The sequence below is a fragment of the Schistocerca gregaria genome, chromosome 6 (genome assembly GCF_023897955.1).
Source record: "Schistocerca gregaria isolate iqSchGreg1 chromosome 6, iqSchGreg1.2, whole genome shotgun sequence".
NCBI classification, from domain to species: Eukaryota; Metazoa; Arthropoda; class Insecta; order Orthoptera; family Acrididae; genus Schistocerca; species Schistocerca gregaria.
The window spans coordinates 592,120,643-592,192,731 of NC_064925.1; positions in this window are offsets into that span (position 1 = coordinate 592,120,643).

Below are 72,089 nucleotides of genomic sequence, written 5' to 3' on the forward strand. Positions count from 1 at the left end.
GTCCGTTTTCTTCATTTATTATCGAATCGACTTAAAGCCAGATCGTTACATTGGCCGCTCTTCTCTCTGAAACGGTTACATTTATCGTCTGCAAAGCTATGTCGCGTGCTGCGGTATGCGGAGAAACTAACCGCACCATAGTAGAACACAGAAGAAGCTTCTAACTTGATGTAATAGCCAGTTAGAAGCAGTACAATCCAAGATTTATTTATCGATTATTGACTTTTTACCCTTCTTTAGTGCCTTGGACATGAGCTAGGACCTTAAGATTTTGCACCAGAGGAGGACTAGCAGCTGCGTTGAACGGGAGAATGTGAAAAGTGTTCATATGTAGTAAAAACCTGAGAAATCCGTTTGTTTTCTTCATTTATTATCGAATCGACTTAAAGCCAGATCGTTACATTGGCCGTTCTTCTCTCTGAGACGGTTACATTTATCGTCTGCAAAGCTATGTCGCGTGCTGCGGTATGCGGAGAAACTAACCGCACCATAGTAGAACACAGAAGAAGCTTCTAACTTGATGTAATAGCCAGTTAGAAGCAGTACAATCCAAGATTTATTTATCTGTTATTGACTTTTTACCCTTCTTTAGTGCCTTGGACATGAGGTAGAACCTTAAGATTTTGCACCAGAGGAGGACTAGCAGCTGCGTTGAACGGGAGAATGTGAAAAGTTTTCATATGTAGTAAACACCTGAGAAATCCGTCCGTTTTCTTCATTTATTATCGAATCGACTTAAAGCCATATCGTTTCATTGGCCGCTCTTCTCTCTGAAACGGTTACATTTTTCGTCTGCAAAGCTATGTCGCGTGCTGCGGTATGCAGAGACACTAAAAGCAAAATAGTAGAACACAGAAGATGCTTCTAAGTTGATGTTATAGCCAGTTAGAAGCAGTACAATCCAAGATTTATTTATCGATTATTGACTATTTTCCCTTCTTTAGTGCCTTGGACATGAACTAGGACCTTAAGATTTTGTACCAGAGGAGGACTAGTAGCTGCGTTGAACGGGAGAATGTGAAAAGTGTTCATATGTAGTAAAAAACTGAGAAATCCGTCCGTTTTCTTCATTTATTATCGAATCGACTTAAAGCCATATCGTTACATTGGCCGCTCTTCTCTCTGGAACGGTTACATTTATCGTCTGCAAAGCTATGTCGCGTGCTGCGGTATGCAGGGACACTAAAAGCAAAATAGTAGAACACAGAAGATGCTTCTAAGTTGATGTTATAGCCAGTTAGAAGCAGTAGAATCCAAGATTTATTTATCGATTATTGGCTATTTTCCCTTCTTTAGTGCCTTGGACATGAACTAGGACCTTAAGATTTTGTACCAGAGGAGGACTAGTAGCTGCGTTGAACGGGAGAATGTGAAAAGTGTTCATATGTAGTAAAAAACTGAGAAATCCGTCCGTTTTCTTCATTTATTATCGAATCGACTTAAAGCCATATCGTTACATTGGCCGCTCTTCTCTCTGGAACGGTTACATTTATCGTCTGCAAAGCTAAGTCGCGTGCTGCGGTATGCAGGGACACTAAAAGCAAAATAGTAGAACACAGAAGATGCTTCTAAGTTGATGTTATAGCCAGTTAGAAGCAGTAGAATCCAAGATTTATTTATCGATTATTGACTTTTTACCCTTCTTTAGTGCCTTGGACATGAGCTAGGACCTTAAGATTTTGCACCAGAGGAGGACTAGCAGCTGCGTTGAACGGGAGAATGTGAAAAGTGTTCATATGTAGCAAAAACCTGAGAAATCCGTCCGTTTTCTTCATTTATTAAAGAATCGACTTAAAGCCAGATCGTTACATTGGCCGCTCTTCTCTCTGAAACGGTTACATTTATCGTCTGCAAAGCTATGTCGCGTGCTGCGGTATGCGGAGAAGCTAACCGCACTATAGTAGAACACAGAAGAAGCTGTTAGCTTGATGTAATAGCCAGTTAGAAGCAGTACATTCCAAGATTTATTTATCGATTATTGACTTTTTACCCTTCTTTAGTACCTTGGACATGAGCTAGGACCTTAAGATTTTGCACCAGAGGAGGACTAGCAGCTGCGTTGAACGGGAGAATGTGAAAAGTGTTCATACGTAGTAAAAACCTGAGAAATCCGTCCGTTTTCTTCATTTATTATCGAATCGACATAGAGCCAGATGGTTACATTGGCCGTTCTTCTCTCTGAGACGGTTACATTTATCGTCTGCAAAGCTATGTCGCGTGCTGCGGTATGCGGAAAAACTTACCGCACCATAGTAGAACACAGAAGAAGCTTCTAACTTGATGTAATAGCCAGTTAGAAGCAGTACAATCCAAGATTAATTTATCGATTATTGACTTTTTACCCTTCATTAGTGCCTTGGACATGAGCTAGGACCTTAAGATTTTGCACCAGAGGAGGACTAGCAGCTGCGTTGAACGGGAGAATGTGAAAAGTGTTCATATGTAGTAAAAAACTGAGAAATCCGTCCGTTTTCTTCATTTATTATCGAATCGACTTAAAGCCATATCGTTACATTGGCCGCTCTTCTCTCTGAAAGGTTTACATTTATCGTCTGCAAAGCTATGTCGCGTGCTGCGGTATGCGGAGAAACTAACCGCACCATAGTAGAACACAGAAGAAGCTTCTAACTTGATGTAATAGCCAGTTAGAAGCAGTACAATCCAAGATTTATTTATCGATTATTGACTTTTTACCCTTCTTTAGTGCCTTGGACATGAGGTAGGACCTTAAGATTTTGCACCAGAGGAGGACTAGCAGCTGCGTTGAACGGGAGAATGTGAAAAGTGTTCATATGTAGCAAAAACCTGAGAAATCCGTCCGTTTTCTTCATTTATTAAAGAATCGACTTAAAGCCAGATCGTTACATTGGCCGCTCTTCTCTCTGAAACGGTTACATTTATCGTCTGCAAAGCTATGTCGCGTGCTGCGGTATGCGGAGAAGCTAACCGCACCATAGTAGAACACAGAAGAAGCTGTTAACTTGATGTAATAGCCAGTTAGAAGCAGTACAATCCAAGATTTATTTATCGATTATTGACTTTTTACCCTTCTTTAGTACCTTGGACATGAGCTAGGACCTTAAGATTTTGCACCAGAGGAGGACTAGCAGCTGCGTTGAACGGGAGAATGTGAAAAGTGTTCATACGTAGTAAAAACCTGAGAAATCCGTCCGTTTTCTTCATTTATTATCGAATCGACATAGAGCCAGATGGTTACATTGGCCGTTCTTCTCTCTGAGACGGTTACATTTATCGTCTGCAAAGCTATGTCGCGTGCTGCGGTATGCGGAAAAACTTACCGCACCATAGTAGAACACAGAAGAAGCTTCTAACTTGATGTAATAGCCAGTTAGAAGCAGTACAATCCAAGATTAATTTATCGATTATTGACTTTTTACCCTTCATTAGTGCCTTGGACATGAGCTAGGACCTTAAGATTTTGCACCAGAGGAGGACTAGCAGCTGCGTTGAACGGGAGAATGTGAAAAGTGTTCATATGTAGTAAAAAACTGAGAAATCCGACCGTTTTCTTCATTTATTATCGAATCGACTTAAAGCCATATCGTTACATTGGCCGCTCTTCTCTCTGAAACGGTTTCATTTATCGTCTGCAAAGCTATGTCGCGTGCTGCGGTATGCGGAGAAACTAACCGCACCATAGTAGAACACAGAAGAAGCTTCTAACTTGATGTAATAGCCAGTTAGAAGCTGTACAATCCAAGATTTATTTATCGATTATTGACTTTTTACCCTTCTTTAGTGCCTTGGACATGAGCTAGGACCTTACGATTTTGCACCAGAGGAGGACTAGCAGCTGCGTTGAACGGGAGAATGTGAAAAGTGTTCATATGTAGTAAAAACCTGAGAAATCCGTCCATTTTCTTCATTTATTATCGAATCGACTTAAAGCCAGATCGTTACATTGGCCGCTCTTCTCTCTGAAACGGTTACATTTATCGTCTGCAAAGCTATGTCGCGTGCTGCGGTATGCAGAGACACTAAAAGCAAAATAGTAGAACACAGAAGATGCTTCTAAGTTGATGTTATAGCCAGTTAAAAGCAGTACAATCCAAGATTTATTTATCGATTATTGACTTTTTACCCTTCTTTAGTGCCTTGGACATGAGCTAGGACCTTAAGATTTTGCACCAGAGGAGGAGTAGCAGCTGCGTTGAACGGGAGAATGTGAAAAGTCTTCAGCTGTAGTAAAAACCTGAGAAATCCGTCCGTTTTCTTCATTTATTATTGAATCGACTTAAAGCCAGATCGTTACATTGGCCGTTCTTCTCTCTGAGACGGTTACATTTATCGTCTGCAAAGCTATGTCGCGTGCTGCGGTATGCGGAGAAACTAACCGCACCATAGTAGAACACAGAAGAAGCTTCTAACTTGATGTAATAGCCAGTTAGAAGCAGTACAATCCAAGATTTATTTATCGATTATTGACTTTTTACCCTTCTTTAGTGCCTTGGACATGAGCTAGGACCTTAAGATTTTGCACCAGAGGAGGACTAGCAGCTGCGTTGTACGGGAGAATGTGAAAAGTGTTCATATGTAGTAAAAAACTGAGAAATCCGTCCGTTTTCTTCATTTATTATCGAATCGACTTAAAGCCAGATCGTTACATAGGCCGCTCTTCTCTCTGAGACGGTTACATTTATCGTCTGCAAAGCTATCTCGCGTGCTGCGGTATGCAGAGAAACTAACCGCACCATAGTAGAACACAGAAGAAGCTTCTAACTTGATGAAATAGCCAGTTAAAAGCAGTACAATCCAAGATTTAGTTATCGATTATTGACTTTTTACCCTTCTTTAATGCCTTGGGCATGAGCTAGGACCTTAAGATTTTGCACCAGAGGAGGACTAGCAGCTGCGTTGAACGGGAGAATGTGGAAAGTGTTCATATGTAGTAAAAACCTGAGAAATCCGTCCGTTTTCTTCATTTATTATCGAATCGACTTAAAGCCATATCGTTACATTGGCCGCTCTTCTCTCTGAAACGGTTACATTTATCGTCTGCAAAGCTATGTCGCGTGCTGCGGTATGCGGAGAAACTAACCGCACCATAGTAGAACACAGAAGAAGCTTCTAACTTGATGTAATAGCCAGTTAGAAGCAGTACAATCCAAGATTTATTTATCGATTATTGACTTTTTACCCTTCTTTAGTGCCTTGGACATGAGCTAGGACCTTAAGATTTTGCACCAGAGGAGGACTAGCAGCTGCGTTGAACGGGAGAATGTGAAAAGTGTTCATATGTAGTAAAAACCTGAGAAATCCGTCCGTTTTCTTCATTTATTATCGAATCGACTTAAAGCCATATCGTTACATTGGGCGCTCTTCTCTCTGAGACGGTTACATTTATCGTCTGCAAAGCTATGTCGCGTGCTGCGGTATGTGGGGAAACTAACCGCACCATAGTAGAACACAGAAGAAGCTTCTAACTTGATGTAATAACCAGTTAGAAGCAGTACAATCCAAGATTTATTTATCGATTATTGACTTTTTACCCTTGTTTAGTGCCTTGGACATGAACTAGGGCCTTAAGATTTTGCATGTAAGGAGGACTAGCAGCTGCGTTGAACGGGAGAATGTGAAAAGTGTTCATATGTAGTAAAAACCTGAGAAATCCGTCCGTTTTCTTCATTTATTATCGAATCGACTTAAAGCCAGATCGTTACATCGGCCGCTCTTCTCTCTGAGACGGTTACATTAGTCGTCTGCAAAGCTATTTCGCATGCTGCGGTATGCGGAGAAACTAACCGCACCATAGTAGAACACAGAAGAAGCTTCTAACTTGATGTAATAGCCAGTTAGAAGCAGTACAATCCAAGATTTAGTTATCGATTATTGACTTTTTACCCTTATTTGGTGCCTTGGACATGAGCTAGGACCTTAAGATTTTGCACCAGAGGAGGACTAGCAGCTGCGTTGAACGGGAGAATGTGAAAAGTGTTCATATGTAGTAAAAACCTGAGAAATCCGTCCGTTTTCTTCATTTATTATCGAATCGACTTAAAGCCAGATCGTTACATTGGCCGCTCTTCTCTCTGAGACGGCTACATTTATCGTCTGCAAAGCTAAGTCGCGTGCTGCGGTATGCGGAGACACTAAAAGCAAAATAGTAGAACACAGAAGATGCTTCTAAGTTGATGTAATAGCCAGTTAGAAGCAGTACAATCCAAGATTTAGTTATCGATTATTGACTTTTTACCCTTATTTGGTGCCTTGGAAATGAGCTAGGACCTTAAGATTTTGCAGCAGAGCAGGACTAGCAGCTGCGTTGAACGGAAGAATATGAAAAGTGTTCATATGTAGTAAAAACCTGAGAAATCCGTCCGTTTTCTTCATTTATTATCGAATCGACTTAAAGGCAGATCGTTACATTGGCCGCTCTTCTCTCTGAGACGGTTACATTTATCGTCTGCAAAGCTATGTCGCGTGCTGCGGTATGCGGAGAAACTAACCGCACCATAGCAGAACACAGAAGAAGCTTCTAACTTGATGTAATAGCCAGTTAGAAGCAGTACAATCCAAGATTTAGCTATCGATTATTGACTTTTTACCCTTCTTTAGTGCCTTGGACATGAGCTAGGACCTTAAGATTTTGCACCAGAGGAGGACTAGCAGCTGCGTTGAACGGGAGAATGTGAAAAATGGTCATATGTAGTAAAAACCTGAGATATCCGTCCGTTTTCTGCATTTATTATCGAATCGACTTAAAGCCATATCGTTACATTGGCCGCTCTTCTCTCTGAACGGTTACATTTATCGTCTGCAAAGCTATGTCGCGTGCTGCGGTATGCAGAGACACTAAAAGCAAAATAGTAGAACACAGAAGATGCTTCTAAGTTGATGTTATAGCCAGTTAGAAGCAGTACAATCCAAGATTTATTTACCGATTATTGACTTTTTACACTTCTTTAGTGCCTTGGACATGAGCTAGGACCTTAAGATTTTGCACCAGAGGAGGACTAGCAGCTGCGTTGAACGGGAGAATGTGAAAAGTGTTCATATGTAGTAAAAAACTGAGAAATCTGTCCGTTTTCTTCATTTATTATCGAATCGACTTAAAGCCAGATCGTTACATTGGCCGCTCTTCTCTCTGAGACGGTTACATTTATCGTCTGCAAAGCTATGTCGCGTGCTGCGGTATGCGGAGAAACTAACTGCACCATAGTAGAACACAGAAGAAGCTTCTAACTTGATGTAATAGCCAGTTAGAAGCAGTACAATCCAAGATTTATTTATCGATTATTGACCTTTTACCCTTCTTTAGTGCCTTGGACATGAGCTGGGACCTTAAGATTTTGCACCAGAGGAGGACTAGCAGCTGCGTTGTACGGGAGAATGTGAAAAGTGTTCATATGTAGTAAAAACCTGAGAAATCCGTCCGTTTTCTTCATTTATTATCGAATCGACTTAAAGCCATATCGTTACATTGGCCGCTCCTCTCTCTGAGACGGTTACATTTATCGTCTGAAAAGCTATGTCGCGAGCTGCGGTATGCGGAGAAACTAAACGCACCATAGTAGAACACAGAAGAAGCTTCTAACTTGATGTAATAGCCAGTTAGAAGCAGTAAAATCCAAGATTTATTTATCGATTATTGACTTTTTACCCTTCATTAGTGCCTTGGACATGAGCTAGGACCTTAAGATTTTGCACCAGAGGAGGACTAGCAGCTGCGTTGAACGGGAGAATGTGAAAAGTGTTCATATGTAGTAAAAACCTGAGAAATCCGTCCGTTTTCTTCATTTATTATCGAATCGACTTAAAGCCAGATCGTTACAATGGCCGCTCTTCTCTCTGAGACGGTTACATTTATCGTCTGCAAAGCTATGTCGCGTGCTGCGGTATGCGGAGAAACTAACCGCACCATAGTAGAACACAGAAGAAGCTTCTAACTTGATGTAATAGCCAGTTAGAAGCAGTACAATCCAAGATTTTGTTATCGATTATTAACATTTTACCCTTATTTGGTGCCTTGGACATGAGCTAGGACCTTAAGATTTTGCACCAGAGGAGGACTAGCAGCTGCGTTGAACGGGAGAATGTGAAAAGTGTTCATATGTAGTAAAAAACTGAGAAATCCGTCCGTTTTCTTCAGTTATTATCGAATCGACTTAAAGCCAGATCGTTACATTGGCCGCTCTTCTCTCTGAAACGGTTACATTTATCGTCTGCAAAGCTATGTCGCGTGCTGCGGTATGCAGAGACACTAAAAGCAAAATAGTAGAACACAGAAGATGCTTCTAAGTTGATGTTATAGCCAGTTAGAAGCAGTACAATCCAAGATTTAGTTATCGATTATTGACTTTTTACCCTTATTTGGTGCCTTGGAGATGAGCTAGGACCTTAAGATTTTGCACCAGAGGAGGACTAGCAGCTGCGTTGAACGGGAGAATGTGAAAAGTGTTCATATGTAGTAAAAACCTGAGAAATCCGTCCGTTTTCTTCATTTATTATCGAATCGACTTAAAGCCAGATCGTTACATTGGCCGCTTTTCTCTCTGAGACAGTTACATTTATCGTCTGCAAAGCTATGTCGCGTGCTGCGGTATGCGGAGAAACTAACCGCACTATAGTAGAACACAGAAGAAGCTTCTAACTTGATGTAATAGAAAGTTAGAAGCAGTATAATCCATGATTTATTTATCGATTATTGACTTTTTACCCTTCTTTAGTGCCTTGGACATGAGCTAGAACCTTACGATTTTGCACCAGAGGAGGACTAGCAGCTGCGTTGAACGGGAGAATGTGAAAAGTGTTCATATGTAGTAAAAACCTGAGAAATCCGTCCGTTTTCTTCAGTTATTATCGAATCGACTTAAAGCCATATCGTTATATTGGCCGCTCTTCTCTCTGAAACGGTTACATTTATCGTCTGCAAAGCTATGTCGCGTGCTGCGGTATGCAGAGACACTAAAAGCAAAATAGTAGAACACAGAAGATGCTTCTAAGTTGATGTTATAGCCAGTTAGATGCAGTACAATCCAAGATTTATTTATCGATTATTGACTTTTTACCCTTCTTTAGTGCCTTGGACATGAGCTAGGACCTTAAGATTTTGCACCAGAGGAGGACTAGCAGCTGCGTTGAACGGGAGAATGTGAAAAGTGTTCATATGTAGTAAAAAACTGAGAAATCCGTCCGTTTTCTTCATTTATTATCGAATCGACTTAAAGCCAGATCGTTACATAGGCCGCTCTTCTCTCTGAGACGGTTACATTTATCGTCTGCAAAGCTATCTCGCGTGCTGCGGTATGCAGAGAAACTAACCGCACCATAGTAGAACACAGAAGAAGCTTCTAACTTGATGAAATAGCCAGTTAAAAGCAGTACAATCCAAGATTTAGTTATCGATTATTGACTTTTTACCCTTCTTTAATGCCTTGGGCATGAGCTAGGACCTTAAGATTTTGCACCAGAGGAGGACTAGCAGCTGCGTTGAACGGGAGAATGTGGAAAGTGTTCATATGTAGTAAAAACCTGAGAAATCCGTCCGTTTTCTTCATTTATTATCGAATCGACTTAAAGCCATATCGTTACATTGGCCGCTCTTCTCTCTGAAACGGTTACATTTATCGTCTGCAAAGCTATGTCGCGTGCTGCGGTATGCGGAGAAACTAACCGCACCATAGTAGAACACAGAAGAAGCTTCTAACTTGATGTAATAACCAGTTAGAAGCAGTACAATCCAAGATTTATTTATCGATTATTGACTTTTTACCCTTGTTTAGTGCCTTGGACATGAACTAGGGCCTTAAGATTTTGCATGTAAGGAGGACTAGCAGCTGCGTTGAACGGGAGAATGTGAAAAGTGTTCATATGTAGTAAAAACCTGAGAAATCCGTCCGTTTTCTTCATTTATTATCGAATCGACTTAAAGCCAGATCGTTACATCGGCCGCTCTTCTCTCTGAGACGGTTACATTTATCGTCTGCAAAGCTATTTCGCATGCTGCGGTATGCGGAGAAACTAACCGCACCATAGTAGAACACAGAAGAAGCTTCTAACTTGATGTAATAGCCAGTTAGAAGCAGTACAATCCAAGATTTAGTTATCGATTATTGACTTTTTACCCTTATTTGGTGCCTTGGACATGAGCTAGGACCTTAAGATTTTGCACCAGAGGAGGACTAGCAGCTGCGTTGAACGGGAGAATGTGAAAAGTGTTCATATGTAGTAAAAACCTGAGAAATCCGTCCGTTTTCTTCATTTATTATCGAATCGACTTAAAGCCAGATCGTTACATTGGCCGCTCTTCTCTCTGAGACGGCTACATTTATCGTCTGCAAAGCTAAGTCGCGTGCTGCGGTATGCGGAGACACTAAAAGCAAAATAGTAGAACACAGAAGATGCTTCTAAGTTGATGTAATAGCCAGTTAGAAGCAGTACAATCCAAGATTTAGTTATCGATTATTGACTTTTTACCCTTATTTGGTGCCTTGGAAATGAGCTAGGACCTTAAGATTTTGCAGCAGAGCAGGACTAGCAGCTGCGTTGAACGGAAGAATATGAAAAGTGTTCATATGTAGTAAAAACCTGAGAAATCCGTCCGTTTTCTTCATTTATTATCGAATCGACTTAAAGGCAGATCGTTACATTGGCCGCTCTTCTCTCTGAGACGGTTACATTTATCGTCTGCAAAGCTATGTCGCGTGCTGCGGTATGCGGAGAAACTAACCGCACCATAGCAGAACACAGAAGAAGCTTCTAACTTGATGTAATAGCCAGTTAGAAGCAGTACAATCCAAGATTTAGCTATCGATTATTGACTTTTTACCCTTCTTTAGTGCCTTGGACATGAGCTAGGACCTTAAGATTTTGCACCAGAGGAGGACTAGCAGCTGCGTTGAACGGGAGAATGTGAAAAATGGTCATATGTAGTAAAAACCTGAGATATCCGTCCGTTTTCTGCATTTATTATCGAATCGACTTAAAGCCATATCGTTACATTGGCCGCTCTTCTCTCTGAACGGTTACATTTATCGTCTGCAAAGCTATGTCGCGTGCTGCGGTATGCAGAGACACTAAAAGCAAAATAGTAGAACACAGAAGATGCTTCTAAGTTGATGTTATAGCCAGTTAGAAGCAGTACAATCCAAGATTTATTTACCGATTATTGACTTTTTACACTTCTTTAGTGCCTTGGACATGAGCTAGGACCTTAAGATTTTGCACCAGAGGAGGACTAGCAGCTGCGTTGAACGGGAGAATGTGAAAAGTGTTCATATGTAGTAAAAAACTGAGAAATCTGTCCGTTTTCTTCATTTATTATCGAATCGACTTAAAGCCAGATCGTTACATTGGCCGCTCTTCTCTCTGAGACGGTTACATTTATCGTCTGCAAAGCTATGTCGCGTGCTGCGGTATGCGGAGAAACTAACTGCACCATAGTAGAACACAGAAGAAGCTTCTAACTTGATGTAATAGCCAGTTAGAAGCAGTACAATCCAAGATTTATTTATCGATTATTGACCTTTTACCCTTCTTTAGTGCCTTGGACATGAGCTGGGACCTTAAGATTTTGCACCAGAGGAGGACTAGCAGCTGCGTTGTACGGGAGAATGTGAAAAGTGTTCATATGTAGTAAAAACCTGAGAAATCCGTCCGTTTTCTTCATTTATTATCGAATCGACTTAAAGCCATATCGTTACATTGGCCGCTCCTCTCTCTGAGACGGTTACATTTATCGTCTGAAAAGCTATGTCGCGAGCTGCGGTATGCGGAGAAACTAAACGCACCATAGTAGAACACAGAAGAAGCTTCTAACTTGATGTAATAGCCAGTTAGAAGCAGTAAAATCCAAGATTTATTTATCGATTATTGACTTTTTACCCTTCATTAGTGCCTTGGACATGAGCTAGGACCTTAAGATTTTGCACCAGAGGAGGACTAGCAGCTGCGTTGAACGGGAGAATGTGAAAAGTGTTCATATGTAGTAAAAACCTGAGAAATCCGTCCGTTTTCTTCATTTATTATCGAATCGACTTAAAGCCAGATCGTTACAATGGCCGCTCTTCTCTCTGAGACGGTTACATTTATCGTCTGCAAAGCTATGTCGCGTGCTGCGGTATGCGGAGAAACTAACCGCACCATAGTAGAACACAGAAGAAGCTTCTAACTTGATGTAATAGCCAGTTAGAAGCAGTACAATCCAAGATTTTGTTATCGATTATTAACATTTTACCCTTATTTGGTGCCTTGGACATGAGCTAGGACCTTAAGATTTTGCACCAGTGGAGGACTAGCAGCTGCGTTGAACGGGAGAATGTGAAAAGTGTTCATATGTGGTAAAAACCTGAGAAATCCGTCCGTTTTCTTCAGTTATTATCGAATCGACTTAAAGCCAGATCGTTACATTGGCCGCTCTTCTCTCTGAAACGGTTACATTTACGTCTGCAAAGCTATGTCGCGTGCTGCGGTATGCAGAGACACTAAAAGCAAAATAGTAGAACACAGAAGATGCTTCTAAGTTGATGTTATAGCCAGTTAGAAGCAGTACAATCCAAGATTTAGTTATCGATTATTGACTTTTTACCCTTATTTGGTGCCTTGGACATGAGCTAGGACCTTAAGATTTTGCACCAGAGGAGGACTAGCAGCTGCGTTGAACGGGAGAATGTGAAAAGTGTTCATATGTAGTAAAAACCTGAGAAATCCGTCCGTTTTCTTCATTTATTATCGAATCGACTTAAAGCCAGATCGTTACATTGGCCGCTTTTCTCTCTGAGACAGTTACATTTATCGTCTGCAAAGCTATGTCGCGTGCTGCGGTATGCGGAGAAACTAACCGCACTATAGTAGAACACAGAAGAAGCTTCTAACTTGATGTAATAGAAAGTTAGAAGCAGTATAATCCATGATTTATTTATCGATTATTGACTTTTTACCCTTCTTTAGTGCCTTGGACATGAGCTAGAACCTTACGATTTTGCACCAGAGGAGGACTAGCAGCTGCGTTGAACGGGAGAATGTGAAAAGTGTTCATATGTAGTAAAAACCTGAGAAATCCGTCCGTTTTCTTCAGTTATTATCGAATCGACTTAAAGCCATATCGTTATATTGGCCGCTCTTCTCTCTGAAACGGTTACATTTATCGTCTGCAAAGCTATGTCGCGTGCTGCGGTATGCAGAGACACTAAAAGCAAAATAGTAGAACACAGAAGATGCTTCTAAGTTGATGTTATAGCCAGTTAGATGCAGTACAATCCAAGATTTAGTTATCGTTTATTGACTTTTTACCCTTATTTGGTGCCTTGGACATGAGCTAGGACCTTAAGATTTTGCACCAGAGGAGGACTAGCAGCTGCGTTGAACGGGAGAATGTGAAAAGTGTTCATATGTAGTAAAAACCTGAGAAATCCGTCCGTTTTCTTCATTTATTATCGAATCGACTTAAAGCCAGATCGTTACATTGGCCGCTCTTCTCTCTGAGACGGTTACATTTATTGTCTGCAAAGCTAAGTCGCGTGCTGCGGTATGCGGAGAAACTAACCGCACCATAGTAGAACACAGAAGAAGCTTCTAACTTGATGTAATAGCCAGTTAGAAGCAGTACAATCCAGGATTTATTTATCGATTATTGACTTTTTACCCTTCTTTAGTTCCTTGGGCATGAGCTAGGACCTTAAGATTTTGCACCAGAGGAGGACTAGCAGCTGCGTTGAACGGGAGAATGTGAAAAGTGTTCATATGTAGTAAAAACCTGAGAAATCCGTCCGTTTTCTTCATTTATTATCGAATCGACTTAAAGCCAGATCGTTACATTGGCCGCTCTTCTCTCTGAGACGGTTACATTTATCGTCTGCAAAGCTATGTCGCGGGCTGCGGTATGCGGAGAAACTAACCGCACCATAGTAGAACACAGAAGAAGCTTCTAACTTGATGTAATAGCCAATTAGAAGCAGTACAATCCAAGATTTATTTATCGATTATTGACTTTTTACCCTTCTTTAGTGCCTTGGACATGAGCTAGGACCTTAAGATTTTGCACCAGAGGAGGACTAGCAGCTGCGTTGAACGGGAGAATGTGAAAAGTGTACATATGTAGTAAAAACCTGAGAAATCCGTCCGTTTTCTTCATTTATTATCGAATCGACTTAAAGCCATATCGTTACATTGGCCGCTCTTCTCTCTGAGACGGTTACATTTATCGTGTGCAAAGCTATGTCGCGTGCTGCGGTATGCGGAGAAAGTAACCGCACCATAGTAGAACACAGAAGAAGCTTCTAACTTGATGTAATAGCCAGTTAGAAGCAGTACAATCCAAGATTTAATTATCGATTATTGACTTTTTACCCTTATTTGGTGCCTTGGACATGAGCTAGGACCTTAAGATTTTGCACCAGAGGAGGACCAGCAGCTGCGTTTAACGGGAGAATGTGAAAAGTGTTCATATGTAGTAAAAAAACTGAGATATCTGTCCGTTTTCTTCATTTATTATCGAATCGACTTAAAGCCAGATCGTTATATTGGCCGCTCTTCTCTCTGAAACGGTTACATTTACCGCCTCCAAAGCTATGTCGCGTGCTGCGGTATGCAGAGACACTAAAAGCAAAATAGTAGAACACAGAAGATGCTTCTAAGTTGATGTAATAGCCAGTTAGAAGCAGTACAATCCAAGATTTAGTTATCGATTATTGACTTTTTACCCTTATTTGGTGCTTTGGACATGAGCTAGGACCTTAAGATTTAGCACCAGAGGAGGACTAGCAGCTGCGTTGAACGGAAGAATGTGAAAAGTGTTCATATGTAGTAAAAACCTGAGAAATCCGTCCGTTTTCTTCATTTATTATCGAATCGACTTAAAGCCAGATCGTTACATTGGCCGCTCTTCTCTCTGAGACGGTTACATTTATCGTCTGCAAAGCTATGTCGCGTGCTGCGGTATGCGGAGAAAATAACCGCACCATAGTAGAACGCAGAAGAAGCTTCTAACTTGATGTAATAGCCAATTAGAAGCAGTACAATCCAAGATTTATTTATCGATTATTGACTTTTTACCATTCTTTAGTGCCTTGGACATGAGCTAGGACCCTAAGATTTTGCACCAGAGGAGGACTAGCAGCTGCGTTGAACGGAGAATGTGAAAAGTGTACATATGTAGTAAAAACCTGAGAAATCCGACCGTTTTCTTCATTTATTATCGAATCGACTTAAAGCCACATCGTTACATTGGCCGCTCTTCTCTCTGAGACGGTTACATTTATCGTCTGCAAAGCTATGTCGCGTGCTGCGGTATGCGGAGAAACTAACCGCACCATAGTAGAACACAGAAGAAGCTTCTAACTTGATGTAATAGATAGTTAGAAGCAGTACAATCCAAGATTTAATTATCGATTATTGTCTTTTTACCCTTATTTGGTGCCTTGGACATGAGCTAGGACCTTAAGATTTTGCACCAGAGGAGGACTAGCAGCTGCGTTGAACGGGAGAATGTGAAAAGTGTTCATATGTAGTAAAAAACTGAGATATCTGTCCGTTTTCTTCATTTATTATCGAGTCGACTTAAAGCCAGATTGTTACATTGGCCGCTCTTCTCTCTGAAACGGTTACATTTACCGCCTCCAAAGCTATGTCGCGTGCTGCGGTATGCAGAGACACTAAAAGCAAAATAGTAGAACACAGAAGATGCTTCTAAGTTGATGTTATAGCCAGTTAGAAGCAGTACAATCCAAGATTTAGTTATCGATTATTGACTTTTTACCCTTATTTGGTGCTTTGGACATGAGCTAGGACCTTAAGATTTAGCACCAGAGGAGGACTAGCAGCTGCGTTGAACGGAAGAATGTGAAAAGTGCTCATATGTAGTAAAAACCTGAGAAATCCGTCCGTTTTCTTCATTTATTATCGAATCGACTTAAAGCCAGATCGTTACATTGGCCGCTCTTCTCTCTGAGACGGTTACATTTATCGTCTGCAAAGCTATGTCGCGTGCTGCGGTATGCGGAGAAAGTAACCGCACCATAGTAGAACGCAGAAGAAGCTTCTAACTTTATGTAATAGCCAGTTAGAACCAGTACAATCCAAGATTTAGTTATCGATTATTGACTTTTTACCCTTATTTGGTGCCTTGGACATGAGCTAGGACCTTAAGCTTTTGCACCAGAGGAGGACTAGCAGCTGCGTTGAACGGGAGAATGTGAAAAGTGTTCATATGTAGTAAAAACCTGAGAATTCCGTCCGTTTTCTTCATTTATTATCGAAACGACTTAAAGTCAGATTGTTACATTGGCCGCTCTTCTCTCTGAGACGGTTACATTTATCGTCTGCAAAGCTATGTCGCGTGCTGCGGTATGCGGAGAGACTAACAGCACCATAGTAGAACACAGAAGAAGCTTCTAACTTGATGTAATAGCCAGTTAGAAGCAGTACAATCCAGGATTTATTTATCGATTATTGACTTATTACCCTTCTTTAGTGCCTTGGACATGAGCTAGGACCTTAGGATTTTGCACCAGAGGAGGACTAGCAGCTGCGTTGAACGGGAGAATGTGAAAAGTGTTCATATGTAGTAAAAACCTGAGAAATCCGTCCGTTTTCTTCATTTATTATCGAATCGACTTAAAGCCAGATCGTTACACTGGCCGCTCTTCTCTCTGAGACGGTTACATTTATCGTCTGCAAAGCTATGTCGCGTGCTGCGGTATGCGGAGAAACTAACCGCACCATAGTAGAACACAGAAGAAGCTTCTAACTTGATGTAATAGCCAGTTAGAAGCAGTAAAATCCAAGATTTAGTTATCGATTATTGACTTTTTACCCTTATTTGGGGCCTTGGACATGAGCTGGGACCTTAAGATTTTGCACCAGAGGAGGACTAGCAGCTGTGTTGAACGGGAGAATGTGAAAAGTGTTCATAAGTAGCAAAAACCTGAGAAATCCGTCCGTTTTCTTCATTTATTATCGAATCGACTTAAAGCCACATCGTTACATTGGCCGCTCTTCTCTCTGAGACGGTTACATTTATCGTCTGCAAAGCTATGGCGCGTGCTGCGGTATGCGGAGAAACTAACCGCACCATAGTAGAACACAGAAGAAGCTTCTAACTTGATGTAATATCCAGTTAGAAGCCGTACAGTCCAAGATTTAGTTATTGATTATTGACTTTTTACCCTTATTTGGTGCCTTGGACATGAGCTAGGACCTTAAGATTTTGCACCAGAGGAGGACTAGCAGCTGCGTTGAACGGGAGAATGTGAAAAGTGTTCATATGTAGTAAAAACCTGAGAAATCCGTCCGTTTTCTTCATTTATTATCGAATCGACTTAAAGCCTGATCGTTACATTGGCCTCTCTTCTCTCTGAGACGGTTACATTTATCGTCTGCAAAGCTATGTCGCGTGCTGCGGTATGCGGAGAAACTAAACGCACCATAGTAGAACACAGAAGAAGCTTCTAACTTGATGTAACAGCCAGTTAGAAGCAGTAAAATCCAAGATTTATTTATCGATTATTGACTTTTTACCCTTCTTTAGTGCCTTGGACATGAGGTAGGACCTTAAGATTTTGCACCAGAGGAGGACTAGCAGCTGCGTTGAACGGGAGAATGTGAAAAGTGTTCATATGTAGTAAAAACCTGAGAAATCCGTCCGTTTTCTTCAGTTATTATCGAATCGACTTAAAGCCAGATCGTTACATTGGCCGCTCTTCTCTCTGATACGGTTACATTTATCGTCTGCAAAGCTATGTCGCGTGCTGCGGTATGCGGAGAAACTAACCGCACCATAGTAGAACACAGGAGAAGCTTCTAACTTGATGTAATAGCCAGTTAGAAGCAGTACAATCCAAGATTTAGTTATCGATTATTGACTTTTTACCCTTATTTGGTGCCTTGAACAAGAGCTAGGACCTTAAGATTTTGCACCAGAGGAGGACTAGCAGCTGCGTTGAACGGGAGAATGTGAAAAGTGTTCATATGTAGTAAAAACCTGAGAAATCCGTCCGTTTTCTTCATTTATTATCGAATCGACTTAAAGCCAGATCGTTACATTGGCCGCTCTTCTCTCTGAGACGGTTACATTTATAGTCTGCAAAGCTATGTCGCGTGCTGCGGTATGCGGAGAAACTAACCGCACCATAGTAGAACACAGAAAAAGCTTCTAACTTGATGTAATAGCCAGTTAGCAGCAGTACAATCCAAGATTTATTTATCGATTATTGACTTTTTACCCTTCTTTAGTGCCTTGGACATGAGCTAGGACCTTAAGATTTTGCACCAGAGGAGGACTAGCAGCTGCGTTGAACGGGAGAATGTGAAAAGTGTACATATGTAGTAAAAACCTGAGAAATCCGTCCGTTTTCTTCATTTATTATCGAATCGACTTAAAGCCACATCCTTACATTGGCCGCTCTTCTCTCTGAGACGGTTACATTTATCGTCTGCAAAGCTATGTCGCGTGCTGCGGTATGCGGAGAAACTAACCGCACCATAGTAGAACACAGAAGAAGCTTCTAACTTGATGTAATAGCCAGTTAGAAGCAGTACAATCCAAGATTTAATTATCGATTATTGACTTTTTACCCTTATTTGGTGCCTTGGACATGAGCTAGGACCTTAAGATTTTGCACCTGAGGAGGACTAGCAGCTGCGTTGAACGGGAGAATGTGAAAAGTGTTCATATGTAGTAAAAAACTGAGAAATCTGTCCGTTTTCTTCATTTATTATCGAATCGACTTAAAGCCAGATCGTTACATTGGCCGCTCTTCTCTCTGAAACGGTTACATTTACCGCCTCCAAAGCTATGTCGCGTGCTGCGGTATGCAGAGACACTAAAAGCAAAATAGTAGAACACAGAAGATGCTTCTAAGTTGATGTTATAGCCAGTTAGAAGCAGTACAATCCAAGATATATTTATCGATTATTGACTTTTTACCCTTCTTTAGTGCCTTGGACATGAGCTAGGACCTTGAGATTTTGCACCAGAGTAGGACTAGCAGCTGCGTTGAACGGGAGAATGTGAAAAGTGTTCATATGTAGTAAAAACCTGAGAAATCCGTCCGTTTTCTTCATTTATTATCGAATCGACTTATAGCCAGATCGTTACATTGGCCGCTCTTCTCTCTGATACGGTTACATTTATCGTCTGCAAAGCTATGTCGCGTGCTGCGGTATGCAGAGACACTAAAACCAAAGTAGTAGAACACAGAAGATGCTTCTAAGTTGATGTAATAGCCAGTTAGAACCAGTACAATCCAAGATTTAAGTTATCGATTATTGACTTTTTACCCTTATTTGGTGCCTTGGACATGAGCTAGGACCTTAAGATTTTGCACCAGAGGAGGACTAGCAGCTGCGTTGAACGGGAGAATGTGAAAAGTGTTCATATGTAGTAAAAACCTGAGAAATCCGTCCGTTTTCTTCATTTATTATCGAATCGACTTAAAGCCAGATCGTTACATTGGCCGCTCTTCTCTCTGAGACGGTTACATTTATCGTCTGCAAAGCTATGTCGCGTGCTGCGGTATGCGGAGAAACTAACCGCACCATAGTAGAACACAGAAGAAGCTTCTAACTTGATGTAATAGCCAGTTAGAAGCAGTACAATCAAAGATTTAATTATCGATTATTGACTTTTTACCCTTATTTGGTGCCTTGGACATGAGCTAGGACCTTAGGATTTTGCACCAGAGGAGGACTAGCAGCTGCGTTGAACGGGAGAATGTGAAAAGTGTTCATAAGTAGCAAAAACCTGAGAAATCCGTCCGTTTTCTTCATTTATTATCGAATCGACTTAAAGCCACATCGTTACATTGGCCGCTCTTCTCTCTGAGACGGTTACATTTATCGTCTGCAAAGCTATGGCGCGTGCTGCGGTATGCGGAGAAACTAACCGCACCATAGTAGAACACAGAAGAAGCTTCTAACTTGATGTAATATCCAGTTAGAAGCCGTACAGTCCAAGATTTAGTTATTGATTATTGACTTTTTACCCTTATTTGGTGCCTTGGACATGAGCTAGGACCTTAAGATTTTGCACCAGAGGAGGACTAGCAGCTGCGTTGAACGGGAGAATGTGAAAAGTGTTCATATGTAGTAAAAACCTGAGAAATCCGTCCGTTTTCTTCATTTATTATCGAATCGACTTAAAGCCTGATCGTTACATTGGCCTCTCTTCTCTCTGAGACGGTTACATTTATCGTCTGCAAAGCTATGTCGCGTGCTGCGGTATGCGGAGAAACTAAACGCACCATAGTAGAACACAGAAGAAGCTTCTAACTTGATGTAACAGCCAGTTAGAAGCAGTAAAATCCAAGATTTATTTATCGATTATTGACTTTTTACCCTTCTTTAGTGCCTTGGACATGAGGTAGGACCTTAAGATTTTGCACCAGAGGAGGACTAGCAGCTGCGTTGAACGGGAGAATGTGAAAAGTGTTCATATGTAGTAAAAACCTGAGAAATCCGTCCGTTTTCTTCAGTTATTATCGAATCGACTTAAAGCCAGATCGTTACATTGGCCGCTCTTCTCTCTGATACGGTTACATTTATCGTCTGCAAAGCTATGTCGCGTGCTGCGGTATGCGGAGAAACTAACCGCACCATAGTAGAACACAGGAGAAGCTTCTAACTTGATGTAATAGCCAGTTAGAAGCAGTACAATCCAAGATTTAGTTATCGATTATTGACTTTTTACCCTTATTTGGTGCCTTGAACAAGAGCTAGGACCTTAAGATTTTGCACCAGAGGAGGACTAGCAGCTGCGTTGAACGGGAGAATGTGAAAAGTGTTCATATGTAGTAAAAACCTGAGAAATCCGTCCGTTTTCTTCATTTATTATCGAATCGACTTAAAGCCAGATCGTTACATTGGCCGCTCTTCTCTCTGAGACGGTTACATTTATAGTCTGCAAAGCTATGTCGCGTGCTGCGGTATGCGGAGAAACTAACCGCACCATAGTAGAACACAGAAAAAGCTTCTAACTTGATGTAATAGCCAGTTAGCAGCAGTACAATCCAAGATTTATTTATCGATTATTGACTTTTTACCCTTCTTTAGTGCCTTGGACATGAGCTAGGACCTTAAGATTTTGCACCAGAGGAGGACTAGCAGCTGCGTTGAACGGGAGAATGTGAAAAGTGTACATATGTAGTAAAAACCTGAGAAATCCGTCCGTTTTCTTCATTTATTATCGAATCGACTTAAAGCCACATCCTTACATTGGCCGCTCTTCTCTCTGAGACGGTTACATTTATCGTCTGCAAAGCTATGTCGCGTGCTGCGGTATGCGGAGAAACTAACCGCACCATAGTAGAACACAGAAGAAGCTTCTAACTTGATGTAATAGCCAGTTAGAAGCAGTACAATCCAAGATTTAATTATCGATTATTGACTTTTTACCCTTATTTGGTGCCTTGGACATGAGCTAGGACCTTAAGATTTTGCACCTGGGGAGGACTAGCAGCTGCGTTGAACGGGAGAATGTGAAAAGTGTTCATATGTAGTAAAAAACTGAGAAATCTGTCCGTTTTCTTCATTTATTATCGAATCGACTTAAAGCCAGATCGTTACATTGGCCGCTCTTCTCTCTGAAACGGTTACATTTACCGCCTCCAAAGCTATGTCGCGTGCTGCGGTATGCAGAGACACTAAAAGCAAAATAGTAGAACACAGAAGATGCTTCTAAGTTGATGTTATAGCCAGTTAGAAGCAGTACAATCCAAGATATATTTATCGATTATTGACTTTTTACCCTTCTTTAGTGCCTTGGACATGAGCTAGGACCTTGAGATTTTGCACCAGAGTAGGACTAGCAGCTGCGTTGAACGGGAGAATGTGAAAAGTGTTCATATGTAGTAAAAACCTGAGAAATCCGTCCGTTTTCTTCATTTATTATCGAATCGACTTATAGCCAGATCGTTACATTGGCCGCTCTTCTCTCTGATACGGTTACATTTATCGTCTGCAAAGCTATGTCGCGTGCTGCGGTATGCAGAGACACTAAAACCAAAGTAGTAGAACACAGAAGATGCTTCTAAGTTGATGTAATAGCCAGTTAGATCCAGTACAATCCAAGATTTAAGTTATCGATTATTGACTTTTTACCCTTATTTGGTGCCTTGGACATGAGCTAGGACCTTAAGATTTTGCACCAGAGGAGGACTAGCAGCTGCGTTGAACGGGAGAATGTGAAAAGTGTTCATATGTAGTAAAAACCTGAGAAATCCGTCCGTTTTCTTCATTTTTTATCGAATCGACTTAAAGCCAGATCGTTACATTGGCCGCTCTTCTCTCTGAGACGGTTACATTTATCGTCTGCAAAGCTATGTCGCGTGCTGCGGTATGCGGAGAAACTAACCGCACCATAGTAGAACACAGAAGAAGCTTCTAACTTGATGTAATAGCCAGTTAGAAGCAGTACAATCAAAGATTTAATTATCGATTATTGACTTTTTACCCTTATTTGGTGCCTTGGACATGAGCTAGGACCTTAAGGTTTTGCACCGGAGGAGGACTAGCAGCTGCGTTGAACGGGAGAATGTGAAAAGTGTTCATATGTAGTAAAAAACTGAGATATCTGTCCGTTTTCTTCATTTATTATCGAATCGACTTAAAGCCAGATCGTTACATTGGCCGCTGTTCTCCCTGAAACGGTTACTTTTACCGCCTCCAAAGCTATGTCGCGTGCTGCGGTATACAGAGACAGTAAAAGCAAAATAGTAGAACACAGAAGATGCTTCTAAGTTGATGTTATAGCCAGTTAAAAGCAGTACAATCCAAGATTTAGTTATCGATTATTGACTTTTTACCCTTATTTGGTGCTTTGGACATGAGCTAGGACCTTAAGATTTTGCACCAGAGGAGGACTAGCAGCTGCGTTGATCGGGAGAATGTGAAAAGTGTTCATATGTAGTAAGAACCTGAGAAATCCGTTTGTTTTCTTCATTTATTATCGAATCGACTTAAAGCCAGATCGATACATTGGCCGCTCTTCTCTCTGAGACGGTTACATTTATCGTCTGCAAAGCTATGTCGCGTGCTGCGGTATGCGGAGAAAGTAACAGCACCATAGTAGAACACAGAAGAAGCTTCTAACTTGATGTAATAGCCAGTTAGAAGCAGTACAATCCAAGATTTATTTATCGATTATTGACTTTTTACCCTTCTTTAGTGCCTTGGACATGAGCTAGGACCTTAAGATTTTGCACCAGAGGAGGACTAGCAGCTGCGTTGAACGGGAGAATGTGAAAAGTGTTCATATGTAGTAAAAACCTGAGAAATCCGTCCGTTTTCTTCATTTATTATCGAATCGACTTAAAGCCTGATCGTTACATTGGCCTCTCTTCTCTCTGAGACGGTTACATTTATCGTCTGCAAAGCTATGTCGCGTGCTGCGGTATGCGGAGAAACTAAACGCACCATAGTAGAACACAGAAGAAGCTTCTAACTTGATGTAACAGCCAGTTAGAAGCAGTAAAATCCAAGATTTATTTATCGATTATTGACTTTTTACCCTTCTTTAGTGCCTTGGACATGAGCTAGGACCATAAGATTTTGCACCATAGGAGGACTAGCAGCTGCGTTGAACGGGAGAATGTGAAAAGTGTTCATATGTGGTAAAAACCTGAGAAATCCGTCCGTTTTCTTCAGTTATTATCGAATCGACTTAAAGCCAGATCGTTACATTGGCCGCTCTTCTCTCTGATACGGTTACATTTATCGTCTGCAAAGCTATGTCGCGTGCTGCGGTATGCGGAGAAACTAACCGCACCATAGTAGAACACAGAAGAAGCTTCTAACTTGATGTAATAGCCAGTTAGAAGCAGTACAATCCAAGATTTAGTTATCGATTATTGACTTTTTACCCTTATTTGGTGCCTTGAACAAGAGCTAGGACCTTAAGATTTTGCACCAGACGAGGACTAGCAGCTGCGTTGAACGGGAGAATGTGAAAAGTGTTCATATGTAGTAAAAACCTGAGAAATCCGTCCGTTTTCTTCATTTATTATCGAATCGACTTAAAGCCAGATCGTTACATTGGCCGCTCTTCTCTCTGAGACGGTTACATTTATAGTCTGCAAAGCTATGTCGCGTGCTGCGGTATGCGGAGAAACTAACCGCACCATAGTAGAACACAGAAGAAGCTTCTAACTTGATGTAATAGCCAGTTAGCAGCAGTACAATCCAAGATTTATTTATCGATTATTGAATTTTTACCCTTCTTTAGTGCCTTGGACATGAGCTAGGACCTTAAGATTTTGCACCAGAGGAGGACTAGCAGCTGCGTTGAACGGGGGAATGTGAAAAGTGTACATATGTAGTAAAAACCTGAGAAATCCGTCCGTTTTCTTCATTTATTATCGAATCGACTTAAAGCCACATCCTTACATTGGCCGCTCTTCTCTCTGAGACGGTTACATTTATCGTCTGCAAAGCTATGTCGCGTGCTGCGGTATGCAGAGACACTAAAAGCAAAATAGTAGAACACAGAAGATGCTTCTAAGTTGATGTTATAGCCAGTTAGAAGCAGTACAATCCAAGATATATTTATCGATTATTGACTTTTTACCATTCTTTAGTGCCTTGGACATGAGCTAGGACCTTGAGATTTTGCACCAGAGTAGGACTAGTAGCTGCGTTGAACGGGAGAATGTGAAAAGTGTTCATATGTAGTAAAAACTTGAGAAATCCGTCCGTTTTCTTCATTTATTATCGAATCGACTTAAAGCCAGATCGTTACATTGGCCGCTCTTCTCTCTGATACGGTTACATTTATCGTCTGCAAAGCTATGTCGCGTGCTGCGGTATGCAGAGACACTAAAACCAAAGTAGTAGAACACAGAAGATGCTTCTAAGTTGATGTAATAGCCAGTTAGAACCAGTACAATCCAAGATTTAAGTTATCGATTATTGACTTTTTACCCTTATTTGGTGCCTTGGACATGAGCTAGGACCTTAAGATTTTGCACCAGAGGAGGACTAGCAGCTGCGTTGAACGGGAGAATGTGAAAAGTGTTCATATGTAGTAAAAACCTGAGAAATCCGTCCGTTTTCTTCATTTATTATCGAATCGACTTAAAGCCAGATCGTTACATTGGCCGCTCTTCTCTCTGAGACGGTTACATTTATCGTCTGCAAAGCTATGTCGCGTGCTGCGGTATGCGGAGAAACTAGCCGCACCATAGTAGAACACAGAAGAAGCTTCTAACTTGATGTAATAGCCAGTTAGAAGCAGTACAATCAAAGATTTAATTATCGATTATTGACTTTTTACCCTTATTTGGTGCCTTGGACATGAGCTAGGACCTTAAGGTTTTGCACCGGAGGAGGACTAGCAGCTGCGTTGAACGGGAGAATGTGAAAAGTGTTCATATGTAGTAAAAAACTGAGATATCTGTCCGTTTTCTTCATTTATTATCGAATCGACTTAAAGCCAGATCGTTACATTGGCCGCTGTTCTCCCTGAAACGGTTACTTTTACCGCCTCCAAAGCTATGTCGCGTGCTGCGGTATACAGAGACAGTAAAAGCAAAATAGTAGAACACAGAAGATGCTTCTAAGTTGATGTTATAGCCAGTTAGAAGCAGTACAATCCAAGATTTAGTTATCGATTATTGACTTTTTACCCTTATTTGGTGCTTTGGACATGAGCTAGGACCTTAAGATTTTGCACCAGAGGAGGACTAGCAGCTGCGTTGAACGGGAGAATGTGAAAAGTGTTCATATGTAGTAAGAACCTGAGAAATCCGTTTGTTTTCTTCATTTATTATCGAATCGACTTAAAGCCAGATCGATACATTGGCCGCTCTTCTCTCTGAGACGGTTACATTTATCGTCTGCAAAGCTATGTCGCGTGCTGCGGTATGCGGAGAAAGTAAAGCACCATAGTAGAACACAGAAGAAGCTTCTAACTTGATGTAATAGCCAGTTAGAACCAGTACAATCCAAGATTTAGTTATCGATTATTGACTTTTTACCCTTATTTGGTGCCTTGGACATGAGCTAGGACCTTAAGATTTTGCACCAGAGGAGGACTAGCAGCTGCGTTGAACGGGAGAATGTGAAAAGTGTTCATATGTAGTAAAAACCTGAGAAATCCGTCCGTTTTCTTCATTTATTATCGAATCGACTTAAAGCCAGATCGTTACATTGGCCGCTCTTCTCTCTGAGACGGTTACATTTATAGTCTGCAAAGCTATGTCGCGTGCTGCGGTATGCGGAGAAACTAACCGCACAATAGTAGAACACAGAAGAAGCTTCTAACTTGATGTAATAGCCAGTTAGAAGCAGTACAATCCAAGATTTATTTATCGATTATTGACTTTTTACCCTTCTTTAGTGCCTTGGACATGAGGTAGGACCTTAAGATTTTGCACCAGAGGAGGACTATCAGCTGCGTTGAACGGAAGAATGTGAAAAGTGTTCATATGTAGTAAAAAACTGAGAAATCCGTCCGTTTTCTTCATTTATTATCGAATCGACTTAAAGCCAGATCGTTACATTGGCCGCTCTTCTCTCTGAGACGGTTACATTTATCGTCTGCAAAGCTATGTCGCGTGCTGCGGTATGCGGAGAAACTAACCGCACCATAGTAGAACACAGAAGAAGCTTCTAACTTGATGTAATAGCCAGTTAGAAGCAGTACAATCCAAGATTTATTTATCGATTATTGACTTTTTACCCTTCTTTAGTGCCTTGGACATGAGCTAGGACCTTAAGATTTTGCACCAGAGGAGGACTAGCAGCTGCGTTGAACGGGAGAATGTGAAAAGTGTTCATATGTAGCAAAAACCTGAGAAATCCGTCCGTTTTCTTCATTTATTATCGAATCGACATAAAGCCAGATCGTTACATTGGCCGCTCATCTCTCTGAGACGGTTACATTTATCGTCTGCAAAGCTATGTCGCGTGCTGCGGTATGCGCAGAAACTAAACGCACCATAGTAGAACACAGAAGAAGCTTCTAACTTGATGTAACAGCCACTTTCAAGCAGTAAAATCCAAGATTTATTTATCGATTATTGACTTTTTACCCTTCTTTACTGCCTTGGACATGAGCTAGGACCTTAAGATTTTGCACCAGAGTAGGACTAGCAGCTGCGTTAAACGACAGAATGTGAAAAGTGTTCATATGTAGTAAAAACATGAGAAATCCGTCCGTTTTCTTCATTTATTATCGAATCGACTTAAAGCCAGATCGTTACATTGGCCGCTCTTCTCTCTGAGACGGTTACATTTATCGTCTGCAAAGCTAAGTCCCGTGCTGCGGTATGCGGAGAAACTAACCGCACCATAGTAGAACACAGAAGAAGCTTCTAACTTGATGTAATAGCCAGTTAGAAGCAGTACAATCCAGGATTTATTTATCGATTATTGACTTTTTACCCTTATTTGGTGCCTTGGACATGAGCTAGGACCTTAAGATTTTGCACCAGAGGAGGACTAGCAGCTGCGTTGAACGGGAGAATGTGAAAAGTGTTCATATGTAGTAAAAACCTGAGAAATCCGTCCGTTTTCTTCATTTATTATCGAATCGACTTAAAGCCAGATCGTTACATTGGCCGCTCTTCTCTCTGAGACGGTTACATTTATAGTCTGCAAAGCTATGTCGCGTGCTGCGGTATGCGGAGAAACTAACCGCACCATAGTAGAACACAGAAGAAGCTTCTAACTTTATGTAATATCCAGTTGGAAGCAGTACAATCCAAGATTTAGTTATCGATTATTGACTTTTTACCCTTATTTGGTGCCTTGGACATGAGCTAGGACCTTAAGATTTTGCACCAGAGGAGGACTAGCAGCTGCGTTGAACTGGAGAATGTGAAAAGTGTTCATATGTAGTAAAAACCTGAGAAATCCGTCCGTTTTCTTCATTTATTATCGAATCGACTTAAAGCCAGATCGTTACATTGGCCGCTCTTCTCTCTGATACTGTTACATTTATCGTCTGCAAAGCTATGTCGCGTGCTGCGGTATGCGGAGAAACTAACCGCACCATAGTAGAACACAGAAGAAGCTTCTAACTTGATGTATTAGCCAGTTAGAAGCAGTACAATCCAAGATTTAGTTATCGATTATTGACTTTATACCCTTATTTGGTGCCTTGGACATGAGCTAGGACCCCAAGATTTTGCACCAGAGGAGGACTAGCAGCTGCGTTGAACGGGAGAATGTGAAAAGTGTTCATATGTAGTAAAAACCTGAGAAATCCGTCCATTTTCTTCATTTATTATCGAATCGACTTAAAGCCAGATCGTTACATTGGCCGCTCTTCTCTCTGAGACGGTTACATTTATAGTCTGCAAAGCTATGTCGCGTGCTGCGGTATGCGGAGAAACTAACCGCACCATAGTAGAACACAGAAGAAGCTTCTAACTTTATGTAATATCCAGTTACAAGCAGTAAAATCCAAGATTTATTTATCGATTATTGACTTTTTACCCTTCTTTACTGCCTTGGACATGAGCTAGGACCTTAAGATTTTGCACCAGAGTAGGACTAGCAGCTGCGTTGAACGGGAGAATGTGAAAAGTGTTCATATATAGTAAAAACCTGAGAAATCCGTCCGTTTTCTTCATTTATTATCGAATCGACTTAAAGCCAGATCGTTACATTGGCCGCTCTTCTCTCTGAGACGGTTACATTTATCGTCTGCAAAGCTAAGTCGCGTGCTGCGGTATGCGGAGAGACTAACCGCACCATAGTAGAACACAGAAGAAGCTTCTGACTTGTAATAGCCAGTTAGAAGCAGTACAATCCAGGATTTATTTATCGATTATTGACTTTTTACCCTTATTTGGTGCCTTGGACATGAGCTAGGACCTTAAGATTTTGCACCAGAGGAGGACTAGCAGCTGCGTTGAACGGGAGAATGTGAAAAGTGTTCATATGTAGTAAAAACCTGAGAAATCCGTCCGTTTTCTTCATTTATTATCGAATCGACTTAAAGCCAGATCGTTACATTGGCCGCTCTTCTCTCTGAGACGGTTACATTTATAGTCTGCAAAGCTATGTCGCGTGCTGCGGTATGCGGAGAAACTAACCGCACCATAGTAGAACACAGAAGAAGCTTCTAACTTTATGTAATATCCATTTGGAAGCAGTACAATCCAAGATTTAGTTATCGATTATTGACTTTTTACCCTTATTTGGTGCCTTGGACATGAGCTAGGACCTTAAGATTTTGCACCAGAGGAGGACTAGCAGCTGCGTTGAACGGGAGAATGTGAAAAGTGTTCATATGTAGTAAAAACCTGAGAAATCCGTCCGTTTTCTTCATTTATTATCGAATCGACTTAAAGCCAGATCGTTACATTGGCCGCTCTTCTCTCTGATACTGTTACATTTATCGTCTGCAAAGCTAAGTCGCGTGCTGCGGTATGCGGAGAAACTAACCGCACCATAGTAGAACACAGAAGAAGCTTCTAACTTGATGTATTAGCTAGTTAGAAGCAGTACAATCCAAGATTTAGTTATCGATTATTGACTTTTTACCCTTATTTGGTGCCTTGGACATGAGCTAGGACCCCAAGATTTTGCACCAGAGGAGGACTAGCAGCTGCGTTGAATGGGAGAATGTGAAAAGTGTTCATATGTAGTAAAAACCTGAGAAATCCGTCCATTTTCTTCATTTATTATCGAATCGACTTAAAGCCAGATCGTTACATTGGCCGCTCTTCTCTCTGAGACGGTTACATTTATAGTCTGCAAAGCTATGTCGCGTGCTGCGGTATGCGGAGAAACTAACCGCACCATAGTAGAACACAGAAGAAGCTTCTAACTTTATGTAATATCCAGTTAGAAGCAGTACAATCCAAGATTTAGTTATCGATTATTGACTTTTTACCCTTATTTGGTGCCTTGGACATGAGCTAGGACCTTAAGATTTTGCACCAGAGGAGGACTAGCAGCTGCGTTGAACGGGAGAATGTGAAAAGTGTTCATATGTAGTAAAAACCTGAGAAATCCGTCCGTTTTCTTCATTTATTATCGTATCGACTTAAAGCCAGATCGTTACATTGGCCGCTCTTCTCTCTGAGACGGTTACATTTATCGTCTGCAAAGCTAAGTCGCGTGCTGCGGTATGCGGAGAAACTAACCGCACCATAGTAGAACACAGAAGAAGCTTCTAACTTGATGTAATAGCCAGTTAGAAGCAGTACAATCCAGGATTTATTTATCGATTACTGACTTTTTACCCTTATTTGGTGCCTTGGACATGAGCTAGGACCTTAAGATTTTGCACCAGAGGAGGACTAGCAACTGCGTTGAACGGGAGAATGTGAAAAGTGTTCATATGTAGTAAAAACCTGAGAAATACGTCCGTTTTCTTCATTTATTATCGAATAGACTTAAAGCCAGATCGTTACATTGGCCGCTCTTCTCTCTGAGACGGTTACATTTATCGTCTGCAAAGCTAAGTCGCGTGCTGCGGTATGCGGAGAAACTAACCGCACCATAGTAGAACACAGTAGAAGCTTCTAACTTGATGTAATAGCCAGTTAGAAGCAGTACAATCCAGGATTTATTTATCGATTATTGACTTTTTACCCTTATTTGGTGCCTTGGACATGAGCTAGGACCTTAAGATTTTGCACCAGAGGAGGACTAGCAGCTGCGTTGAACGGGAGAATGTGGAAAGTGTTCATATGTAGTAAAAACCTGAGAAATCCGTCCGTTTTCTTCATTTATTATCGAATCGACTTAAAGCCATATCGTTATATTGGCCGCTCTTCTCTCTGAAACGGTTTCATTTATCGTCTGCAAAGCTATGTCGCGTGCTGCGGTATGCAGAGACACTAAAAGCAAAATAGTAGAACACTGAAGATGCTTCTAAGTTGATGTTATAACCAGTTAGAAGCAGTACAATCCAAGATTTAGTTATCGATTATTGACTTTTTACCCTTATTTTGTGCCTTGGACATGAGCTAGGACCTTAAGATTTTGCACCAAAGGAGGACTAGCAGCTGCGTTGAACGGGAGAATGTGCAAAGTGTTCATATGTAGTAAAAACCTGAGAAATCCGTCCGTTTTCTTCATTTATTATCGAATCGACTTAAAGCCAGATCGTTACATTGACCGCTCTTCTCTCTGAGACGGTTACATTTATAGTCTGCAAAGCTATGTCGCGTGCTGCGGTATGCGGAGAAACTAACCGCACAATAGTAGAACACAGAAGAAGCTTCTAACTTGATGTAATAGCCAGTTAGAAGCAGTACAATCCAAGATTTATATATCGATTATTGACTTTTTACCCTTCTTTAGTGCCTTGGACATGAGGTAGGACCTTAAGATTTTGCACCAGAGGAGGACTAGCAGCTGCGTTGAACGGAAGAATGTGAAAAGTGTTCATATGTAGTAAAAAACTGAGAAATCCGTCCGTTTTCTTCATTTATTATCGAACCGACTTAAAGCCAGATCGTTACATTGGCCGCTCTTCTCTCTGAGACGGTTACATTTATCGTCTGCAAAGCTATGTCGCGTGCTGCGGTATGCGGAGAAACTAACCGCACCATAGTAGAACACAGAAGAAGCTTCTAACTTGATGTAATAGCCAGTTAGAAGCAGTACAATCCAAGATTTATTTATCGATTATTGACTTTTTACCCTTCTTTAGTGCCTTGGACATGAGCTAGGACCTTAAGATTTTGCACCAGAGGAGGACTAGCAGCTGCGTTGACCGGGAGAATGTGAAAAGTGTTCATATGTAGCAAAACCCTGAGACATCCGTCCGTTTTCTTCATTTATTATCGAATCGACTTAAAGCCAGATCGTTACATTGGCCGCTCTTCTCTCTGAGACGGTTACATTTATCGTCTGCAAAGCTATGTCGCGTGCTGCGGTATGCGCAAAAACTAAACGCACCATAGTAGAACACAGAAGAACATTCTAACTTGATGTAACAGCCAGTTACAAGCAGTAAAATCCAAGATTTATTTATCGATTATTGACTTTTTACCCTTCTTTAGTGCCTTGGACATGAGCTAGGACCTTAAGATTTTGCACCAGAGTAGGACTAGCAGCTGCGTTGAACGGGAGAATGTGAAAAGTGTTCATATGTAGTAAAAACCTGAGAAATCCGTCCGTTTTCTTCATTTATTATCGAATCGACTTAAAGCCAGATCGTTACATTGGCCGCTCTTCTCTCTGATACTGTTACATTTATCGTCTGCAAAGCTAAGTCGCGTGCTGCGGTATGCGGAGAAACTAACCGCACCATAGTAGAACACAGAAGAAGCTTCTAACTTGATGTATTAGCCAGTTAGAAGCAGTACAATCCAAGATTTAGTTATCGATTATTGACTTTTTACCCTTATTTGGTGCCTTGGACATGAGCTAGGACCCCAAGATTTTGCACCAGAGGAGGACTAGCAGCTGCGTTGAACGGGAGAATGTGAAAAGTGTTCATATGTAGTAAAAACCTGAGAAATCCGTCCGTTTTCTTCATTTATTATCGAATCGACTTAAAGCCAGATCGTTACATTGGCCGCTCTTCTCTCTGAGACGGTTACATTTATAGTCTGCAAAGCTATGTCGCGTGCTGCGGTATGCGGAGAAACTAACCGCACCATAGTAGAACACAGAAGAAGCTTCTAACTCTATGTAATAGCCAGTTAGAAGCAGTACAATCCACGATTTAGTTATCGATTATTGACTTTTTACCCTTATTTGGTGCCTTGGACATGAGCTAGGACCTTAAGATTTTGCACCAGAGGAGGACTAGCAGCTGCGTTGAACGGGAGAATGTGAAAAGTGTTCATATGTAGTAAAAACCTGAGAAATCCGTCCGTTTTCTTCATTTATTATCGAATCGACTTAAAGCCAGATCGTTACATTGGCCGCTCTTCTCTCTGAGACGGTTACATTTATAGTCTGCAATGCTATGTCGCGTGCTGCGGTATGCGGAGAAACTAACCGCACCATAGTAGAACACAGAAGAAGCTTCTAACTTGATGTAATAGCCAGTTAGAAGCAGTACAATCCAAGATTTAGTTATCGATTATTGACTTTTTACCCTTATTTGGTGCCTTGGACATGAGCTAGGACCTTACGATTTCGCACCAGAGGAGGACTAGCAGCTGCGTTGAACGGGAGAATGTGAAAAGTGTTCATATGTAGTAAAAACCTGAGAAATCCGTCTGTTTTCTTCAGTTATTATCGAATCGACTTAAAGCCATATCGTTATATTGGCCGCTCTTCTCTCTGAAACGGTTTCATTTATCGTCTGCAAAGCTATGTCGCGTGCTGCGGTATGCAGAGACACTAAAAGCAAAATAGTAGAACACTGAAGGTGCTTCTAAGTTGATGTTATAACCAGTTAGATGCAGTACAATCCAAGATTTAGTTATCGATTATTGACTTTTTACCCTTATTTGGTGCTGTGGACATGAGCTAGGACCTTAAAATTTTGCACCAAAGGAGGACTAGCAGCTGCGTTGAACGGGAGAATGTGAAAAGTGTTCATATGTAGTAAAAACCTGAGAAATCCGTCCGTTTTCTTCATTTATTATCGAATCGACTTAAAGCCAGATCGTTACATTGGCCGCTCTTCTCCCTGAGACGGTTACATTTATAGTCTGCAAAGCTATGTCGCGTGCTGCGGTAAGCGGAGAAACTAACCGCACAATAGTAGAACACAGAAGAAGCTTCTAACTTGATGTAATAGCCAGTTAGAAGCAGTACAATCCAAGATTTATTTATCGATTATTGACTTTTTACCCTTCTTTAGTGTCTTGGACATGAGGTAGGACCTTAAGATTTTGCACCAGAGGAGGACTAGCAGCTGCGTTGAACGGGAGAATGTGAAAAGTGTTCATATGTAGTAAAAACCTGAGAAATCCGTCCGTTTTCTTCATTTATTGTCGAATCGACTTAAAGCCAGATCGTTACATTGGCCGCTCTTCTCTCTGAGACGGATACATTTATCGTCTGCAAAGCTATGTCGCGTGCTGCGGTATGCGGAGAAACTAACCGCACCATAGTAGAACACAGAAGAAGCTTCTAACTTGATGTAATAGCCAGTTAGAAGCAGTACAATCCAAGATTTAGTTATCGATTATTTACTTTTTACCCTTATTTGGTGCCTTGGACATAAGCTAGGACCTTAAGACTTTGCACCAGAGGAGGACTAGCAGCTGCGTTGAACGGGAGAATGTGAAAAGTGTTCATATGCAGTAAAAACCTGAGAAATCCGTCCGTTTTCTTCATTTATTATCGAATCGACTTAAAGCCAGATCGTTACATTGGCCGCTCCTCTCTCTGAGACGGTTACATTTATCGTCTGCAAAGCTATGTCGCGTGCTGCGGTATGCGGAGAAACTAAACGCACCATAGTAGAACACAGAAGAAGCTTCTAACTTGATGTAACAGCCAGTTAGAAGCAGTAAAATCCAAGATTTATTTATCGATTATTGACTTTTTACCCTTCTTTAGTGCCTTGGAAATGAGCTAGGACCTTAAGATTTTGCACCAGAGGAGGACTAGCAGCTGCGTTGAACGGGAGAATGTGAAAAGTGTTCATATGTAGTAAAAACCTGAGAAATCCGTCCGTTTTCTTCATTTATTATCGAATCGACTTAAAGCCAGATCGTTACATTGGCCGCTCTTCTCTCTGATACGGTTACATTTATCGTCTGCAAAGCTATGTCGCGTGCTGCGGTATGCGGAGAAACTAACCGCACTATAGTAGAACACAGAAGAAGCTTCTAACTTGATGTAATAGCCAGTTAGAAGCAGTACAATCCAAGATTTAGTTATCGATTATTGACTTTCTACCCTTATTTTGTTCCTTGGACATGAGCTAGGACCTTAAGATTTTGCACCAGAGGAGGACTAGCAGTTGCGTTGAACGGGAGAATGTGAAAAGTGTTCATATGTAGTAAAAACCTGAGAAATCCGTCCGTTTTCTTCATTTATTATCGAATCGACTTAAAGCCAGATCGTTACATTGGCCGCTCTTCTCTCTGAAACGGTTACACTTATCGTCTGCAAAGCTATGTCGCGTTCTGCGGTATGCAGAGACACTAAAAGCAAAATAGTAGAACACAGAAGATGTTTCTAAGTTGATGTTATAGCCAGTAAGAAGCAGTACAATTCAACTTTTAGTTCTCGATTATTCACTTTTTACCCTTCTTTGGTGCCTTGGGCATGAGCTAGGACCCTAAGATTTTGCATGAGAGGAGGACTAGAAGCTGCGTTGAACGGGAGTATGTGAAAAGTGTTCATATGTAGTAAAAACCTGAGAAATCCGTCCGTTTTCTTCATTTATTATCGAATCGACTTAAAGCCATATCGTTACATTGGCCGCCCTTCTCTCTGAAACGGTTACACTTATCGTCTGCAAAGCTATGTCGCGTGCTGCGGTATGCAGAGACACTAAAAGCAAAATAGTAGAACACAGAAGATGCTTCTAAGTTGATGTTATAGCTAGTAATAAGCAGTACAATTCAACTTTTAGTTCTCGATTATTCACTTTTTACCCTTCTTTGGTGCCTTGGGCATGAGCTAGGACCCTAAGATTTTGCATTAGGGGAGGACTAGCAGCTGCGTTGCACGGGAGAATGTGAAAAGTGTTCATATGTAGTAAAAACCTGAGAAATCCGTCCGTTGTCCTCATTTGTTATCGAATAAAAATAAAGCCAGATCGACACATTGGCCGCTTTTCTCTCTGAAACGGTTACATTTATCGTCTGCAAAGCTATGTGGCGTGCTGCGGTATGCAGAGACACTAAAAGCAAAATAGTAGAACACAGAAGATGCTTCTAAGTTGATGTTATAGCCAGTAAGACGCAGTACAATTCAACTTTTAGTTCTCGATTATTCACTTTTTACCCTTCTTTGGTGCCTTGGGCATGAGTTAGGACCCTAAGATTTTGCATGAGAGGAGGACTAGCAGCTGCGTTGAAGGGGAGTATGTGAAAAGTGTTCATATGTAGTAAAAACCTGAGAAATCCGTCCGTTTTCTTCATTTATTATCGAATCGACTTAAAGCCATATCGTTACATTGGCCGCTCTTCTCTCTGAGACGGTTACATTTATCGTCTGCAAAGCTATGTCGTGTGCTGCGGTATGCGAAGAAACTAACCGCACCATAGTAGAACACAGAAGAAGTTTCTAACTTGATGCAATAGCCAGTTAGAAGCAGTACAATCCAAGATTTAGTTATCGATTATTGACTTTTTACCCTTATTTGGTGCCTTGGACATAAGCTAGGACCTTAAGATTTTGCACCAGAGGAGGACTAGCAGCTGCGTTGAACGGGAGAATGTGAAAAGTGTTCATATGTAGTAAAAACCTGAGAAATCCGTCCGTTTTCTTCATTTATTATCGAATCGACTTAAAGCCAGATCGTTACATTGGCCGCTCTTCTCTCTGAGACGGTTACATTTATCGTCTGCAAAGCTATGTCGCGTGCTGCGGTATGCGGAGAAACTAACCGCACCATAGTAGAACACAGAAGAAGCTTTTAACTTGGTGTGATAGCCAGTTAGAAGCAGGACAATCCAAGGTTTATTTATCGATTATTGACTTTTTACCCTTCTTTACTGCCTTGGACACGAGCTAGGACCCTAAGATTTTGCATGAGAGGAGGACTAGCAGCTGCGTTGCACGGGAGAATGTGAAAAGTGTTCATATGTAGTAAAAACCTGAGAAATCCGTCAGTTGTCGTCATTTGTTATGGAATAAAAATAAAGCCAGATCGACACATTGGCCGCTTTTCTCTTTGGAACGGTTACATTTACCGTCTGAAAACCTAAGTCGCGTGCTGCGGTATGCGGAGACACTAAAAGCACCATAGTAGAACACAGAAGAAGCTTCTAAGTTGATGTATTAGCCAGTAAGAAGCAGTACAACCTTAAGTTTTAGTTATCGATCATTGACGTTTTACCCTTCTTTATTGCCTTGGACATGAGATACGACCTTAAGATTTTGAACGAGAGGAAGACAAGCAGCCGCGTTGGACGGGAGAAATTGAAAAGTGTTCATATGTAGTGAAAACCTGTTAAAACCGTCCGTTTTTGTCATGTGTTATCGAATCGACTTAAAGGCAGATCGTCACATTATCCGCTCTTCTCTCTGAAACGGTTACATTTATCGTCAGCAAAGCTATGTCGCGTGCTGCGGTATTTTGACACACTAAAAGCACCATAGGAGAACACAGATGAAGCGTCTAAGTATGTAATAGCCAGTAAGTAGTACAATTCAAGTTTTAGTTATCGATTATTGACTTTTGAGACGTCTTTGGTGACTTGGACATGAGCTAGCACCCTAAGATTTTGCATGAGAAGAGGACTAGCAGCTGCGTTGCACGGGAGAATGTGAAAAGTGTTTATATTTAGAAAAAACTGAGAAATCCGTCCGTTTTCGTCATTTGTTATCGAATTGACTTAAAGCCACATCGTCAGATTGGCCGCTCATCTCTCTGAAACGGTTACATTTATCGTTAGCAAAGCTATGTCGCGTGCTGCGGTATGCGGAGACACTAAACGCACCATAGAAGTACACAGAAGAAGCTTCTAAGTTGATGTAATAGCCAGTAAGAAGCAGTGCAATTCAACATTTAGTTCTCGATTATTGAATTTTTACCATTATTTGGTGCCTTTGACATGAGCTAGGACATTAAGATTTTGCATGAGCGCCGGACTAGCAGCTGCGTTGCACGGGAGTATGTAAAAAGTGTTTCTATGTAGTAAAAACCTGAGAAATCCGTCAGTTTTCGTCATTTGTTATCGAATCGACTTAAAGGCAGATCGTCACATTTTGCGCTCTTCTCTCTGAAACGGTTACATTTATCGTCTGCAAAGCTATGTCGCGTGCTGCGGTATGCAGACACACTAAAAGCAAAATAGTAGAACACAGAAGATGCTTCTAAGTTGATGTTATAGCTAGTAATAAGCAGTACAATTCAACTTTTAGTTCTCGATTATTCACTTTTTACCCTTCTTTGGTGCCTTGGGCATGAGCTAGGACCCTAAGATTTTGCATGAGGGGAGGACTAGCAGCTGCGTTGCACGGGAGAATGTGAAAAGTGTTCATATGTAGTAAAAAGCTGAGAAATCCGTCCGTTGTCCTCATTTGTTATCGAATAAAAATAAAGCCAGATCGACACATTGGCCGCTTTTCTCTCTGAAACGGTTACATTTATCGTCTGCAAAGCTATGTGACGTGCTGCGGTATGCAGAGACACTAAAAGCAAAATAGTAGAACACAGAAGATGCTTCGAAGTTGATGTTATAGCCAGTAAGAAGCAGTACAATTCAACTTTTAGTTCTCGATTATTCACTTTTTACCCTTCTTTGGTGCCTTGGGCATGAGCTAGGACCCTAAGATTTTGCATGAGAGGAGGACTAGCAGCTGCGTTGAAGGGGAGTATGTGAAAAGTGTTCATATGTAGTAAAAACCTTAGAAATCCGTCCGTTTTCTTCATTTATTATCGAATCGACTTAAAGCCAGATCGTTACATTGGCCGCTCTTCTCTCTGAGACGGTTACATTTATCGTCTGCAAAGCTATGTCGCGTGCTGCGGTATGCGGAGAAACTAACCGCACCATAGTAGAACACAGAAGAAGCTTCTAACTTGATGTAATAGCCAGTTAGAAGCAGTACAATCCAAGATTTATTTATCGATTATTGACTTTTTACCCTTCTTTAGTGCCTTGGACATGAGCTAGGACCTTAAGATTTTGCACCAGAGGAGGACTAGCAGCTGCGTTGAACGGGAGAATGCGAAAAGTGTTCATATGTAGTAAAAACCTGAGAAATCCGTCCGTTTTCTTCATTTATTATCGAATCGACTTAAAGCCAGATCGTTACATTGGCCGCTCTTCTCTCTGAGACGGTTACATTTATCGTCTGCAAAGCTATGTCGCGTGCTGCGGTATGCGGAGAAACTAACCGCACCATAGTAGAACACAGAAGAAGTTTCTAACTTGATGCAATAGCCAGTTAGAAGCAGTACAATCCAAGATTTAGTTATCGATTATTGACTTTTTACCCTTATTTGGTGCCTTGGACATAAGCTAGGACCTTAAGATTTTGCACCAGAGGAGGACTAGCAGCTGCGTTGAACGGGAGGATGTGAAAAGTGTTCATATGTAGTAAAAACCTGAGAAATCCGTCCGTTTTCTTCATTTATTATCGAATCGACTTAAAGCCAGATCGTTACATTGGCCGCTCTTCTCTCTGAGACGGTTACATTTATCGTCTGCAAAGCTATGTCGCGTGCTGCGGTATGCGGAGAAACTAACCGCACCATAGTAGAACACAGAAGAAGCTTTTAACTTGATGTAATAGCCAGTTAGAAGCAGTACAATCCAAGATTTATTTATCGATTATTGACTTTTTACCCTTCTTTACTGCCTTGGACACGAGCTAGGACCCTAAGATTTTGCATGAGAGGAGGACTAGCAGCTGCGTTGCACGGGAGAGTGTGAAAAGTGTTCATATGTAATAAAAACCTGAGAAATCCGTCAGTTGTCGTCATTTGTTATCGAATAAAAATAAAGCCAGATCGACACATTGGCCGCTTTTCTCTTTGGAACGGTTACATTTACCGTCTGAAAACCTAAGTCGCGTTCTGCGGTATGCGGAGACACTAAGAGCACCATAGTAGAACACAAAACAAGCTTCTATGTTGATGTATTAGCCAGTAAGAAGCAGTACAACTGAAGTTTTAGTTATCGATCATTGACGTTTTACCCTTCTTTATTGCCTTGGACATGAGATACGACCTTAAGATTTTGAACGAGAGGAAGACAAGCAGCCGCGTTGGACGGGAGAAATTGAAAAGTGTTCATATGTAGTGAAAACCTGTTAAAACCGTCCGTTTTTGTCATCTGTTATCGAATCGACTTAAAGGCAGATCGTCACATTATCCGCTCTTCTCTCTGAAACGGTTACATTTATCGTCAGCAAAGCTATGTCACGTGCTGCGGTATGCGGAGACACTAAACGCACCATAGAAGTAAACAGAAGAAGCTTCTAAGTTGATGTAATAGCCAGTAAGAAGCAGTACAATTCAACATTTAGTTCTCGATTATTGAATTTTTACCATTATTTGGTGCCTTTGACATGAGCTAGGACATTAAGATTTTGCATGAGCGCCGGACTAGCAGCTGCGTTGCACGGGAGTATGTAAAAAGTGTTTCTATGTAGTAAAAACCTGAGAAATCCGTCAGTTTTCGTCATATGTTATCGAATCGAATTAAAGGCAGATCGTCACATTTTGCGCTCTTCTCTCTGAAACGGTTACATTTATCGTCTGCAAAGCTATGTCGCGTGCTGCGGTATGCAGAGACACTAAAAGCAAAATAGTAGAACACAGAAGATGCTTCTAAGTTGATGTTATAGCCAGTAAGAAGCAGTACAATTCAACTTTTAGTTCTCGATTATTGATTTTTAGACGGCTTTGGTGACTTGGACATGAGCTAGGACCTTAAGATTTTGCATGAACGGAGGTCTAGACGTCGCGTTGCACTATGGAATGTGAAAAGCGTTCATATGTAGTGAAAACCTGAGAAATCCGCCCGTTTTCCTCATTTGCTATCGAATCTACTTAATGCCAGATCGTCATATCGGCAGCTCTTATCTCTGAAACGGTTACATTTATCATATGCAAAGCTGTGTCGCGTGCTGCGGTATGCGGAGACACTAAAAGCAAAATAGTAGAACACAGAAGAAGATTCTAACTTGATGTATTAGCCAGTAAGAAGCAGTACAACTGAAGTTTTAGTTATCGATCATTGACGTTTTACCCTTCTTTATTGCCTTGGACATGAGATACGACCTTAAGATTTTGAACGAGAGGAAGACAAGCAGCCGCGTTGGACGGGAGAAATTGAAAAGTGTTCATATGTAGTGAAAACCTGTTAAAACCGTCCGTTTTTGTCATCTGTTATCGAATCGACTTAAAGGCAGATCGTCACATTATCCGCTCTTCTCTCTGAAACGGTTACATTTATCGTCAGCAAAGCTATGTCGCGTGCTGCGGTATTTTGACACACTAAAAGCACCGTAGGAGAACACAGATGAAGCGTCTAAGTATGTAATAGCCAGTAAGTAGTACAATTCAAGTTTTAGTTATCGATTATTGACTTTTGAGACGTCTTTGGTGACTTGGACATGAGCTAGCACCCTAAGATTTTGCATGAGAGGAGGACTAGCAGCTGCGTTGCACGGGAGAATGTGAAAAGTGTTTATATTTAGAAAAAACTGAGAAATCCGTCCGTTTTCGTCATTTGTTATCGAATTGACTTAAAGCCACATCGTCAGATTGGCCGCTCATCTCTCTGAAACGGTTACATTTATCGTTAGCAAAGCTATGTCGCGTGCTGCGGTATGCGGAGACACTAAACGCACCATAGAGGTACACAGAAGAAGCTTCTAAGTTGATGTAATAGCCAGTAAGAAGCAGTGCAATTCAACATTTAGTTCTCGATTATTGAATTTTTACCATTATTTGGTGCCTTTGACATGAGCTAGGACATTAAGATTTTGCATGAGCGCCGGACTAGCAGCTGCGTTGCACGGGAGTATGTAAAAAGTGTTTCTATGTAGTAAAAACCTGAGAAATCCGTCAGTTTTCGTCATTTGTTATCGAATCGACTTAAAGGCAGATCGTCTCATTTTGCGCTCTTCTCTCTGAAACGGTTACATTTATCGTCTGCAAAGCTATGTCGCGTGCTGCGGTATGCAGACACACTAAAAGCAAAATAGTAGAACACAGAAGATGCTTCTAAGTTGATGTTATAGCTAGTAATAAGCAGTACCATTCAACTTTTAGTTCTCGATTATTCACTTTTTACCCTTCTTTGGTGCCTTGGGCATGATCTAGGACCCTACGATTTTGCATGAGGGGAGGACTAGCAGCTGCGTTGCACGGGAGAATGTGAAAAGTGTTCATATGTAGTAAAAAGCTGAGAAATCCGTCCGTTGTCCTCATTTGTTATCGAATAAAAATAAAGCCAGATCGACACATTGGCCGCTTTTCTCTCTGAAACGGTTACATTTATCGTCTGCAAAGCTATGTGGCGTGCTGCGGTATGCAGAGACACTAAAAGCAAAATAGTAGAACATTGAAGATGCTTCTAAGTTGATGTTATAGCCAGTAAGAAGCAGTACAATTCAACTTTTAGTTCTCGATTATTCACTTTTTAACCTTCTTTGGTGCCTTGGGCATGAGCTAGGACCCTAAGATTTTGCATGAGAGGAGGACTAGCAGCTGCGTTGAACGGGAGAATGTGAAAAGTGTTCATATGTAGTAAAAACCTTAGAAATCCGTCCGTTTTCTTCATTTATTATCGAATCGACTTAAAGCCAGATCGTTACATTGGCCGCTCTTCTCTCTGAGACGGTTACATTTATCGTCTGCAAAGCTATGTCGCGTGCTGCGGTATGCGGAGAAACTAACCGCACCATAGTAGAACACAGACGAAGCTTCTAACTTGATGTAATAGCCAGTTAGAAGCAGTACAATCCAAGATTTATTTATCGATTATTGACTTATTACCCTTCTTTAGTGCCTTGGACATGAGCTAGGACCTTAAGATTTTGCACCAGAGGAGGACTAGCAGCTGCGTTGAACGGGAGAATGTGAAAAGTGTTCATATGTAGTAAAAACCTGAGAAATTCGTCCGTTTTCTTCATTTATTATCGAATCGACTTAAAGCCATATCGTTACATTGGCCGCTCTTCTCTCTGAAACGGTTACATTTATCGTCTGCAAAGCTATGTCGCGTGCTGCGGTATGCAGAGACACTAAAAGCAAAATAGTAGAACACAGAAGATGCTTCTAACTTGATGTTATAGCCAGTTAGAAGCAGTAAAATCCAAGATTTATTTATCGATTATTGACTTGTTACCCTTCTTTAGTGCCTTGGACATGAGCTAGGACCTTAAGATTTTGCACCAGAGGAGGACTAGCAGCTGCGTTGAACGGGAGAATGTGAAAAGTGTTCATATGTAGTAAAATCCTGAGAAATCCTTCCGTTTTCTTCATTTATTATCGAATCGACTTAAAGCCAGATCGTTACATTGGCCGCTCTTCTCTCTGAGACGGTTACATTTATCGTCTGCAAAGCTATGTCGCGTGTGCGGTATGCGGAGAAACTAACCGCACCATAGTAGAACACAGAAGAAGTTTCTAACTTGATGCAATAGCCAGTTAGAAGCAGTACAATCCAAGATTTAGTTATCGATTATTGACTTTTTACCCTTATTTGGTGCCTTGGACATAAGCTAGGACCTTAAGATTTTGCACCAGAGGAGGACTAGCAGCTGCGTTGAACGGGAGAATGTGAAAAGTGTTCATATGTAGTAAAAACCTGAGAAATCCGTCCGTTTTCTTCATTTATTATCGAATCGACTTAAAGCCAGATCGTTACATTGGCCGCTCTTCTCTCTGAGACGGTTACATTTATCGTCTGCAAAGCTATGTCGCGTGCTGCGGTATGCGGAGAAACTAACCGCACCATAGTAGAACACAGAAGAAGCTTTTAACTTGATGTAATAGCCAGTTAGAAGCAGTACAATCCAAGATTTATTTATCGATTATTGACTTTTTACCCTTCTTTACTGCCTTGGACACGAGCTAGGACCCTAAGATTTTGCATGAGAGGAGGACTAGCAGCTGCGTTGCACGGGAGAATGTGAAAAGTGTTCATATGTAATAAAAACCTGAGAAATCCGTCAGTTGTCGTCATTTGTTATCGAATAAAAATAAAGCCAGATCGACACATTGGCCGCTTTTCTCTTTGGAACGGTTACATTTACCGTCTGAAAACCTAAGTCGCGTTCTGCGGTATGCGGAGACACTAAAAGCACCATAGTAGAACACAAAACAAGCTTCTATGTTGATGTATTAGCCAGTAAGAAGCAGTACAACTGAAGTTTTAGTTATCGATCATTGACGTTTTACCCTTCTTTATTGCCTTGGACATGAGATACGACCTTAAGATTTTGAACGAGAGGAAGACAAGCAGCCGCGTTGGACGGGAGAAATTGAAAAGTGTTCATATGTAGTGAAAACCTGTTAAAACCGTCCGTTTTTGTCATCTGTTATCGAATCGACTTAAAGGCAGATCGTCACATTATCCGCTCTTCTCTCTGAAACGGTTACATTTATCGTCAGCAAAGCTATGTCACGTGCTGCGGTATGCGGAGACACTAAACGCACCATAGAAGTACACAGAAGAAGCTTCTAAGTTGATGTAATAGCCAGTAAGAAGCAGTACAATTCAACATTTAGTTCTCGATTATTGAATTTTTACCATTATTTGGTGCCTTTGACATGAGCTAGGACATTAAGATTTTGCATGAGCGCCGGACTAGCAGCTGCGTTGCACGGGAGTATGTAAAAAGTGTTTCTATGTAGTAAAAACCTGAGAAATCCGTCAGTTTTCGTCATATGTTATCGAATCGAATTAAAGGCAGATCGTCACATTTTGCGCTCTTCTCTCTGAAACGGTTACATTTATCGTCTGCAAAGCTATGTCGCGTGCTGCGGTATGCAGAGACACTAAAAGCAAAATAGTAGAACACAGAAGATGCTTCTAAGTTGATGTTATAGCCAGTAAGAAGCAGTACAATTCAACTTTTAGTTCTCGATTATTGATTTTTAGACGGCTTTGGTGACTTGGACATGAGCTAGGACCTTAAGATTTTGCATGAACGGAGGTCTAGACGTCGCGTTCCACTATGGAATGTGAAAAGCGTTCATATGTAGTGAAAACCTGAGAAATCCGTTCGTTTTCCTCATTTGCTATCGAATCTACTTAATGCCAGATCGTCATATCGGCAGCTCTTATCTCTGAAACGGTTACATTTATCATATGCAAAGCTGTGTCGCGTGCTGCGGTATGCGGAGACACTAAAAGCAAAATAGTAGAACACAGAAGAAGATTCTAACTTGATGTATTAGCCAGTAAGAAGCAGTACAACTGAAGTTTTTGTTATCGATCATTGACGTTTTACCCTTCTTTATTGCCTTGGACATGAGATACGACCTTAAGATTTTGAACGAGAGGAAGACAAGCAGCCGCGTTGGACGGGAGAAATTGAAAAGTGTTCATATGTAGTGAAAACCTGTTAAAACCGTCCGTTTTTGTCATCTGTTATCGAATCGACTTAAAGGCAGATCGTCACATTATCCGCTCTTCTCTCTGAAACGGTTACATTTATCGTCAGCAAAGCTATGTCGCGTGCTGCGGTATTTTGACACACTAAAAGCACCGTAGGAGAACACAGATGAAGCGTCTAAGTATGTAATAGCCAGTAAGTAGTACAATTCAAGTTTTAGTTATCGATTATTGACTTTTGAGACGTCTTTGGTGACTTGGACATGAGCTAGCACCCTAAGATTTTGCATGAGAGGAGGACTAGCAGCTGCGTTGCACGGGAGAATGTGAAAAGTGTTTATATTTAGAAAAAACTGAGAAATCCGTCCGTTTTCGTCATTTGTTATCGAATTGACTTAAAGCCACATCGTCAGATTGGCCGCTCATCTCTCTGAAACGGTTACATTTATCGTTAGCAAAGCTATGTCGCGTGCTGCGGTATGCGGAGACACTAAACGCACCATAGAAGTACACAGAAGAAGCTTCTAAGTTGATGTAATAGCCAGTAAGAAGCAGTGCAATTCAACATTTAGCTCTCGATTATTGAATTTTTACCATTATTTGGTGCCTTTGACATGAGCTAGGACATTAAGATTTTGCATGAGCGCCGGACTAGCAGCTGCGTTGCACGGGAGTATGTAAAAAGTGTTTCTATGTAGTAAAAACCTGAGAAATCCGTCAGTTTTCGTCATTTGTTATCGAATCGACTTAAAGGCAGATCGTCACATTTTGCGCTCTTCTCTCTGAAACGGTTACATTTATCGTCTGCAAAGCTATGTCGCGTGCTGCGGTATGCAGACACACTAAAAGCAAAATAGTAGAACACAGAAGATGCTTCTAAGTTGATGTTATAGCTAGTAATAAGCAGTACAATTCAACTTTTAGTTCTCGATTATTCACTTTTTACCCTTCTTTGGTGCCTTGGGCATGATCTAGGACCCTAAGATTTTGCATGAGGGGAGGACTAGCAGCTGCGTTGCACGGGAGAATGTGAAAAGTGTTCATATGTAGTAAAAAGCTGAGAAATCCGTCCATTGTCCTCATTTGTTATCGAATAAAATTAAGCCAGATCGACACATTGGCCGCTTTTCTCTCTGAAACGGTTACATTTATCGTCTGCAAAGCTATGTGGCGTGCTGCGGTATGCAGAGACACTAAAAGCAAAATAGTAGAACACAGAAGATGCTTCTAAGTTGATGTTATAGCCAGTAAGAAGCAGTACAATTCAACTTTTAGTTCTCGATTATTCACTTTTTACCCTTCTTTGGTGCCTTGGGCATGAGCTAGGACCCTAAGATTTTGCATGAGAGGAGGACTAGCAGCTGCGTTGAAGGGGAGTATGTGAAAAGTGTTCATATGTAGTAAAAACCTTAGAAATCCGTCCGTTTTCTTCATTTATTATCGAATCGACTTAAAGCCAGATCGTTACATTGGCCGCTCTTCTCTCTGAGACGGTTACATTTATCGTCTGCAAAGCTATGTCGCGTGCTGCGGTATGCGGAGAAACTAACCGCACCATAGTAGAACACAGAAGAAGCTTCTAACTTGATGTAATAGCCAGTTAGAAGCAGTACAATCCAAGATTTATTTATCGATTATTGACTTATTACCCTTCTTTAGTGCCTTGGACATGAGCTAGGACCTTAAGATTTTGCACCAGAGGAGGACTAGCAGCTGCGTTGAACGGGAGAATGTGAAAAGTGTTCATATGTAGTAAAAACCTGAGAAATTCGTCCGTTTTCTTCATTTATTATCGAATCGACTTAAAGCCATATCGTTACATTGGCCGCTCTTCTCTCTGAAACGGTTACATTTATCGTCTGCAAAGCTATGTCGCGTGCTGCGGTATGCAGAGACACTAAAAGCAAAATAGTAGAACACAGAAGATGCTTCTAACTTGATGTTATAGCCAGTTAGAAGCAGTAAAATCCAAGATTTATTTATCGATTATTGACTTGTTACCCTTCTTTAGTGCCTTGGACATGAGCTAGGACCTTAAGATTTTGCACCAGAGGAGGACTAGCAGCTGCGTTGAACGGGAGAATGTGAAAAGTGTTCATATGTAGTAAAAACCTGAGAAATCCTTCCGTTTTCTTCATTTATTATCGAATCGACTTAAAGCCAGATCGTTACATTGGCCGCTCTTCTCTCTGAGACGGTTACATTTATCGTCTGCAAATCTATGTCGCGTGCTGCGGTATGCGGAGAAACTAACCGCACCATAGTAGAACACAGAAAAAGCTTCTAACTTGATGTAATTGCCAGTTAGAAGCAGAACAATCCAAGATTTATTTATCGATTATTGACTTTTTACCCTTCTTTAGTGCCTTGGACATGAGCTAGGACCTTAAGATTTTGCACCAGAGGAGGACTAGCAGCTGCGTTGAACGGGAGAATGTGAAAAGTGTTCATATGTAGTAAAAAACTGAGAAATCCGTCCGTTTTCTTCATTTATTATCGAATAGACTTAAAGCCATATCGTTACATTGGCCGCTCTTCTCTCTGAGACGGTTACATTTATCGTCTGCAAAGCTATGTCGCGTGCTACGGTATGCAGAGACACTAAAAGCAAAATAGTAGAACACAGAAGATGCTTCTAAGTTGATGTTATAGCCAGTAAGCAGCAGTACAATTCAACTTTTAGTTCTCGATTATTCACTATTTACCCTTCTTTGGTCCCTTGGGCTTGAGCTAGGACCCTAAGATTTTGCATGAGAGGAGGACTAGCAGCTGCGTTGAACGGGAGAATGTGAAAAGTGTTCATATGTAGTGAAAACCTGTTAAAACCGTCCGTTTTCGTCATTTGTTATTGAATCGACTTAAAGCCAGGGCGTCACATTGGCTGCTCTTCTCTCTGAAACGGTTACATTTATCGTCAGCAAAGCTATGTCGCGTGCTGCGGTATGCGGAGACACTAAAAGCTCCATAGCAGAACACAGAAGAAGCTTCTAACTTGATGTAATAGCCAGTAAGAAGCAGTACAATCCAAGTTTTAGTTATCGATTATTGACTTTTTACCCTTCTTTGGTGCCTTGGACATGAGCTAGGACCTTAAGATTTTGCACCAGAGGAGGACTAGCAGCTGCGTTGAACGGGAGTATGTGAAAAGTGTTCATATGTAGTAAAAACCTGAGAAATCCGTCCGTTTTCTTCATTTATTATCGAATCGACTTAAAGCCATATCGTTACATTGGCCGCTCTTCTCTCTGAAACGGTTACATATATCGTCTGCAAAGCTATGTCGCGTGCTGCGGTATGCAGAGACACTAAAAGCAAAATAGTAGAACACAGAAGATGCTTCTAAGTTGATGTTATAGCCAGTAAGAAGCAGTACAATTCAACTTTTAGTTCTCGATTATTCACTTTTTACCCTTCTTTGGTGCCTTGGGCATGATCTAGGACCCTAAGATTTTGCATGAGAGGAGGACTAGCAGCTGCGTTGAACGGGAGTATGTGAAAAGTGTTCATATGTAGTAAAAACCTGAGAAATCCGTCCGTTTTCTTCATTTATTATCGAATCGACTTAAAGCCATATCGTTACATTGGCCGCTCTTTTCTCTGAAACGGTTACATTTATCGTCTGCAAAGCTATGTCGCGTGCTGCGGTATGCAGAGACACTAAAAGCAAAATAGTAGAAAACAGAAGAAGCTTCTAAGTTGCCGTAATAGCCAGTAGGAAGCAGTACAATTCAAACTTCAATTATCGATTACTGTCTTTTTACCCTTCTTTGGTGCCTTGGACATGAGCTAGGACCTTAAGATTTTGCATGAAAGGAGGACTAGCAGCCGCGTTGGACGGGAGAATGTGAAAAATGTTCATATGTAGTGAAAACCTGCAAAAACCGTCCGTTTTCGTCATTTGTTATCGAATCGACTTGAAGCCAGATCGACACATTGGCCGCTCGTCTCTCTGAAACGGTTAAATTTGTCGTCTGCAAAGCTATGTCGCGTACTGCGGTATGCGCAGACTGTAAAAGCACCATACTTTAACACAGAAGTTGTTTCTAAGTTAATGTAATAGCCAGGAAGAAGCAGTACAATTCAAGTTTTAGTTATCGATTATTGAATTTTTACCCTTCTTTGGTGCCTTGGACATGAGCTAGGACCTTAAGATTTTGCTTGAAACGAGGACTAGCAGCCGCGTTAAAAGGGAGAATGTGAAAAGTGTTCATATTTAATAAAAACCGGAAAAATCCGACCGTTTTCTTCATTTTTTATCGAATCGACCCAAAGCCAGATCGTCACATTGGCCGCTCTTCTCTCTGAAACGGTTACATTTATCGTCTGCAAAGCTATGTCGCGTGCTGCGGTATGTTGACACACTAAAAGCACCATAGGAGAACACAGATGAAGCGTCTAAGTTGATGTAATAGCCAGTAAGAAGTAGTACAATTCAAGTTTTAGTTATCGATTATTGACTTTTGAGACGTCTTTGGTGACTTGGACATGAGCTAGAACCGTACGATTTCGCATGAGAGGAGGACTAGCAGCCGCGTTGCAAGGGAGTATGAGAAAAGTGTTTATAATTAGTAATAAACTGAAAAATCCGTCCGTTTTCGGCATTTGTTGTCGAATCGACTTAAAGCCACATAAACACATTGGCCGCTCTTCTCTCTGAAACGGTTACATTTATCGTCTGCAAAGCTATGTCGCACGCTACGGTATGAGGACACACTAAAAGCACCATAGTAGAACACAGAAGAAGCTTCTAAGTTGATGTAATAGCCAGTAAGAAGTAATACAACTCAAGTTTTAGTTATCGATTATTGATTTTTAGACGGCTTTGGTGAATTGGACATGAGCTAGGACCTCAAGATTTTGCATGAACGGAGGTCTAGACGTCGCGTTGCACTATGGAAAGTGAAAAGCGTTCATATGTAGTGAAAACCTGAGAAATCCGCCCGTTTTCCTCATTTGCTATCGAATCTACTTAATGCCAGATCGTCATATCGGCAGCTCTTATCTCTGAAACGGTTACATTTATCGTCAGCAAAGCTATGTCGCGTGCTGCGGTATGCGGAGACACTAAAAGCTCCATAGTACAACACAGAAGAAGCTTCTAACTTGATGTAATAGCCAGTCAGATGCAGTACAATTCAACTTTTAGTTAACGATTATTGACTTTTTACCTTTCTTTGGTGCCCTGGACATGAGCTAGGACCCTAAGATTTTGCATGAGAGGACGACTAGCAGCTGCGTTGAACGGGAGAATGTGAAAAGTGTTCATATGTAGTAAAAAACTGAGAAATCCGTCCGTTTTCTTCATTTATTATCGAATCGACTTAAAGCCATATCGTTACATTGGCCGCTCTTCTCTCTGAAACGGTTACATTTATCGTCTGCAAAGCTATGTCGCGTGCTGCGGTACGCAGAGACACTAAAGGTAAAATAGTAGAACACAGAAGATGCTTCTAAGTTGATGTTATAGCCAGTAAGAAGCAGTACAATTCAACTTTTAGTTCTCGATTATTCACTTTTTACCCTTCTTATGTGCCTTGGGCATGAGCTAGGACCCAAAGATTTTGCATGAGAGGAGGACTAGCAGCTGCGTTGCACGGGAGAATGTGAAAAGTGTTCATATGTAGTAAAAACCTGAGAAATCCGTCCGTTGTCGTCATTTGTTATCGAATAAAAATAAAGCCAGATCGACACATTGGACGCTTTTCTCTCTGAAACGGTTACATTTATCGTCTGCAAAGCTATGTCGCGTGCTGCGGTATGCAGAGACACTAAAAGCAAAATAGTAGAACACAGAAGATGCTTCTAAGTTGATGTTATAGCCATTAAGAAGCAGTACAATTCAACTTTTAGTTCTCGATTATTCACTTTTTACCCTTCTTTGGTGCTTTGGGCATGAGCTAGGACCCTACGATTTTGCATGAGAGGAGGACTAGCAGCTGCGTTGAACGGGAGTATGTGAAAAGTGTTCATATGTAGTAAAAACCTTAGAAATCCGTCCGTTTTCTTCATTTATTATCGAATCGACTTAAAGCCATATCGTTACATTGGCCGCCCTTCTCTCTGAAACGGTTACATTTATCGTGTGCATAGCTATGTCGCGTGCTGCGGTATGCAGAGACACTAAAAGCAAAATAGTAGAACACAGAAGATGCTTCTAAGTCGATGTTATAGCCAGTTAGAAGCAGTACAATTCAACTTTTAGTTCTCGATTATTCACTTTTTACCCTTCTTTGGTGCCTTGGGCATGAGCTAGGACCCTAAGATTTTGCATGAGGGGAGGACTAGCAGCTGCGTTGAACGGGAGAATGTGAAAATTGTTCATATGTAGTAAAAACCCGAGAAATCCGTCCGTTGTCGTCATTTGTTATCGAATAAAAATAAAGCCAGATCGACACATTGGCCGCTTTTCTCTCTGAAACGGTTACATTTATCGTCTGCAAAGCTATGTGGCGTGCTGCGGTATGCAGAGACACTAAAAGCAAAATAGTAGAACACAGAAGATGCTTCTAAGTTGATGTTATAGCCAGTAAGAAGCAGTACAATTCAACTTTTAGTTCTCGATTATTCACTTTTTACCCTTCTATGGTGCCTTGGGCATGAGCTAGGACCCTAAGATTTTGCATGAGAGGAGGACTAGCAGCTGCGTTGAACGGGAGTATGTGAAAAGTGTTCATATGTAGTAAAAACCTGAGAAATCCGTCCGTTGTCGTCATTTGTTATCGAATAAAAATAAAGCCAGATCGACACATTGGCCGCTTTTCTCTCTGAAACGGTTACATTTATCATCTGCAAAGCTATAACGCGTGCTGCGGTATGCAGAGACACTAAAAGAAAAATACTAGAACACAGAAGATGCTTGTAACTTGATGTAATAGCCAGTAAGAAGCAGTACAATCAGAGCTTTAGTTATCGATTATTGACTTTTTACCCTTCTTTGATGCCTTGGACATGAGCTAGGACCGTAAGATTTTGCATGAAAGGAAAAATAGCACCCGCGTTGCACGAGAGAATGTGAAAAGTGTTCATATGTAGTGAAAACCTGTTAAAACCGTCCGTTTTCGTCATGTGTTATCGAATCGACTTAAAGCCAGATCGTCACATTGGCCGCTCGTCTCTCTGAAACGGTTGCATTTATCGTCTGCAAAGCTATGTCGTGTGCTGCGGTATGCAGAGACACTAAAAGCAAAATAGTAGAACACAGAAGAAGCTTCTAAGTTGATGTAATAGCCAGTAAGAAGCAGTACAATTGAAGTTTTAGTTATCGATCATTGACTTTTTACCCTTCTTTGGTGCCTTGGACATGAGATACGACCTTAAGATTTTGTATGAGAGGGGGACTAGCAGCAGCGTTGCATGGGAGAATTTGAAAAGTGTTCATATGTAGTAAAAACCTGAGAAATCCATCAGTTTTCGTCATTTGTTATTGAATCGACTTAAAGCCAGGGCGTCACATTGGCTGCTCTTCTCTCTGAAACGGTTACATTTATCGTCAGCAAAGCTATGTCGCGTGCTGCGGTATGCGGAGACACTAAAAGCTCCATAGTACAACACAGAAGAAGCTTCTAACTTGATGTAATAGCCAGTCAGAAGCAGTACAATTCAACTTTTAGTTAACGATTATTGACTTTTTACCTTTCTTTGGTGCCCTGGACATGAGCTAGTACCCTAAGATTTTGCATGAGAGGACGACTAGCAGCTGCGTTGAACGGGAGAATGTGAAAAGTGTTCATATGTAGTAAAAAACTGAGAAATCCGTCCGTTTTCTTCATTTATTATCGAATCGACCTAAAGCCATATCGTTACATTGGCCGCTCTTCTCTCTGAAACGGTTACATTTATCGACTGCAAAGCTATGTCGCGTGCTGCGGTATGCGGAGACACTAAACGCACCATAGTAGAACACAGAAGAAGCTTCTGACTTGATGTAATAGCCAGTAAGAAGCAGTACAATTCAACTTTTAGTTATCGATTATTGACTTTTTACCCTTCTTTGGTGCCTTGGGCATGAGCTAGGACCCTAAGATTTTGCATGAGAGGAGGACTAGCAGCTGCGTTGAACGGGAGTATGTGAAAAGTGTTCATATGTAGTAAAAACCTGAGAAATCCGTCGGTTTTCTTCATTTATTATCGAATCTACTTAAAGCCATATCGTTACATTGGCCGCTCTTCTCTCTGAAACGGTTACATTTATCGTCTGCAAAGCTATGTCGCGTGCTGCGGTATGCAGAGACACTAAAGGTAAAATAGTAGAACACAGAAGATGCTTCTAAGTTGATGTTATAGCCAGTAAGAAGCAGTACAATTCAACTTTTAGTTCTCGATTATTCACTTTTTACCCTTCTTATGTGCCTTGGGCATGAGCTAGGACCCTAAGATTTTGCATGAGAGGAGGACTAGCAGATGCGTTACACGGGAGAATGTGAAAAGTGTTCATATGTAGTAAAAACCTGAGAAATCCGTCCGTTTTCTTCATTTATTATCGAATCGACTTAAAGCCATATCGTTACATTGGCCGCTCTTCTCTCTGAAACGGTTACATTTATCATCAGCAAAGCTATGTCGCGTGCTGCGGTATGCAGAGACACTAAAAGCAAAATAGTAGAACACAGAAGATGCTTCTAAGTTGATGTTATAGCCAGTAAGAAGCAGTACAATTCAACTTTTAGCTCTCGATTACTCACTTTTTACCCTTCTTTGGTGCCTTGGGCATGAACTAGGACACTAAGATTTTGCATGAGAGGAGGACTAGCAGCTGCGTTGAACGGGAGTATGTGAAAAGTGTTCGTATGTAGTAAAAACCTGAGAAATCCGTCCGTTTTCTTCATTTATTATCGAATCGACTTAAAGCCATATCGTTACATTGGCCGCTCTTCTCTCTGAAACGGTTACATTTATCGTCTGCAAAGCTGTGTCGCGTGCTGCGGTATGCAGGGACACTAAAAGCAAAATAGTAGAACACAGAAGATGCTTCTAAGTTGATGTTATAGCCAGTAAGAAGCAGTACAATTCAACTTTTAGATCTCGATTATTCACTTTTTACCCTTCTTTGGTGCCTTGGGCATGAGCTAGGACCCTAAGATTTTGCATGAGAGGAGGACTAGCAGCTGCGTTGCACGGTAGAATGTGAAAAGCGTTCATATGTAGTAAAAACCTGAGAAAACCGTCCGTTGTCGTCATTTGTTATCGAATAAAAATAAAGCCAGATCGACACATTGGCCGCTTTTCTCTCTGAAACGGTTACATTTATCATCTGCAAAGCTATGTCGCGTGCTGCGGTGTGCAGAGACACTAAAAGCAAAATAGTAGAACACAGAAGATGCTTCTAAGTTGATGTTATAGCCAGTAAGAAGCAGTACAATTCAACTTTTAGTTCTCGATTATTCACTTTTTACCCTTCTTTGGTGCCTTGGGCATGAGCTAGGACCCTAAGATTTTGCACCAGAGGAGGACTAGCAGCTGCGTTGAACGGGAGTATGTGAAAAGTGTTCATATGTAGTAAAAACCTGAGAAATCCGTCCGTTTTCTTCATTTATTATCGAATCGACTTAAAGCCATATCGTTACATTGGCCGCTCTTCTCTCTGAAACGGTTACATTTATCGTCTGCAAAGCTATGTCGCGTGCTGCGGTATGCAGAGACACTAAAAGCAAAATAGTAGAACACAGAAGATGCTTCTAAGTTGATGTTATAGCCAGTAAGAAGCAGTACAATTCAACTTTTAGTTCTCGATTATTCACTTTTTACCCTTCTTTGGTGCCTTGGGCATGAGCTAGGACCCTAAGATTTTGCATGAGAGGAGGACTAGCAGCTGCGTTGCACGGGAGAATGTGAAAAGTGTTCATATGTAGTAAAAACCTGAGAAATCCGTCCGTTGTCGTCATTTGTTAACGAATAAAAATAAAGCCAGATCGACACATTGGCCGCTTTTCTCTCTGAAACGGTTACATTTATCATCAGCAAAGCTATGTCGCGTGCTGCGGTATGCAGAGACACTAAAAGCAAAATAGTAGAACACAGAAGATGCTTCTAAGTTGATGTTATAGCCAGTAAGAAGCAGTACAATTCAACTTTTAGCTCTCGATTACTCACTTTTTACCCTTCTTTGGTGCCTTGGGCATGAACTAGGACCCTAAGATTTTGCATGAGAGGAGGACTAGCAGCTGCGTTGAACGGGAGTATGTGAAAAGTGTTCGTATGTAGTAAAAACCTGAGAAATCCGTCCGTTTTCTTCATTTATTATCGAATCGACTTAAAGCCATATCGTTACATTGGCCGCTCTTCTCTCTGAAACGGTTACATTTATCGTCTGCAAAGCTGTGTCGCGTGCTGCGGTATGCAGGGACACTAAAAGCAAAATAGTAGAACACAGAAGATGCTTCTAAGTTGATGTTATAGCCAGTAAGAAGCAGTACAATTCAACTTTTAGATCTCGATTATTCACTTTTTACCCTTCTTTGGTGCCTTGGGCATGAGCTAGGACCCTAAGATTTTGCATGAGAGGAGGACTAGCAGCTGCGTTGCACGGTAGAATGTGAAAAGCGTTCATATGTAGTAAAAACCTGAGAAAACCGTCCGTTGTCGTCATTTGTTATCGAATAAAAATAAAGCCAGATCGACACATTGGCCGCTTTTCTCTCTGAAACGGTTACATTTATCATCTGCAAAGCTATGTCGCGTGCTGCGGTATGCAGAGACACTAAAATCAAAATAGTAGAACACAGAAGATGCTTCTAAGTTGATGTTATAGCCAGTAAGAAGCAGTACAATTCAACTTTTAGTTCTCGATTATTCACTTTTTACCCTTCTTTGGTGCCTTGGGCATGAGCTAGGACCCTAAGATTTTGCATGAGAGGAGGAGTAGCAGCTGCGTTGCACGGGAGAATGTGAAAAGTGTTCATATGGAGTAAAAACCTGAGAAATCCGTCCGTTGTCTTCATTTGTTATCGAATAAAAATAAAGCCAGATCGACACATTGGCCGCTTTTCTCTCTGAAACGGTTACATTTATCGTCCGCAAAGCTATGTGGCGTGCTGCGGTATGCAGAGACACTAAAAGCAAAATAGTAGAACACAGAAGATGCTTCTAAGTTGATGTTATAGCCAGTAAGAAGCAGTACAATTAAACTTTTAGTTCTCGATTATTCACTTTTTACCCTTCTTTGGTGCCTTGGGCATGAGCTAGGACCCTAAGATTTTGCATGAGAGGAGGACTAGCAGCTGCGTTGAACGGGAGTATGTGAAAAGTGTTCATATGTAGTAAAAACCTGAGAAATCCCTCCGTTGTCGTCATTTGTTATCGAATAAAAATAAAGCCAGATCGACACATTGGCCGCTTTTCTCTCTGAAACGGTTACATTTATCATCTGCAAAGCTATAACGCGTGCTGCGGTATGCAGAGACACTAAAAGAAAAATACTAGAACACAGAAGATGCTTCTAACTTGATGTAATAGCCAGTAAGAAGCAGTACAATCAGAGCTTTAGTTATCGATTATTGACTTTTTACCCCTCTTTGATGCCTTGGACATGAGCTAGGACCGTAAGATTTTGCATGAAAGGAAAAATAGCACCCGCGTTGCACGAGAGAATGTGAAAAGTGTTCATATGTAGTGAAAACCTGTTAAAACCGTCCGTTTTCGTCATGTGTTATCGAAACGACTTAAAGCCAGATCGTCACATTGGCCGCTCGTCTCTCTGAAACGGTTGCATTTATCGTCTGCAAAGCTATGTCGCGTGCTGCGGTATGCAGAGACACTAAAAGCAAAATAGTAGAACAGAGAAGAAGCTTATAAGTTGATGTTATAGCCAGTCAGAAGCAGTGCAATTCAACTTTTAGTTAACGATTATTGACTTTTTACCTTTCTTTGGTGCCCTGGATATGAGCTAGGATCCTAAGATTTTGCATGAGAGGAGGACTAGCAGCCGCGTAGCACGGGAGAATTTGAAAAGTGTTCATATGTAGTAAAAACCTGAGAAATCCGTCCGTTTTCTTCATTTATTATCGAATCGAGTTAAAGCCAGATTGTTACATTGGCCGCTCTTCTTTCTGAGACGGTTACATTTATCGTCTGCAAAGCTATGTCGCGTGCTGCGGTATGCAGAGACACTAAAAGCAAAATAGTAGAACACAGAAGAAGCTTCTAAGTTGATGTAATAGCCAGTAAGAAGCAGTACAATTCAACTTTTAGTTCTCGATTATTCACTTTTTACCCTTCTTTGGTGCCTTGGGCATGAGCTAGGACCCTAAGATTTTGCATGAGAGGAGGACTAGCAGCTGCGTTGAACGGGAGTATGTGAAAAGTGTTCATATGTAGTAAAAACCTGAGAAATCCGTCCGTTTTCTTCATTTATTATCGAATCGACTTAAAGCCATATCGTTACATTGGCCGCTCTTCTCTCTGAAACGGTTACATTTATCGTCTGCAAAGCTATGTCGCGTGCTGCGGTATGCAGAGACACTAAAAGCAAAATAGTAGAACACAGAAGATGCTTCTAAGTTGATGTTATAGCCAGTAAGAAGCAGTACAATTCAACTTTTAGTTCTCGATTATTCACTTTTTACCCTTCTTTGGTGCCTTGGGCATGAGCTAGGACCCTAAGATTTTGCATGAGAGGAGGACTAGCAGCTGCGTTGCACGGGAGAATGTGAAAAGTGTTCATATGTAGTAAAAACCTGAGAAATCCGTCCGTTGTCGTCATTTGTTAACGAATAAAAATAAAGCCAGATCGACACATTGGCCGCTTTTCTCTCTGAAACGGTTACATTTATCATCTGCAAAGCTATGTCGCGTGCTGCGGTATGCAGAGACACTAAAAGCAAAATAGTAGAACACAGAAGATGCTTCTAAGTTGATGTTATAGCCAGTAAGAAGCAGTACAATTCAACTTTTAGCTCTCGATTACTCACTTTTTACCTTTCTTTGGTGCCTTGGGCATGAACTAGGACCCTAAGATTTTGCATGAGAGGAGGACTAGCAGCTGCGTTGAACGGGAGAATGTGAAAAGTGTTCGTATGTAGTAAAAACCTGAGAAATCCGTCCGTTTTCTTCATTTATTATCGAATCGACTTAAAGCCATATCGTTACATTGGCCGCTCTTCTCTCTGAAACGGTTACATTTATCGTCTGCAAAGCTATGTCGCGTGCTGCGGTATGCAGGGACACTAAAAGCAAAATAGTAGAACACAGAAGATGCTTCTAAGTTGATGTTTTAGCCAGTAAGAAGCAGTACAATTCAACTCTTAGTTCTCGATTATTCACTTTTTACCCTTCTTTGGTGCCTTGGGCATGAGCTAGGACCCTAAGATTTTGCATGAGAGGAGGACTAGCAGTTGCGTTGCACGGTAGAATGTGAAAAGCGTTCATATGTAGTAAAAACCTGAGAAAACCGTCCGTTGACGTCATTTGTTATCGAATAAAAATAAAGCCAGATCGACACATTGGCCGCTTTTCTCTCTGAAACGGTTACATTTATCATCTGCAAAGCTATGTCGCGTGCTGCGGTATGCAGAGACACTAAAAGCAAAATAGTAGAACACAGAAGATGCTTCTAAGTTGATGTTATAGCCAGTAAGAAGCAGTACAATTCAACTTTTAGTTCTCGATTATTCACTTTTTACCATTCTTTGGTGCCTTGGGCATGAGCTACGACCCTAAGATTTTGCATGAGAGGAGGAGTAGCAGCTGCGTTGCACGGGAGAATGTGAAAAGTGTTCATATGTAGTAAAAACCTGAGAAATCCGTCCGTTGTCTTCATTTGTTATCGAATAAAAATAAAGCCAGATCGACACATTGGCCGCTTTTCTCTCTGAAACGGTTACATTTATCGTCTGCAAAGCTATGTGGCGTGCTGCGGTATGCAGAGACACTAAAAGCAAAATAGTAGAACACAGAAGACGCTTCTAAGTTGATGTTATAGCCAGTAAGAAGCAGTACAATTCAACTTTTAGTTCTCGATTATTCACTTTTTACCCTTCTTTGGTGCCTTGGGCATGAGCTAGGACCCTAAGATTTTGCATGAGAGGAGGACTAGCAGCTGCGTTGAACGGGAGTATGTGAAAAGTGTTCATATGTAGTAAAAACCTGAGAAATCCGTCCGTTGTCGTCATTTGTTATCGAATAAAAATAAAGCCAGATCGACACATTGGCCGCTTTTCTCTCTGAAACGGTTACATTTATCATCTGCAAAGCTATAACGCGTGCTGCGGTATGCAGAGACACTAAAAGAGAAATACTAGAACACAGAAGATGCTTCTAACTTGATGTAATAGCCAGTAAGAAGCAGTACAATCAGAGCTTTAGTTATCGATTATTGACTTTTTACCCTTCTTTGATGCCTTGGACATGAGCTAGGACCGTAAGATTTTGCATGAAAGGAAAAATAGCACCCGCGTTGCACGAGAGAATGTGAAAATTGTTCATATGTAGTAAAAACCTGAGAAATCCGTCCGTTGTCGTCATTTGTTAACGAATAAAAATAAAGCCAGATCGACACATTGGCCGCTTTTCTCTCTGAAACGGTTACATTTATCGTCTGCAAAGCTAATCGCGTGCTGCGGTATACAGAGACACTAAAAGCAAAATAGTAGAACACAGAAGATGCTTCTAAGTTGATGTTATAGCCAGTAAGAAGCAGTACAATTCTACTTTTAGTTCTCGATTATTCACTTTTTACCCTTCTTTGGTGCCTTGGGCATGAGCTAGGACCCTAAGATTTTGCATGAGAGGAGGACTAGCAGCTGCGTTGAACGGGAGTATGTGAAAAGTGTTCATATGTAGTAAAACCCTGAGAAATCCGTTAGTTTTCTTCATTTATTATCGATTCGACTTAAAGCCATATCGTTACATTGGCCGCTCTTCTCTCTGAAACGGTTACATTTATCGTCTGCAAAGCTATGTCGCGTGCTGCGGTATGCAGAGACACTAAAAGCAAAATAGTAGAACACAGAAGATGCTTCTAAGTTGATGTTATAGCCAATAAGAAGCAGTACAATTCAACTTTTAGTTCTCGATTATTCACTTTGTACCCTTCTTTGGTGCCTTGGGCATGAGATAGGACCCTAAGATTTTGCATGAGAGGAGGAATAGCAGCTGCGTTGCACGGGAGAATGTGAAAAGTGTTCATATGTAGTAAAAACCTGAGAAATCCGTCCGTTGTCGTCATTTGTTATCGAATAAAAATAAAGCCAGATCGACACATTGGCCGCTTTTCTCTCTGAAACGGTTACATTTATCGTCTGCAAAACTATGTGGCGTGCTGCGGTATGCAGAGACACTAAAAGCAAAATAGTAGAACACAGAAGATGCTTCTAAGTTGATGTTATAGCCAGTAAGAAGCAGTACAATTCAACTTTTAGTTCTCGATTATTCACTTTTTACCCTTCTTTGGTGCCTTGGGCATGAGCTAGGACCCTAAGATTTTGCATGAGAGGAGGACTAGCAGCTGCGTTGAACGGGAGTATGTGAAAAGTGTTCATATGTAGTAAAAACCTGAGAAATCCGTCCGTTTTCTTCATTTATTATCGAATCGACTTAAAGCCACATCGTTACATTGGCCGCTCTTCTCTCTGAAACGGTTACATTTATCGTCTGCAAAGCTATGTCGCGTGCTGCGGTATGCAGATACACTAAAAGCAAAATAGTAGAACACAGAAGATGCTTCTAAGTTGATGTTATAGCCAGTAAGAAGCAGTACAATTCAACTTTTAGTTCTCGATTATTCACTTTTTACCCTTCTTTGGTGCCTTGGGCATGAGCTAGGACCCTAAGATTTTGCATGAGAGGAGGACTAGCAGCTGCGTTGCACGGGAGAATGTGAAAAGTGTTCATATGTAATAGAAACCTGAAAAATCCGTCCGTTGTCGTCATTTGTTATCGAATAAAAATAAAGCCAGATCGACACATTGGCCGCTTTTCTCTCTGAAACAGTTACATTTATCATCTGCAAAGCAATGTCGTGTGCTGCGGTATGCAGAGACACTAAAAGCAAAATAGTAGAACACAGAAGATGCTTCTAAGTTGATGTTACAGCAAGTAAGAAGCAGTACAATTCAACTTTTAGTTCTCGATTATTCACTTTTTACCCTTCTTTGGTGCCTTGGGCACGAGCTAGGACCCTAAGATTTTGCATGAGAGGAGGACTAGCAGCTGCGTTGAACGGGAGTATGTGAAAGGTGTTCATATGTAGTAAAAACCTGAGAAATCCGTCCGTTGTCGTCATTTGTTATCGAATAAAAATAAAGCCAGATGGACACATTGGCCGCTTTTCTCTCTGAAACGGTTACATTTATCGTCTGCAAAGCTATGTCGCGTGCTGCGGTATGCAGAGACACTAAAAGCAAAATAGTAGAACACAGAAGATGCTTCTAAGTTGATGTTATAGCCAGTAAGAAGCAGTACAATTCAACTATTAGTTCTCGATTATTCACTTTTTACCCTTCTTTGGTGCCTTGGGCATGAGCTAGGACCCTAAGATTTTGCATGAGAGGAGGACTAGCAGCTGCGTTGCACGGGAGAATGTGAAAAGTGTTCATATGTAGTAAAAACCTGAGAAATCCGACCGTTGTCGTCATTTGTTACCGAATAAAAATAAAGCCAGATCGACACATTGGCCGCTTTTCTCTCTGAAACGATTACATTTATCGTCTGCAAAGCTATGTCGCGTGCTGCGGTATGAAGAGACACTAAACGCACCATAGTAGAACACAGAAGAAGCTTCTAACTTGATGTAATAGCCAGTAAGAAGCAGTACAATTCAACTTTTAGTTCTCGATTATTCACTTTTTACCCTCCTTTGGTGCCTTGGGCATGAGCTAGGACCCTAAGATTTTGCATGAGAGGAGGACTAGCAGCTGCGTTGAACGGGAGTATGTGAAAAGTGTTCATATGTAGTAAAAACCTGAGAAATCCGTCCGTTTTCTTCATTTATTATCGAATCGACTTAAAGCCATATCGTTACATTGGCCGCTCTTCTCTCTGAAACGGTTACATTTATCGTCTGCAAAGCTACGTCGCGTGCTGCGGTATGCAGAGACACTAAAAGCAAAATAGTAGAACACAGAAGATGCTTCTAAGTTGATGTTATAGCCAGTAAGAAGCAGTACAATTCAACTTTTAGTTCTCGATTATTCACTTTTTACCCTTCTTTGGTGCCTTGGGCATGAGCTAGGACCCTAAGATTTTGCATGAGAGGAGGACTAGCAGCTGCGTTGCACGGGAGAATGTGAAAAGTGTTCATATGTAGTAAAAACCTGAGAAATCCGTCCGTTGTCGTCATTTGTTAACGTATAAAAATAAAGCCAGATCGACACATTGACCGCTTTTCTCTCTGAAACGGTTACATTTATCGTCTGCAAAGCTATGTCGCGTGCTGCGGTATGCAGAGACACTAAAAGCAAAATAGTAGAACACAGAAGATGCTTCTAAGTTGATGTTATAGCCAGTAAGAAGCAGTACAATTCAACTTTAGTTCTCGATTATTCACTTTTTACCCTTCTTTGGTGCCTTGGGCATGAGCTAGGACCCTAAGATTTTGCATGAGAGGAGGACTAGCAGCTGCGTTGAACGGGAGTATGTGAAAAGTGTTCATATGTAGTAAAAACCTGAGAAATCCGTCCGTTTTCTTCATTTATTATTGAATCGACTTAAGGCCTTATCGTTACATTGGCCGCTCTTCTCTCAGAAACGGTTACATTTATCATCTGCAAAGCTATGTCGCGTGGTGCGGTATGCAGACACACTAAAAGCAAAATAGTAGAACACAGAAGATGCTTCTAAGTTGATGTTATAGCCAGTAAGAAGCAGTACAATTCAACTTTTAGTTCTCGATTATTCACTTTTTACCCTTCTTTGGTGCCTTGGGCATGAGCAAGGTCCCTAAGATTTTGCATGAGAGGAGGACTAGCAGCTGCGTTGCACGGGAGAATGTGAAAAGTGTTCATATGTAGTAAAAACCTGAGAAATCCGTCCGTTGTTGTCATTTGTTATCGAATAAAAATAAAGCCAGATCGACACATTGGCCGCTTTTCTCTCTGAAACGGTTACATTTATCATCTGCAAAGCTATGTCGCGTGCTGCGGTATGCAGAGACACTAAAAGCAAAATAGTAGAACACAGAAGATGCTTCTAAGTTGATGTTATAGCCAGTAAGAAGCAGTACAATTCAACTTTTAGCTCTCGATTACTCACTTTTTACCTTTCTTTGGTGCCTTGGGCATGAACTAGGACCCTAAGATTTTGCATGAGAGGAGGACTAGCAGCTGCGTTGAACGGGAGTATGTGAAAAGTGTTCGTATGTAGTAAAAACCTGAGAAATCCGTCCGTTTTCTTCATTTATTATCGAATCGACTTAAAGCCATATCGTTACATTGGCCGCTCTTCTCTCTGAAACGGTTACATTTATCGTCTGCAAAGCTATGTCGCGTGCTGCGGTATGCAGGGACACTAAAAGCAAAATAGTAGAACACAGAAGATGCTTCTAAGTTGATGTTTTAGCCAGTAAGAAGCAGTACAATTCAACTCTTAGTTCTCGATTATTCACTTTTTACCCTTCTTTGGTGCCTTGGGCATGAGCTAGGACCCTAAGATTTTGCATGAGAGGAGGACTAGCAGTTGCGTTGCACGGTAGAATGTGAAAAGCGTTCATATGTAGTAAAAACCTGAGAAAACCGTCCGTTGACGTCATTTGTTATCGAATAAAAATAAAGCCAGATCGACACATTGGCCGCTTTTCTCTCTGAAACGGTTACATTTATCATCTGCAAAGCTATGTCGCGTGCTGCGGTATGCAGAGACACTAAAAGCAAAATAGTAGAACACAGAAGATGCTTCTAAGTTGATGTTATAGCCAGTAAGAAGCAGTACAATTCAACTTTTAGTTCTCGATTATTCACTTTTTACCATTCTTTGGTGCCTTGGGCATGAGCTACGACCCTAAGATTTTGCATGAGAGGAGGAGTAGCAGCTGCGTTGCACGGGAGAATGTGAAAAGTGTTCATATGTAGTAAAAACCTGAGAAATCCGTCCGTTGTCTTCATTTGTTATCGAATAAAAATAAAGCCAGATCGACACATTGGCCGCTTTTCTCTCTGAAACGGTTACATTTATCGTCTGCAAAGCTATGTGGCGTGCTGCGGTATGCAGAGACACTAAAAGCAAAATAGTAGAACACAGAAGACGCTTCTAAGTTGATGTTATAGCCAGTAAGAAGCAGTACAATTCAACTTTTAGTTCTCGATTATTCACTTTTTACCCTTCTTTGGTGCCTTGGGCATGAGCTAGGACCCTAAGATTTTGCATGAGAGGAGGACTAGCAGCTGCGTTGAACGGGAGTATGTGAAAAGTGTTCATATGTAGTAAAAACCTGAGAAATCCGTCCGTTGTCGTCATTTGTTATCGAATAAAAATAAAGCCAGATCGACACATTGGCCGCTTTTCTCTCTGAAACGGTTACATTTATCATCTGCAAAGCTATAACGCGTGCTGCGGTATGCAGAGACACTAAAAGAGAAATACTAGAACACAGAAGATGCTTCTAACTTGATGTAATAGCCAGTAAGAAGCAGTACAATCAGAGCTTTAGTTATCGATTATTGACTTTTTACCCTTCTTTGATGCCTTGGACATGAGCTAGGACCGTAAGATTTTGCATGAAAGGAAAAATAGCACCCGCGTTGCACGAGAGAATGTGAAAATTGTTCATATGTAGTAAAAACCTGAGAAATCCGTCCGTTGTCGTCATTTGTTAACGAATAAAAATAAAGCCAGATCGACACATTGGCCGCTTTTCTCTCTGAAACGGTTACATTTATCGTCTGCAAAGCTAATCGCGTGCTGCGGTATACAGAGACACTAAAAGCAAAATAGTAGAACACAGAAGATGCTTCTAAGTTGATGTTATAGCCAGTAAGAAGCAGTACAATTCTACTTTTAGTTCTCGATTATTCACTTTTTACCCTTCTTTGGTGCCTTGGGCATGAGCTAGGACCCTAAGATTTTGCATGAGAGGAGGACTAGCAGCTGCGTTGAACGGGAGTATGTGAAAAGTGTTCATATGTAGTAAAACCCTGAGAAATCCGTTAGTTTTCTTCATTTATTATCGATTCGACTTAAAGCCATATCGTTACATTGGCCGCTCTTCTCTCTGAAACGGTTACATTTATCGTCTGCAAAGCTATGTCGCGTGCTGCGGTATGCAGAGACACTAAAAGCAAAATAGTAGAACACAGAAGATGCTTCTAAGTTGATGTTATAGCCAATAAGAAGCAGTACAATTCAACTTTTAGTTCTCGATTATTCACTTTGTACCCTTCTTTGGTGCCTTGGGCATGAGATAGGACCCTAAGATTTTGCATGAGAGGAGGAATAGCAGCTGCGTTGCACGGGAGAATGTGAAAAGTGTTCATATGTAGTAAAAACCTGAGAAATCCGTCCGTTGTCGTCATTTGTTATCGAATAAAAATAAAGCCAGATCGACACATTGGCCGCTTTTCTCTCTGAAACGGTTACATTTATCGTCTGCAAAACTATGTGGCGTGCTGCGGTATGCAGAGACACTAAAAGCAAAATAGTAGAACACAGAAGATGCTTCTAAGTTGATGTTATAGCCAGTAAGAAGCAGTACAATTCAACTTTTAGTTCTCGATTATTCACTTTTTACCCTTCTTTGGTGCCTTGGGCATGAGCTAGGACCCTAAGATTTTGCATGAGAGGAGGACTAGCAGCTGCGTTGAACGGGAGTATGTGAAAAGTGTTCATATGTAGTAAAAACCTGAGAAATCCGTCCGTTTTCTTCATTTATTATCGAATCGACTTAAAGCCACATCGTTACATTGGCCGCTCTTCTCTCTGAAACGGTTACATTTATCGTCTGCAAAGCTATGTCGCGTGCTGCGGTATGCAGATACACTAAAAGCAAAATAGTAGAACACAGAAGATGCTTCTAAGTTGATGTTATAGCCAGTAAGAAGCAGTACAATTCAACTTTTAGTTCTCGATTATTCACTTTTTACCCTTCTTTGGTGCCTTGGGCATGAGCTAGGACCCTAAGATTTTGCATGAGAGGAGGACTAGCAGCTGCGTTGCACGGGAGAATGTGAAAAGTGTTCATATGTAATAGAAACCTGAAAAATCCGTCCGTTGTCGTCATTTGTTATCGAATAAAAATAAAGCCAGATCGACACATTGGCCGCTTTTCTCTCTGAAACAGTTACATTTATCATCTGCAAAGCAATGTCGTGTGCTGCGGTATGCAGAGACACTAAAAGCAAAATAGTAGAACACAGAAGATGCTTCTAAGTTGATGTTACAGCAAGTAAGAAGCAGTACAATTCAACTTTTAGTTCTCGATTATTCACTTTTTACCCTTCTTTGGTGCCTTGGGCACGAGCTAGGACCCTAAGATTTTGCATGAGAGGAGGACTAGCAGCTGCGTTGAACGGGAGTATGTGAAAGGTGTTCATATGTAGTAAAAACCTGAGAAATCCGTCCGTTGTCGTCATTTGTTATCGAATAAAAATAAAGCCAGATGGACACATTGGCCGCTTTTCTCTCTGAAACGGTTACATTTATCGTCTGCAAAGCTATGTCGCGTGCTGCGGTATGCAGAGACACTAAAAGCAAAATAGTAGAACACAGAAGATGCTTCTAAGTTGATGTTATAGCCAGTAAGAAGCAGTACAATTCAACTATTAGTTCTCGATTATTCACTTTTTACCCTTCTTTGGTGCCTTGGGCATGAGCTAGGACCCTAAGATTTTGCATGAGAGGAGGACTAGCAGCTGCGTTGCACGGGAGAATGTGAAAAGTGTTCATATGTAGTAAAAACCTGAGAAATCCGACCGTTGTCGTCATTTGTTATCGAATAAAAATAAAGCCAGATCGACACATTGGCCGCTTTTCTCTCTGAAACGATTACATTTATCGTCTGCAAAGCTATGTCGCGTGCTGCGGTATGAAGAGACACTAAACGCACCATAGTAGAACACAGAAGAAGCTTCTAACTTGATGTAATAGCCAGTAAGAAGCAGTACAATTCAACTTTTAGTTCTCGATTATTCACTTTTTACCCTCCTTTGGTGCCTTGGGCATGAGCTAGGACCCTAAGATTTTGCATGAGAGGAGGACTAGCAGCTGCGTTGAACGGGAGTATGTGAAAAGTGTTCATATGTAGTAAAAACCTGAGAAATCCGTCCGTTTTCTTCATTTATTATCGAATCGACTTAAAGCCATATCGTTACATTGGCCGCTCTTCTCTCTGAAACGGTTACATTTATCGTCTGCAAAGCTACGTCGCGTGCTGCGGTATGCAGAGACACTAAAAGCAAAATAGTAGAACACAGAAGATGCTTCTAAGTTGATGTTATAGCCAGTAAGAAGCAGTACAATTCAACTTTTAGTTCTCGATTATTCACTTTTTACCCTTCTTTGGTGCCTTGGGCATGAGCTAGGACCCTAAGATTTTGCATGAGAGGAGGACTAGCAGCTGCGTTGCACGGGAGAATGTGAAAAGTGTTCATATGTAGTAAAAACCTGAGAAATCCGTCCGTTGTCGTCATTTGTTAACGTATAAAAATAAAGCCAGATCGACACATTGACCGCTTTTCTCTCTGAAACGGTTACATTTATCGTCTGCAAAGCTATGTCGCGTGCTGCGGTATGCAGAGACACTAAAAGCAAAATAGTAGAACACAGAAGATGCTTCTAAGTTGATGTTATAGCCAGTAAGAAGCAGTACAATTCAACTTTAGTTCTCGATTATTCACTTTTTACCCTTCTTTGGTGCCTTGGGCATGAGCTAGGACCCTAAGATTTTGCATGAGAGGAGGACTAGCAGCTGCGTTGAACGGGAGTATGTGAAAAGTGTTCATATGTAGTAAAAACCTGAGAAATCCGTCCGTTTTCTTCATTTATTATTGAATCGACTTAAGGCCATATCGTTACATTGGCCGCTCTTCTCTCAGAAACGGTTACATTTATCATCTGCAAAGCTATGTCGCGTGGTGCGGTATGCAGACACACTAAAAGCAAAATAGTAGAACACAGAAGATGCTTCTAAGTTGATGTTATAGCCAGTAAGAAGCAGTACAATTCAACTTTTAGTTCTCGATTATTCACTTTTTACCCTTCTTTGGTGCCTTGGGCATGAGCAAGGTCCCTAAGATTTTGCATGAGAGGAGGACTAGCAGCTGCGTTGCACGGGAGAATGTGAAAAGTGTTCATATGTAGTAAAAACCTGAGAAATCCGTCCGTTGTTGTCATTTGTTATCGAATAAAAATAAAGCCAGATCGACACATTGGCCGCTTTTCTCTCTGAAACGGTTACATTTATCGTCTGCAAAGCTATGTCGCGTGCTGCGGTATGCAGAGACACTAAAAGCAAAATAGTAGAACACAGAAGATGCTTCTAAGTTGATGTTATAGCCAGTAAGAAGCAGTACAATTCAACTTTTAGTTCTCGATTATTCACTTTTTACCCTTCTTTGGTGCCTTGGGCATGAGCTAGGACCCTAAGATTTTGCATGAGAGGAGGACTAGCATCTGCGTTGCACGGGAGAATGTGAAAAGTGTTCATATGTAGTAAAAACCTGAGAAATCCGTCCGTGGTCGTCATTTGTTAACGAATAAAAATAAAGCCAGATCGACACATTGGCCGCTTTTCTCTCTGAAACGGTTACATTTATCATCTGCAAAGCTATGTCGCGTGCTGCGGTATGCAGAGACACTAAAAGCAAAATAGTAGACCACAGAAGATGCTTCTAAGTTGATGTTATAGCCAGTAAGAAGCAGTACAATTCAACTTTTAGCTCTCGATTACTCACTTTTTACCCTTCTTTGGTGCCTTGGGCATGAACTAGGACCCTAAGATTTTGCATGAGAGGAGGACTAGCAGCTGCGTTGAACGGGAGTATGTGAAAAGTGTTCGTATGTAGTAAAAACCTGAGAAATCCGTCCGTTTTCTTCATTTATTATCGAATCGACTTAAAGCCATATCGTTACATTGGCCGCTCTTCTCTCTGAAACGGTTACATTTATCGTCTGCAAAGCTATGTCGCGTGCTGCGGTATGCAGGGACACTAAAAGCAAAATAGTAGAACACAGAAGATGCTTCTAAGTTGATGTTTTAGCCAGTAAGAAGCAGTACAATTCAACTCTTAGTTCTCGATTATTCACTTTTTACCCTTCTTTGGTGCCTTGGGCATGAGCTAGGACCCTAAGATTTTGCATGAGAGGAGGACTAGCAGCTGCGTTGCACGGTAGAATGTGAAAAGCGTTCATATGTAGTAAAAACCTGAGAAAACCGTCCGTTGACGTCATTTGTTATCGAATAAAAATAAAGCCAGATCGACACATTGGCCGCTTTTCTCTCTGAAACGGTTACATTTATCATCTGCAAAGCTATGTCGCGTGCTGCGGTATGCAGAGACACTAAAAGCAAAATAGTAGAACACAGAAGATGCTTCTAAGTTGATATTATAGCCAGTAAGAAGCAGTACAATTCAACTTTTAGTTCTCGATTATTCACTTTTTACCGTTCTTTGGTGCCTTGGGCATGAGCTACGACCCTAAGATTTTGCATGAGAGAAGGAGTAGCAGCTGCGTTGAACGGGAGAATGTGAAAAGTGTTCATATGTAGTAAAAACCTGAGAAATCCGTCCGTTGTCTTCGTTTGTTATCGAATAAAAATAAAGCCAGATCGACACATTGGCCGCTTTTCTCTCTGAAACGGTTACATTTATCGTCTGCAAAGCTATGTCGCGTGCTGCGGTATGCAGAGACACTAAAAGCAAAATAGTAGAACACAGAAGACGCTTCTAAGTTGATGTTATAGCCAGTAAGAAGCAGTACAATTCAACTTTTAGTTCTCGATTATTCACTTTTTACCCTTCTTTGGTGCCTTGGGCATGAGCTAGGACCCTAAGATTTTGCATGAGAGGAGGACTAGCAGCTGCGTTGAACGGGAGTATGTGAAAAGTGTTCATATGTAGTAAAAACCTGAGAAATCCGTCCGTTGTCGTCATTTGTTATCGAATAAAAATAAAGCCAGATCGACACATTGGCCGCTTTTCTCTCTGAAACGGTTACATTTATCATCTGCAAAGCTATAACGCGTGCTGCGATATGCAGAGACACTAAAAGAGAAATACTAGAACACAGAAGATGCTTCTAACTTGATGTAATAGCCAGTAAGAAGCAGTACAATCAGAGCTTTAGTTATCGATTATTGACTTTTTACCCTTCTTTGATGCCTTGGACATGAGCTAGGACCGTAAGATTTTGCATGAAAGGAAAAATAGCACCCGCGTTGCACGAGAGAATGTGAAAAGTGTTCATATGTAGTAAAAACCTGAGAAATCCGTCCGTTGTCGTCATTTGTTAACGAATAAAAATAAAGCCAGATCGACACATTGGCCGCTTTTCTCTCTGAAACGGTTACATTTATCGTCTGCAAAGCTAATCGCGTGCTGCGGTATACAGAGACACTAAAAGCAAAATAGTAGAACACAGAAGATGCTTCTAAGTTGATGTTATAGCCAGTAAGAAGCAGTACAATTCAACTTTTAGTTCTCGATTATTCACTTTTTACCCTTCTTTGGTGCCTTGGGCATGAGCTAGGACCCTAAGATTTTGCATGAGAGGAGGACTAGCAGCTGCGTTGAACGGGAGTATGTGAAAAGTGTTCATATGTAGTAAAACCCTGAGAAATCCGTTAGTTTTCTTCATTTATTATCGATTCGACTTCAAGCCATATCGTTACACTGGCCGCTCTTCTCTCTGAAACGGTTACATTTATCGTCTGCAAAGCTATGTCGCGTGCTGCGGTATGCAGAGACACTAAAAGCAAAATAGTAGAACACAGAAGATGCTTCTAAGTTGATGTTATAGCCAATAAGAAGCAGTACAATTCAACTTTTAGTTCTCGATTATTCACTTTGTACCCTTCTTTGGTGCCTTGGGCATGAGATAGGACCCTAAGATTTTGCATGAGAGGAGGAATAGCAGCTGCGTTGCACGGGAGAATGTGAAAAGTGTTCATATGTAGTAAAAACCTGAGAAATCCGTCCGTTGTCGTCATTTGTTATCGAATAAAAATAAAGCCAGATCGACACATTGGCCGCTTTTCTCTCTGAAACGGATACATTTATCGTCTGCAAAACTATGTGGCGTGCTGCGGTACGCAGAGACACTAAAAGCAAAATAGTAGAACACAGAAGATGCTTCTAAGTTGATGTTATAGCCAGTAAGAAGCAGTACAATTCAACTTTTAGTTCTCGATTATTCACTTTTTACCCTTCTTTGGTGCCTTGGGCATGAGCTAGGACCCTAAGATTTTGCATGAGAGGAGGACTAGCAGCTGCGTTGAACGGGAGTATGTGAAAAGTGTTCATATGTAGTAAAAACCTGAGAAATCCGTCCGTTTTCTTCATTTATTATCGAATCGACTTAAAGCCACATCGTTACATTGGCCGCTCTTCTCTCTGAATCGGTTACATTTATCGTCTGCAAAGCTATGTCGCGTGCTGCGGTATGCAGATACACTAAAAGCAAAATAGTAGAACACAGAAGATGCTTCTAAGTTGATGTTATAGCCAGTAAGAAGCAGTACAATTCAACTTTTAGTTCTCGATTATTCACTTTTTACCCTTCTTTGGTGCCTTGGGCATGAGCTAGGACCCTAAGATTTTGCATGAGAGGAGGACTAGCAGCTGCGTTGCACGGGAGAATGTGAAAAGTGTTCATATGTAGTAGAAACCTGAAAAATCCGTCCGTTGTCGTCATTTGTTATCGAATAAAAATAAAGCCAGATCGACACATTGGCCGCTTTTCTCTCTGAAACAGTTACATTTATCATCTGCAAAGCAATGTCGTGTGCTGCGGTATGCAGAGACACTAAAAGCAAAATAGTAGAACACAGAAGATGCTTCTAAGTTGATGTTACAGCAAGTAAGAAGCAGTACAATTCAACTTTTAGTTCTCGATTATTCACTTTTTACCCTTCTTTGGTGCCTTGGGCACGAGCTAGGACCCTAAGATTTTGCATGAGAGGAGGACTAGCAGCTGCGTTGAACGGGAGTA